Consider the following 72,089-nt stretch of genomic DNA (forward strand, 5'->3'; position numbering starts at 1 on the left):
ATGTATTAGGCGTTTCTCGCACTTTATTCTAAAGCATTGACCAAGGAACATATCGGAGGTTTGCATCCGACTCGTGTGCAGTTTTCGTCAGGGGTGTCAGGTACTTGACTTCGTTACAGTAGTTTCTTTCCGAGGGTATATGTCCTTACAAGTTGCAATTGTCATTTTACTGAGTTATCGTAACCATTGATTTATGGTTACCACTGAGTTATGATAATCACTGAATTATGGTAACCACTGATTTATGGTAACCACAGTTATGATAAGCGCGACGTTATGAATCAGGATTTTTCGAGTCCTTCTTTATCCAGATAAACCCCGGGACATATTCAAAATTATACAAAGTTTGAAACTGGATAAAATTAGATCAATGTACTTATTTGTTTTCTCCTCAAAATACACGTAACAGTAATCAAATATTTGAAGTCATGGTAACTACGATCTAAATTAAAGACCAATCCTGTGATTTGTAGCTCTTTGCTATTCATGCAGGCAGAACTGTAAACACATTCAGAATTGAACAGAATATGACACTGTGGATAAAAATAGACGCACGCACTCAATTGGTGGTCACGTGATTGATTTAGTGTTGTGTGTTTGTTTGTGACATTCCTCCACCCCTGCCTTTCCGGTCAGGCTATACACGTGTTCTGGTTGAACAGGTTTAGTTCTGGTTTTCTTCTTCTTGTGTTCACTGGATAGACGATAAATTATATGGACATCAGAAACACAGAAATACATTCACTTCAGAATGAAAACTCCAGTCTGTGTTGTGTTTCATTCAGAACTTTCAAAACAACTCATTCTACTCATTTTATTTGTAAATCGATTTGCAACGTTTGTACAAGTCTATAAGTGACCGACCCCTACCCCATAAAGGTCATGCCCCTATGTATATACTTTATACCTGCGTACAAATGGTGGTTTGTAGAGCAGGGTTGTTATTATGCCCAATTACTTAGCGCGTAATTCATTTCAGCACCTCTCTGATGGGAGGGAATTTTCGTGTATATGCGTGACACATTATGTTTTCAGTGGAGTGCACGCGTGACTTTATCTATGCGTTTTGTAAGGTGTGCCATTTTTACATAGTGTGAGTGACACTTTAGCTAACTGGATGGTGTATATGTGTGATACCTTAGTAGATGTGCCAGTTTGAAAGGAGTGTAGAGCTTGTCTGGTGCCTTAATGTACATGTGTATGTGTGAGGTCTTCGATACCGTTAGATGTAGTAATTTGAAAAGGGGGGAGGGGGAGGGGGGAGGGTCCCTAGGAAGATTGTGATAGCGCATACATGTATATACTTTATTTGCTGTATATGTTTGATACCTTAGGTGGCTGACTGGAGGTTGTGTATGTGGGATACCTTAGGTAGGTGACTGGAGGTTGTGTATGTGGGATACCTTAGGTAGGTGATTGGAGGTTGTGTATGAGTGATAAATTAGGTAGCTCACTGGAGGATGTATATGTGTAATTTCTTATGTAGCTCATTGGAGGATGCGTATGTGTGATACCATAGGTAGCAGATTGGATTTGTTTGTTTTGTTTTTGTTTTGATTGGTGTTTTACGCCGTACTCAAGAATATTTCACTTATACCACGGCGGCCAGCATTATGGTGGGTGGAAACCGGGCAGAGAGCCCGGGGGAAACCCACGACCATCCGCAGGTTGCTGACAGACCTTCTCACGTACGGCCGGAGAGGAAGCCAGCATGAGCTGGACTTGAACTCACAGCGACCGCATTGGTGAGAGACTCCTGGGTCATTACGCTGCGCTGGCGCTTTAACCGACTGAGCCACGGAGGCCCCCAGGTAGCAGATTGGAGGATGTGTATGTGTGATACCATAGGTAGCAGATTGGAGGATGTGTATGTGTGACACCTAAGGTTTCAGATTGGAGGAAGTGTATGTGTGATACCTTATGTAGCGGATAGGAGGTTGTGTATGTGTCATACCTTATGTAGTTGATTGGTGGCTGTGTATGTGTGATACCATAGGTGGCTGATTGGTGGCTGTGTATGTGTGATACCATAGGTGGCTGATTGGAGGTTGTGTATGTGTGATACCTTAGGCATCTGATCGGTGGTTTTGTATGTGTGATACCTTAAGTAGCAGATTGGAAGCTGTGTATGGGTTATACCTTAAGTAGATGATTTGAGACTGTGTACGTGTGATAGCTGATTAAAGACCGTGAATGTGTGATGCAGGTTACTGCGTATGTCTGATACCTTAGGCAGCTGATAGCTGATTGGAGGTTGTGTGTGTATGGTACTTTAGTTGGCTGATTAAAGACCGTGTATGTGTGATACCTTTGTTGGCTGATCAGAGGATGTGTATGTGTGATGCTTTAGGCATCTGATTGGATGTTGTGTACGTGTGATACTTTAGGCGGCTGATCGGATACTGTGAATGTGTGATATAGTATAGCTATAGTTGACTGAAGTCTGTGTACGTGTGATACCTTAGGCAGCTGATTGGTAGATGTGTATGTGTGATACCTTTTATAGCTGATTGAAGGTTTTGTATGTGTGATACTTAAGGTAGCTGATTGCAGATTTGAATGTGTGATAGAGTATAGGTATGGCTGACTGAAGGCTGTGTATATGTGATACCTTAGGCAGATAATTGCAGGCTGTGGAGGTAGTATATGCGTGATATCTTATACAGCTAATTGGAAACAGTGTATGTGTGATACCTTAGTTGGCTAATTGGATGATGTGGATATGTGATATCTTAGGCATCTGATTGGCGATTGTGTATGTGTGATACCTTAGGTTGCTGATTGGAGACAGTGTATGTGTGATACCTTAGTTGGCTGATTGAAGACCGTGTATGTGTGATACCTTCGTTGGCTGATCGGAGGTTGTGTACGTGTGATACTTTAGTTAGCTGATTGGAGACTGTGAGTGTGTAATACAGTATAGGTATAGCTGACTGAAGGCTGTGTGTGTGTGTGATACCCGCATATTGTGATACCTTGGGTAGTTGATTGGAGGATGTGTACGTGTGATACTTTAGTTGGCTGATTGAAGGTTGTGTACGTGTGATACCTTAGTTGACTGATTGAAGAAGGTGTATGTGTGATACCTTCGTTGGCTGATCGGAGGATGTGTAAGTGTGATGCTTTAGGCATCTGATTGGATGTTGTGTATGTGTGATACTTTAGGTAGCTGATTGGAGACTGTGAATGTTTGATACAGTATAGGTATGGCTGACTGAAGGCTGTGTATGTGTGATACCTTAGATAGCTGATGGGAAGTTGTGTATGTGTGATGCCTTAGGCAGGCTGTGTATACGTTATTCCTTAGGTATATGATTTTGGACTGTGTATGTGTGATACTTAAGGTAGCTGATTTCGGATTTGAATGTGTGATACAGTATAGGTATGGCTGACTGAAGGCTGTGTATATGTGATACCTTAGGCAGATAATTGCAGGCTGTGGAGGTTGTATATGTGTGATACCTTAGGTATCTGATTGGTGGTTGTGTATGTGAGATACCTTAGGTAGCTGATTGGAGGCTGTGTATGTTTGATACCTTAGTTGGCTGATTGGAGGATGGGTATGTGTGATACCTTAGTTAGCTGATTGGAGGCTGTGGATGTGTGATACCATAGGTAGATGATTTGGGGCTGTGTATATGTGATACCTTAGGCAGCTGACTGGAGACTGTGTGTGTGATACATTTAATAGCTGATTGAAGGTTGTGTATGCATGATACCTAATGTAGCAGATTGGAGGCTGTGTATGTGTTATACCTTAGTTAAAGCTGATTGGAGACTGTGAATGTGTGATACAGTATACGTATAGCTGAGTGAAGGCTGTGTATTTGTGATACGTTAGACAGCTGATTGGAAGTTGTGTATGTGGGATACCTTAGGCAGCTGATTAGAGGTTGTGTATGTGTGATAATTCACCTTAGGCAGCTGATTGGAGTTTATGTGTGTTAGACCTTAGGTATAGGCATTAGGATTATTTATTTATTTATTTGATTGGTGTTTTACGCCGCACTCAAGAATATTTCACTTATACGACGACGGCCAGCATTATGGGGAGTGGAAACATGGTAGAGCCCGGGGGAAACTCACGACCATCCGCAGGTTGCTGACACACCTTACCACGTACGTCCCGATTGAAAGTCAGCATGAGCTGGACTTGAACTCACAGCGACCGCATTGGTGAGAGACTGAGGGTCATAACACTGCGCTAGCGCGCTAACCAACTGAGCCACGGAGGCTCCCGGCATTAGGATTAGAGGCTGAATGTGTGATATAGTATAGGTATAGAAGGCTGTAAGGCAGCTGATTGGAGGTTGTGTGTGTGTGTGATACCTTAGGCAGCTGATTGGAGATTGTGTATGTGTGACACCTTAGATAGCCATTTGGAGGTTATGTATGTGTGATACCTTAGTTAGCTGATTGGAGGATGTGTACGTGTGATACTTTAGTTAGCTGATTGGAGAATGTGTATGTGTGATACCTTAGTTAGCTGATTGGAGAATGTGTACGTGTGATACCTTAGTTAGCTGATTGGAGAATGTGTATGTGTGATACCTTAGTTAGCTGATTGGAGAATGTGTACGTGTGATACCTTAGTTAGCTGATTGGAGAATGTGTATGTGTGATACCTTAGTTAGCTGATTGGAGAATGTGTACGTGTGATACCTTAGTTAGCTGATTGGAGAATGTGTATGTGTGATACCTTAGTTAGCTGATTGGAGAATGTGTACGTGTGATACCTTAGTTAGCTGATTGGAGAATGTGTATGTGTACGCTGGTTATTCAGGATAATGAAGCAGCAGCTGACTGAATTATCGGAATTACCTTATAGGCCTACCTTTACAAAAAATAGGGCCATAAATCAGTGCATCTAGCGCACATAACATATAGCTTGACTCTGGTGTAACGCGATGCAGCTGCTGTACCCTAAGCATTAGGTGCCGTGAACTAGTGCCTAATTAAGTCATTAATGGAGCTAATGATTACCAGATTATTGTTTACAAATGGTTAATTACCGTATATAGTTTATTATATGACACGCGTGCTGTGATTATCGCTCAAAAGTGTACTAGAATAATCAGCTCCATGCCGGCCCAAGCCGGAAGTGTTTTTTTTTTTTTTTTTTTTTCCTGACGTGAAACTGGTAATGTTTAAAGGGGGTGAGTACATGGGCACATACATTCAGCTCAGTTTCATAGCCCATGTTTACAGTATACGATGTGCATCACTCCTGCCAACTTTTGTTCTGCTTGACAAACAACTTCCTCCCTTAAAAAAGCCCTAGCAGCCTGCCTTACAGTCTGTTAGTCCGAAAATAGCATATTCTGTACCGGCATAAACCCTGCGCGCGCATCTCTCATGTAACTCCCAGATGTGTTGTAGTCATGGCAACACGTTTCTGTGGCATGACTATCGTATGCTTAAATCTGTTCTACATTTGTTCGCTATTATCAAACTCTTTTTTTGTATTTCTATAAATGTCCTTCTCAACGCCAAACTACAATTCATTTGTCACGATATTTATGTCAGATATTGGTGTATATGGCATACTTCTGAACAGCGTAAATAGTTTGAGACTTGCCTCTTATGAATAATGTTGAATGAGTTCATATAATGTTACCTTGAAGCTATAAATAATATGTACCAGTAATTGCGTGTTCGGAAAATCGATCTCGCAAGATCTGTTAAAGGGGTTAAAAGCAGACGGGAAATCCTGGAAAAGAAAAATATGACCTCACAAGTTATATGCAGTTTAAACGTACAGTTTTTTCGACTATGACGAAGAAACGCATTATACATAGAACATGTATATTTTGTGTACGTCGGACGTCGTGTCGGGCGTTGTATTGGGTGTCTTCAGCATTACGTTTAAGTGAGGCAGCACCGACGACATGTTACACTGTCGTGATAGACCAAAATACTATCGGAAATTACTTTTTCTTCCAGTCATCACAGTTGAGGCAGATTTTGCAGATACTGAGAATCTGGGACAAGTATGGGAGAAAATGACAGAAGACCTCAAGCCAGAAGATTTTTTCCAAGCAATTTTCATCCACAATGCTGGGACAATGAATGACGTCACGAAGCCAGCGTGGGCGTACGATGACCCAAACTATCTTCGGGTATGACGTCATCAGATATGTAATAGTTATAGCATGATCTAATGGTCATTGTAGATTATGTTCATCGATGGGTGAAGTATTGTCACCATTGTCGATTTCTTAATCACAAAAAAACCAAACTTTTTATACCATTTTGTAAATAAAATAAAATCACTCAAATGCCACTTTTATTAAGTGTAAGCGTAAGTTTAGGCCCCTGTTTGGTGCAGTTATGACTCATATAATATAATAATATATTCAGTGAACAAATTTTCCAACTCTTATCTTATAGGCCTCCTCCTATGGGAATGATGTATGGAAATGTTTCGTGTTTCAGAAATACTTCGATATCAACGTATTTTCCATGATTATGCTGACGTCAAAATTTGTGACAATGTTCAAGGACAAAAGTAAAGTCACCATTGTAGCAGTAACGCATGAGGATTTGAGACTGTTTCCTAGCATGTCTATATATGCCTCCGCGAAAGAAGCTAGGGATGCGTACTTGCGGGATCTACTTTCGGAGGATGTGAGTATACAAGTTTAACATTTTCCAACACAATTGTGTACACAAAGTACACAAGATGTGTTGCACTGGAACGTTAATGTGTACCTTGCCTACATCATCTTTATGTGCACTGTTAATGTGTACCAAATTGTGTATTTGCGCTACACTTCTTGTTTACACCGCGAGCTACACAAACAAATGTTTACAAAACCCGACACATTTGCTTTTTCAGGGCATCTGACGTGTTGGTGGGTTTCCTCCCTTTTAAACTCAAGAGTGAAGATTCATTCTCCCCTTATGTATTTCAGGTCTTAACTCTGCCAGTTAATGTTTTTTTCTGTTATATATTCAAAGTCGGAAATACCGTATTGCAAGAGAACAATATATGTTGACTCCAGCATGGTGAATCTTCATTAACATTAGTGTATTTTTAAAACTCCATTTTATAATTCCGCTTAAGCCAAGCATTTGGGTCTACTGAGTTGCTATTATATATAAGCATTTACATGAACAGTCAGAATAAAACCCCACCTGAGATAAATGGTCGAAATTTGCGAGATAAGTCGTGTTCACGCGATGCTGTTGTCAAGCTGACCCGTGTTTATTCAACTTGTCGAATTCGACAAATCGCATAGTGTGAACGCGGCTGTACAAATGGCCATTTGCCAGCTGCCATGTATCGTCGCTGCTTTGATTTTACACCAAGTTTGTATTACAGTTAAAAACAAACGCTTAACATTTGAAAAAAGTCATTGAGATGTTCATTTCAAACTTGACATTATACACTTGACATTATACACTTGACATCAAAATTACCGACCGGCCCGGATAGCACAGTTGGTAGAGCGTCCGCTTCGGGACCGGTAGATCCAGGATCAATCCTTGATCGAGTCACACCTAAGACTTTAAAAGAGGAAGTTGTAACTTCCTCGCTTGGCGTTCAGCATGAAGGGGATAGTGCAACGACTGGTTGACCCGTATCAGTATAATGGCTCGGGCGGGGCGGCTTGCTTGCCTTCGGTAAGTCGTCTCAGTGAGGCAGCACTAAATAAAAGAGCGGTGGAAATCCGTCCTGCAACAAGGAGGCACATTACACGTACATGCATCCTAATGATTCCTTCGTCGTCATATGACTGAAAAATTGTTGAGAACGACGTTAAACCCCAAGCACTCACTCACTCACTCAAAATTACCTTTTCATTTTACGCATATTTTCCATCAATATATTCGGAAGTTGACGTGAATGGTAAACTTTGCAAGAAGCCCTAGGACCCCACCGTTTCCCGGTCACCACTCCTCCCCAATTTGTACATAATCCTGCTCGAGGTCTTCGTGACAGCCTTCACCGTCGACGTCACGACATCAGGCTACTTATTTCCAGACTGTGTTTAATTTTCCAAGGCTATGATATTTTTGTACTTTTATATGTAACGACAGATCTCCAAAGGCTTATTAAGAAATAATGTTTCAAGTATCCTTTAAGCCATAATAATTCATTCTATATACCCTTGTCTTTTTGCAGCCTAAACTTCTGGGATTTTCTTATAACCCTGGCTTGGTGAAAACGGACATGAGTGACTATGTTTTGGAGAATACCTACTTTACTCCACTGCGAAACGAACTGAAGAAAATGAGAGCAGAGAAAAAGGAAACCTTACTGAAATACACGGCACTCAAACTGATGAAAGTGCTTACGTCTGGGGTTTACCAAAACGGCGGTAGAGTCAATGCTGAAGACGTGGCACTGTGAGACGGGGGGACACTGCGAGGAGGTTGTAGATCTAGGACCAAAGTACTAATGCAAATCTGCTTGAAGTAAACAGAATATGACGTCTTGCCATGTTTCGGTAGACTCTGATGTCCACTAAATTTTATCTTAAACATAATCTGGTCTGTATGTTTGACGAAAAGGAATCTGTTGTAAAACCTTGAATGTGTCGGAGGCACTATTAGATGATGACTAGGATCTGTCGTGTAAGAAAGCCTGTGTTGGAGGTACTATTTGAGAACTAGAATCAGTTGAGTAAGCCTGTCCTGCAGGCATTGTATTTCATTAAACCTGCGGATCGTCGTGGGTTTCCCCCGGGCTCTGCCCGGTTTCCTCCCACCTTAATGCTGACCGCCGTCATACAAGTGAAATTTTCTTGAGTACGACGTAAAACACTCATCAAATGATTAAATAAATAATTTCATTAGGGAAAGAATCTGCCAGTTAACAACCCTGTGTTGGAGACGCTATTTGATAAGAACTAGAATATGTGACATAAGCCTACGTTGGAGGCACTGTTTGATGAGAACTACAATCTGTGACATAAGCCTACGTTGGAGGCACTGTTTGATGAGAACTACAATCTGTGACAAGCTACGTTGGAGGCACTGTTTGATGAGAACTAGAATCTGTGACTTAAGCCTATGTTAGAGGCACTGTTTGATCAGAACTAGAACCCTATATAATCCTATGTTAGAGTTATTATTTCGTAAAGAACAAAATTTGTTGTATAAGTCTATGTTACAGGAATTATTTCACAAGGACTAGAATATTTTATGTAAGCAAGCCTCTCTTGCAGGCACTATTTGATGTGGACTAGAATCCTTTATGAAAACAAACCTGCATGTTTTGAAGGCACTATTTGATGAGGACTAGCAAGACTGTCTTGCAAGCACTAATTGATGAGGACGAGAATCTTAAGCAAGCCGGTTTCAGGCATTATTTCATGAGAACCAGAATCTTTTATGTAAGTTAGCCTATGTTTGAGCCACTGTCTCGTGAGGACTGGCATCTGTTATAAACTTCTGTACACTAAAGGGGAACTTGTTTTACATATTTGTCTTCCTAAGTATAGAATATTCATGCAGCAGTGAGCTTATAGATCTATCAGTGAGAATATTTAGCCGTTGTCTTAAGCGTTAAGCTCGTGTCCTTTTGGGTACGAATCCTGTAACATTCCAGTGAAAGTGTCATGCTATGAAAAAAATCGTCTTTCCCATGCATGCGTTATTTCGCGATATGTAGACCTACTTCTGTAGAGGCCCGACTTCTGTGGATGACCAACTCGATCTGACTAGAAATTGTGCGAAATGCTACTGAAATGAGTTTGTGAGAAACCATTAACCATTCATCAATCCAAACAAGTGCCTATATGAAAATTTTCTCACAAGGATTTCTGATCCTAACCTATTCTCAGTTTACTATTACATAGTAGAGAAACGCCGAGCAAATGACGATTACTTTTCAAGAATCGTCATTTGCAAGGCGTTTCTGTTACGTAAACGAGTCCAGTGTTATGCAGCTGTCGATCATTTTTCAAGAATCAACAGTTATTGTTCTTTTGTCCTCTGGAACTATTTACCGGTCAAAAATGCATTCACTTTGTAACCCTGGCAATACCAGGGCTCACCTCCATGTTACAAGGGAAAACTTAGTTCGTGTCGCTTTACATAAAGAACATCTGCAAATATACCGACTTCCATTCGCTTGAAGTGCTGGGATAATGCATGGCTATGCGAAGAAGGTAACGCTGTATATAAGCCGAGCGAGTTTAGACACTTTATTCGAAACATGGCGAGCTCTTAGAATGCGATATTTTTCGAACACAACACCGATTTTCACGTCACCAGAGTGACATGGAGGACTCGACGATCGTAAATAACGTTTTATGTCAAAGGATTGACGTCACAACAAATGTTTAAAGTTGTGTAAAGGGAGAAGGTTGTATCGTCTTCCCGGATAGCACAGTGGGATAATGGAATGTTTTAAAGCCTTGTTTTCGTGAGTTCGAGCCCCATTCTTCTGTATTCTTAGGTTATACAAATCGTCGCCCTTCATCACTCAACCTACTAACTCACAAGTGTCGATTCTTGAAAAATAATCGACCGCGCTATACAACAGCGTGACGCTACAGCGAGCGTTTAAACGCACGATATCTAGGCCCTTTCCTTGTTGTATGCTTGTACATGAATGTCTTTTCGAATCAATTAAGGACCAAAATGTATGGAAAACTTAACTGAATGACTGATCATTATATGCATTTTATAATTATTTATCGAGAAATTAGTTCAATGCAAATCATAGGCTGGATACTGTCAAAATGCTGAGAGGATGTATTCTTAACATTCAACTGTAGATGTGCATTTCAATGACCAAACCCTTAAAATAAAATCTTAATTTAAATGATGCTTATGAAATGCATGCATGCTAATACATATTCACTGAATATTGTTATGGTATATCCGAATGAACATTAAACCATTCCTTGAATGAAACCTTTTGTCGTACAAAATGTGTTTATATATTTAATTATTTGATTGCTGTTTGACGTCATTTTCAAGGGTTTTTTTTTTACTTTTACAATAGCGACCAGGTTTATATGGGCGGGGAAACCATGGTGCCCCGAGAAAAGCCATTGGCCTTTGGCAAGTTACTGACAAACTTTCTATATTGGTGGAAAAAGACTTAAAAAATGGTACTTGTTGCAGCCTCGCTTGGCGCTCAGCACGGAGAGGTTAGAGCCAGGTGTCAGTATAATGTGACTGGGTGAGGTGTCATGTCTGGTGTCTTCGGCATAATACTTCAGTTTCGGCAGCACTTTGGCGGCATGGACCCGCACTGCCACAAGGAGACACAGTATATATGTACACACACCTAATGACTTGTCGTCGTCATATGACTGAAAAATTGATAAGTACGACGTTAAACCCCAATCATTCATTCATTTCATTTTGGTGGAAGACAAGTGGTCTTGAACTACATGTACGCAAATAGCCTGCAAACGAGCGTCAAAGAGTGTTTTTTTGTCACCAGGGCCCCCAAGCGGCAAGATGTGTTTATGTGGTCGGTCCTATCTGGGGATGCTTCAAGGTTACCAGTGTTACCATGTATGCTTATACATTGGCCGATCAGAAGCTAGTTCTCATTTCAATCCCACTTAAGTGTTGTAGTGCCGATGAACTGATTTTTCTTCCTTTAAAATAGGCCTACACTTACGCCATTGTACAATATACTTAAACCGCAAATACGACATGGGGGCCTTCATGGCTCAGTTGATTAGCGCGCTAGTGCAGCGTAATGACCAAGGAGCCTCTCACATATGCTGTCGCTGTGAGTTCAAGTCCAGCTCGTGCTGGCTTCCTCTCCGGCCTTACGTGGGAATAAATAAATAAATAAATATATAAATCAAATAGGACAGGGAATGTTTCATCCATATATATGCCAAGACACGTTACTTTTGACAACCTTGTTTTTTATGAATCCAGTGATTATCTATCTGGACAGCTATTTTATAGCGTCAACATATTTCGGGCGTACATGTATAGAAGTAATAAAACATGAGAAGCTTATATTATATCCTGCCTAGTTCACATACAGGGCTCATTTCAGTCTCCACCAGCTTACGGTGGCTTTTTATTGCTATCATTTTATGTCAATTATAGTGTCTTGTATAACCTCAGCAAGGGAGGGATAGCAAATACATCTACAAGCACTACGAATGTATGAAAGATATATACACGTACCTGGACAGCATTCACATGTGTTTTATGTTCAGAATGGCTAAGCAGTCTGGCACAGGTAAGGATAGCATATGATTGTATGTTTGCATGTATGCTTGGACTTTTACGTTGTACTTGACGATTTTTCAGTCATAAAACGACAAGAAGTCATCACATGTGTGTACATATACTATGTCTTCTTATGGCAGGGCGAGTTCATGCCGCCAATGTGCTGCTGGCACCACACCCAGCCACATTATACTGACACCGGGCCAACCGTACTTTTTGGCTCGAACCTCTCTGTGTTGCGCGTGAAGCCTTTGGTATGACTCGACCTGGGTTTGATCCGAGGTCTATCGACTTCGATGCAGACGCTTTAACTATTACAGGCCGCCGAAGCGGTCGATTCTACTGCGATTGTTATGCTAGCATGCAGGTGATTAAAGGCAACTCATCACACGATAACTAGTATCGTATTCAAGACGGTTGATCTTGGGCACACAACTGTTTCTTTTATTAGGCCTTCCTTAAAACCATGCAGACACTGTAAATTGATCCTTAGTATAGCCTTGTAAAGCCATAGTATAGTACATCGCCACTGGGCTGTCGACCAAGATCCATGGGCCAACTTGCAAGAAATCTTGAAAATAGATTTTCTGCATTTTTAAAAATCAGATTACGTGTACCTTATGGCATTATTCCATAAGGCAATTATCGAAGAATAATGAGTGAGTGAGTGCTTGGGGTTTAACGTAAAAATAATGATACTCACGCAGATCCATCCCAGAAGCTGTGCTGAACAGACATGCTGATGCCGTAAAATACCGGAAAGTTGCGGCATGGCTATATGGCTCAATAACAGCAATATACCCTAATTTCTGAAGGGTCCACAAATCCTCAAAGTTTCCTTCTTCCTATAAATTCCTATCGTGAATTACATCACTGCGCCAACTTAAGCACTTGATTCCGTTCACGCAAAGCTACGACAACAATTGAAGCTTCGCTGCCCGGCTGATGAATTATCCTGGACACGGCGTAACGACCAGGAAATCCAAAATGACCAGTAAGTAGGGCCTTCCCTGTGCTGGATTTACAGGGTGACGAAAATTAATCCCCACCCTCCTCTCACTGACGGTAACCTCAAGTCGTTGAGTAAACATTTAAAAAATTGGGTGAAAGTGAAAAAGATTCACGTACCTTGTTAATATAACCATTTAAGGCCTAAGGAAGGGTACCATTACCTTCTCCAAGGGAGGGGTCAATGAACTAATGCCTTGTGCCTTGCCCATACATTGTCCATTACACGGTTTCAACATTTAAAAAACGTGTTAAAACCAAACAAAATTCAGCTTTTAATCTTTATTAAAGACATAATAAAGAACAAAGTATCAAAAGACCTGTACATGTACACGTATAAACGAAATACGACGTTTTGTCCGAAAAGGGGCATAACTCCCGTCGCACCGCTCAGATTTAGGACAGGAGTTATCCCTTACTTGCTGCCCTCGAGAAGACTGAGAACTTACTTCCCACTGAGCAAATATTAACCTTCGACATGACGTCACAGTCGCAGTACTCCAGCACTAAATGTGCAGCATCCATACAGAAGGTTGTACAACATTTTTGGCACCAATACGGGAGGTACTCCAGATTTTCTCTCGACAGTAAATTTGTACATGGCACCTTTTTTCTAGAAAGTGAAATCTTTGTGTGTCAAAGCACATTAATCATTACCAATGAACTGTCACCTGCTGCTCCAAAATACATGAGATATTGCACATTCCATCCACTGGGTGGGTTACAACTCTAGCCAAGCCCGGACTTGTCATCCACCAACAGGAATGTCAGGAATCTAACACATGACCTGATCACATGACCTGAGGTTCTCTCATCTGATCTTCATCCACCATGATGGAGACAATATGGTGGCCTGGAATCATTGCCAAACCTAAGATCCTAGGCTCTTCCTTTTCTCCACTATCTGCAGTAACAAACAAAGAAACTTGGAACCAAAGCTTATCTCCCCTTACTATGAGGATTTCAGTCTCAGCATTTGGCGTATGATGAAACGCAGGAATGGAATAAGTAATAACACTAATATGAATACAGTAGCGGCTGATTAACACCAGAAATGCTTCTGATATTATTAACCTTCAAATCAAATTTCATTAGATTCAGATCAGGAGTTTTGGGATATAGCACGGACAAGATTATCACTACATCAAACAGACAAATGGATGAACTTGAAGACAAGACCCAAAAGTTCATCGGCTCTTTCATGCCTTTGCTATTAAGAATTAAACTGCTGAAGAAGGTATGAAATACAATTAGACCATGAATAAACATGTACCCTATTCTGACAGTACATTTCATGAAGTTGCCAGACAAATTTTTGTAATGGGACATAAAATGCTCCATTAGTTCTGGAGATATGCAGACAAGGTCATACACTTTATAGTGGGCGACAGATGACAAACAGCCAAAACACAGGATATCTCAATCTATCCAACTAAATAGTTATATATATATATATATAGAACAATATAACAGAACAGTTTGAGTCATTTTTCTGTTTAAAGAAAATTAATATAAAAAAGCAATTCATACAAATCATCTAATGTTAAAAGGACATCTCAGCCAGTCACACAAATTGCACGATTCATTAGAGCTCAACAAAAAACATTTGTGTATAATATATCTGATCTAAATATTAAACTACTTTGGATTTAAACTGGTGCATTTGAATGATGACATGTAGTAACAGTTTGATTTGATTACTAATATATTCGCTGGTGTTCTATGTTTTACTCTCTTGGGAGAGGAAAGTGGACGAACTTTCACGAAATCTTCTTGGACAAGGGACATAACTCTTACAGACGAGGCAGAGGGTATGTAGTTGTCTATTAAAGCAGTCACACTTTAAAGGAGAAGAAAATTTAAATATCAATCAAATACCATTAAAAAGAGTATGCATTTCCTCGCAGGTGCATGCCATAAAAAAATTCTAATATGTACCTCAAGCTGATAAATTATAAATAAAGTCAGCGCCCAAATCCGCTGTGGGCGACTCCATTTTGCCTAAGAACTAGTCCTGAAGTCTTTTGTGTTAGGTAAAGAATTGCCCCCTGAAACCGCCGAAGTGCAGTTCGCACATTTGCGGTTGAACCCTTCTTCCTAGAAAGTAGCAAACAGTGCAGTTCGTTTTCCGATTGACGATCAGGAAACCGGAATGACAGACGTAGTTTCTGAGTTTACATGAATGAGCGGGCAGTTTTAACAACAACACACCCCCAGCATAAATTACAGGGTGTTAAAGATGGGGGACGCGACGGACTCAGGGAGTCAGCTTATGCCAGCTTTGTTCTATTCAGGTTTTATGTGTATGGTGAGGAAAAATCGCAAAATTATGCAACAGGCACCCACAAATAGAAAGTCTATAGTGTCATCTTTTTATGTTTTCTTCTCCTTTAAGACAACTCATTCACCAATGCCAAATGACTGCCTCAAATGGAATTAGACTTACCTAGGGGTTTAAGGTATTCTTCACACGATCCTAGTATGACATTTTTATCTTTATCCGTACACACAAACACACCTACAGAAAGAGAAACAGAAAAATAAAATAAAATAAAATGAGGATATTTTTATAAGCAGATTTGGGAAAAACAGATCATGATGAGACGTGTTCCCGCCATTTTTTGCATAAAGCTACTAAAACTTGCCCCAGTGATATTTGTTCAACAATACATATATGGTCCATTGAAATAGAATAAAATAAAATGAACCATAAAATTTAAATTTTTACATTCTAAATCAAATTTATAAACACTTTCAAAAATATGTGAAAATATTTTCAAGCATAGTCCTCAGCCGTGTGTCTCATGATCATAGATACTATTTTATTTGTATCTTTCTTTGATCTTAATAATGAGTAGCCTTTGAAAAGAAATCTTATGTTCCATACTAGCTGAAGGATTTCACTACATCGGTCACATCTGGATTCGAACTTAGATCTCAGCAGCCAAAGTCCAGGGCTCTATCAACTGAGCTAAAGGGAAATTCCCACTAGCTACCTCTGGCAATCATATAAGCACTGAAAGTGCTGCACTTGTTACAGTTCTGCCCACTTAAACCCTTCCCCTTTCCCAGGAAAAAGCACATAGTCTTGAATGCTGAACATTCACCAACATAACCAGGAATGTTCAAAAGAGCACAATTATGTGACGTGTCTTAAATAGCTAGTCCACCATAACCATTTCAAGCTATGAAATTCTGTACCAGAGATGTATACCTATCAAAGTCCTCCCATCTGTCATTTCAATCTTCATACTTTTATTCAGCCATTTCTCTAGAGCTTTCCTTCCCGATGGCTTCACTTCATCTGGCTTGGCATCCTGACAAACAAAAAAAGATTTCTGAACACAGAGAGCATTTTGTTCCTTTACTTGATCATTGTTTAATGCTATACTCAAGGGCTTTTTCACAAATATGATAACCATGATAGTGGTCACTTTCATGGCTGGTTGAAATATAGTGCGAGGCATGAACTGAACCATCCACACTGGCAATTTAACAATGAACTTTCCCACACAGTAATGTATGGATTTGCACACCATGGCCTGTGTGGAGTTTGCTGTAACTGCTCACTGGGTAACTACCTGTTATGTTTCCGCATTATTATTAAATGTTTGTATTATGTTGTTTACAATAATATGTTTTGTGAATGAATGCTCCACTGTTTTGTAATTCGTTTGTATGGGTTATCTCCCCTGTAAATGAACCACTAGATGTCATTACCTGTGTTACTATACCACGAGATTTGCCCTATATAAGGCCGTGTCAAGCTGTACATCAGCAGTTCTTGCAGAGCTCGCTCGGGGAACTCGTCTCTCTTCCTGAATAAGGATACTGAGGCAAAGTCCTGAATAAGGCCTGGCGGGTATCAAACGAAGCTTACAGCCTGCAGAAGGCTATCGGAGCTTTTCACGCCAGCTTCTGTCCTGGTTACGAGGGCCGGACCGAGTGCTCACGCCGGTGCGTGTGCATTACTTCTCTGTATATATATCTTCAATAAACTGCCGCAAACTTATTCAGTGTGTTCTGGTTCGTCTATCAATCTCGGGAGCCCCTGCTTGAAACAAGTCTGTCCCTGGGATTAAGCTTTATGGACAATCCTTATAATATTGTGTTACCTGGCTCCGTAACATACCTACATGTATTTGTATCAGTTCGCCGTTTGCTAAGTGCCTTCATTTTTATTTTACAGATAGTAAACTACTGACCGTTTCAAGTGGTCTATCGGAGTTTCTTCTACAATTGCACGCAGTGAGACTAGTCACATCTGGATTAGACCTGCCTTTAAAACACATATTTGACAAGCTGCCACTGCAAATGCATGCAGTTTTTAACTGGATGGCACTCTGATACTGGTTTGGGGCCATCCTTGCGAAACCTAACGTCATCTCGGACAACATGGTCAATGGCATCAATAACAAATAAACAATGAGGAACTTTTGACATGCATAAGCAAAGGCGCTCAAAACAAGCCCATATATGTAGGAAGTAAGGGTATGAAACAAATTTCGGCCAGCAGTATCCAATGTTTCCAAAATTCAAGAAATAAAGCCTTTAACTGCCAACTTTTCCACTCATTTCCCTACCTGGAGACATCTGTTTGAATCCACAGTTACTATTCAGTGGCACTTATACAACATATGCCAGGTGAGCCCATAAGATATCAGTGGTGTCCACGTGCCACCTTGCTCAGACTATAAATTTGTTTCTATTGGATTTGACTGCTTTTGTGAGTGAAGACTGTATAATTCATAAATGATCACCCTCACATTTCGTTCAAACAGTACCATTCATCACAGTGAAAGGTCAAATTCTGAACAGAAACACAAATTGCCCATGCTCTAAATATTCCATTTCATTTCAATATTTTTGGTCTTCGACATGTTAAGATTTTTATTAGGCCTATGTAGGCAAATCTTGCAAGTTACCAAATCCCACATTGTGAAATCACAGGTGCTTGCCATTGCAATCTGACATTTTCTGAATTCAATGTACCGTTGCCACTGTGCGGCAAGCGCTGGGTTATTATGCTCGCATGATCTCACACTGGCGCTTGCATTTGCACTGTACTGTTAGGGGCGTACAACAACAACGCATATGTAGGCCTAATGTGCGATATGCTAAGACAACAAGGCAAAAATAGGGTCAGTTCTCGCATGGTATAACTATAATATATAGCCATGCTGACAAAAGGTAGAGATTAAATGTTCAAGGGATTACGAAACACGCATAAACATGTACCACATTGTAGAAAAACACGCACTTACAATGCCACCTTCTCCAGCCATATTTCCGTTCTGCGGCTGTCTGCTAAGTGCGAATAAATTCAGAAAAACATCCGAAATACACTGTTAACACAGGATTAGCAAAGGAACACAAAAAGTGATGCCATTCTTTGCTTTACTAATATATCTGAATGATTTTTATAAGGCTACATAACAAGAAATAAATACTTAGGTAGCTTTGTTTCAATATTTATTTAAAGTCCGTTTCCGAATTAATTTTTAAGATTTGACATTTTAGTGAATATGCGCGTACAGGCCAGCCATTTTGGTTGACATTGGCAACGGGGATGCGAATGGAAGAAATAAGTCTGCAAATTTAGTTGGGGGCTCGCGTTGTTTCTCGCCATGGGTCGATCAAGTACTTCTCCCCAAACGAAGTTGCAACTCACAACACAATTGATGATCTGTGGGTTTCATTTTTAGGGAAGGTTTACAACCTTACGCCTCTATGTGAACGATACAAAGGTTGGTATAGAGCAACTGTTTGTTGTTGTTGTCATGCAGTTGTGATTTTTTTTTCAGTGACAGTTAATGTAATGGCTACAACTCAAGGCTAACAACAATGCTATTCTTTTTATGGTTGGTTAAGAAAAGATATTGTATCATGTTATGACAGTTTGCTTTTTCTCCAGATGTCTGTTTTCTGTATGGTTTCCTAGATCTCCGTGTTTGTTGTTTTCCTGTACTCAACAGTGTGACAGTTTGTTTCTTTAACGCGATATTGGGTGTTTACATGTTGCAGCATTTTCTGCACACTGTTTTCTAACTTCAGTACTCGAAAGTCTGCAGCTGGATCTGTCAGAAGTTTTAACACGATTATAAGTTAGTAACATAACTGCTAATTAACTATTATGTTCTTCATAATAGAAGAAAAATAAGCAAAACCCCAGCCATACCTTAATGTATGCATGTGTTTTGTATGGGAGATGTTGGTTGTGTCATTGTAAATTAACATTACCGCTGATCCTACATGTTTTCTGTTGATGGATCAGATCGATAGGTCATATACATGTATATAATGTATATGATGTAAAATTTTACATACTTGATCATTTATTTTGTCAGCTCTGCTTTTTCTGAAATTGCTGTGACGTTAGGTTTAGCAAGATTTTATTTGCCCAAGGAAGACAGTACAGAGCACATTCCATTCAAAAACCTGATGAAAATTCTTAGAAGGATTTAATTCATGTGATCCAAATCAGTTAGTCAACTTTAATGGGCAGTTGTTGTTTTACATATATGTTCAGATCAGTTTTTTTACCTTTTTTTAACGCAGTTAATCTTATTTGTGATTTCAGGAGATGTGCTCTTAAAACCAATCATACTAGCTGCAGGGACAGACATATCACATTGGTTCAACCCAAAAACGAAAGATGTGAGTTTCATTTTCTTGACCACTGATTTCATTTCTATTATATTTTTGAATTCATGGAAACTGTGGAAAGTTTTGTGACAGTTTGTATTAATATGCGAGTATATGCCAATAAATATAAATGAAGTGTTAATAGAGCAGGCAGTATTGATTCTTTTTAACTTGGGCTAGTGCGTTTTGCATGTAAAATTTTTTTGACATAAAATTGTATTGATCATGGAGGTTAAATTACTCCTCTGCTTTTCAGTATTATTACCAATAGTTGATTTTTTATATAATATTTGATTTTTGGTGGCAGATACGAACCTATGTTGACCCTGAAACTGGCTGTACCATTCCCTATTGTCCAAACGGGAGGTTTGTCCATATTCCTCCTCCCTTCCCCTCCACGGAGTGGGCACCAGATTTCGGCCGTCCATGGTGGCGAGATGACTCCTACCTTGTTGGCACACTCTCCAAGAAAACACGCAGTATTAAAATCATAAACACGTTAACCTCCCAGGAACAGGTCATAGAGGTATGCCATGACACATTTTTCTATTTTTAACTGAAATTGGCCTATGCTCTTCAAAATAATCAGGCCGTAAGTGGGAAGGTCTTCCAGCAACGTGCGAATGGTCGTGGGTCTTGCTGGTCGCCGTCGTCCAACTGAAAATATCTTGAAACATCAATCAAATAAATCAAAATAATCCTGTGTCTAAGGGGAGATAATTACATGATACATGTATACCCTATGACAAATTTGGTGGTTATCAACAGAAAATGAGTGATTTAACAGTTTCATCAAAAATTTTGATGAAAGTTACTCTCATTGCTTGAATGGGTGTGTAATATCCCTTGAAAATGTCATCTTCAAAATGATGTTGCGAATATATTCCTGTGTGTACATGTATTTATTATCATATATATGTATGAAGAATTTTCCAAAATCAAAAAAGTGATGAAGTGAAAAAATGAAGTGATGATTGCAGTATGCTGAATGTGAGTTACAATTGTTTTGCTGTCAGGTATGCTCAGAGGAAAACATGGAAGAGATTTTAGACAGGTATCTCAAATACAATGCTCATGCTGGGAGCTACACATGGAAGTATGACAGAGTGAATCTTAGCATGAATAAGACGTTAGAAGACAATGGAATTCCAGACGAGGATGAAGATTTTTACACGCTCCGTATGAACGATGACACCTTTCTTCAAACAATACATCTGTACTTCAATGATGATTTAACAGAAGCCTGATTATAACAAGGGCTATTAAAACACCAAAAGGCGTTATGTGTACATAGGGACAAAACTGTAAAGGATGATGGTTGCTAAGGATATATTCATTTTGCCATCTTGTCGTTTTGCATATTGCAGGCTGTAAAATTTGTGCTACACCATTAAAATCAACATGAGGATAAATGGAAAGAATTGCTTACATTAGACTTATTGTGCGATGGAACACTTTCCATATCTTAATTACGTAAACTGATGTGTCTCTTCCTCAAACTTTTATGCATTCCAAAACATGTATAGTGTACATTACATTTTATAAGTTTTAAAAGGATTTTTTTTTATCACGACTAAATGGCTCTGCAAGATAAAGCTATCAAAGTGAAGAGTTCTTGACCTTCTTTCATGTGTTTTGTTGTAAAACATTTTATAAACAATGTCTTTCACAATTAAAAGATATCTGGGGAAAATGTCTGATTTGTGGATGAAGTCTGCTCATACATTACAATTGATTGATTTAATATACTGTACAGTCAAAAGGGTTATTACTTTTGGCAATTTCTTGCAGGTATTGGATACAGTTAAAAAGCACCACTGCTGATGTGTGGGAACAGCAAAGTTTGTTCGCTCTTTGTACGGTTGCTTTGCTTTTACCATTTCATTTTACCGTGTATTATATGTTTATGTTTTTAATGCCTTATGAGTAACGAAACGTGTGATAAGTACTCTATGAATGTTCTGTGTCTAAATACATAAACTGACTTATATCAGTTACTCTATATAACCATGGATTTAAGTCTTATTAGTTTTATATGTACATCTGGATCACAGGTACAGATTTATGTATTTGTTTCAAACAGTGCAGGATTTTAAACTAGAGCTGGGCAAGATTTGTTATAGCCTCAAGTAAAGGAGCTCTATAAGTTGAGTGCAAGACGACACACGGTTGTTGCAGCTATTGCGAATTTCCATATTCAAGAATATTTCTCTTTATGTTGGCAGCCAGGTTTAGGATGGAGGAGAAACCACTGACATTAGGTGCCAGGTACCAGGGGTCAATTCCACAGAACCATTTCTGACTTGTCAAAATTTGAAATACAATCTTAAAGCTTATTTTTGAGCTTTACAAATTGAAATTTTGTCCACCCTCATTATTGTTATCGTAAGACAAACATAAAGATTTCAACTTTAAGTACCAAAAAGTAAGCATCATAAAGAGTTTTTAAATTTTGACTCAAGTCAGAAAAGGATTTGTGGTATAGGCTCCCTGGGTAAGCCTTGTGAGAAAACCATGCACTAATGAACCAGCCGCAACTAAATTTGAGTGTACAAAACCATTTAGCCTGTTGTTACCTCAGTCAGAGATATAAACAGTTATATGCACGTAGCTGATCAGTACACTGAATTAGTAGTCACTGTTGCAAAAACTCAAGATTATTTCACCATGTATTCTCCCTTCCATGTCATTTTGTACATGTGGAGAGGGATGAAGCAAATTGGCCAGATCTCTTGCTACATGTGCAAACTTATGTATGACGCTCTCTGTTTCAAGGACTTAATCAGAGGGGCCACATTTCAAGCAGTTATTGCATGGAAACCAGTGAGCATTTAGAATCAACAAAATCATTAAATATTTAAAGACTGTGTACAGATTTAGCTGGTTTTCAAAACAGATGTGAGTCAGATTCAGGATTACAAAAAAGGAATCCTGGTCACAAAATGTGTTCAAAACCTGACATTATTGCAGCAGTTATTGCAGGAAGACCAAAATGTGAAAGATGGACAGAGGGATGCACAGACAGAAAGATGGACTGACCCAAATTAATATCTCACACTAATAAACCAACTAAAACTCAGTGGAGGTGGCCACACAATTTTTTTACACAGCAAACCAACGGCTCATAATCTAATCTTGCATTTCTCATGAGGACACCAACTAAAGCCAAGACAAAATCCATTTTGTTACCATTATGCTGGCTTAGTTCAAACACATTCAAACAGTGGTTATTTTTCAGAATAAACAACAACTTAACCATGATGTACAACATCAACAAATATTATTCTCGTAAAATAATTAGAGAATTTTTTCCAAATCTAACAGTGTCTTCAATCATATGTATTTATGCAGATTGAGTGTGCTTAAATGCACATCAATTTAAATGTTCAACATTGTTATGATTGTAAAAAGTAAAGTCAGAAAATAAGTTATGTATTTAGTACCGTACCACAGTTTACAGTAATAAAAATGCATTTGGTATACATTGTGTGGAAAAAGGTCAGTATACCTGTAGAAGTTAAAGGTAAATTAAACAATGACCAGTCAGTACAAAATTTCTTCATATCCAGCCACCTTGTTGGAGTTTACCAGGGATGTATATATCACTGAGAAATCTTGGTGATACACCTGTTAAACACTGAATTTCAGCCTTTACTCCAGACTGCAGAATTACTTGTATTTCGTGGTACCAAATTTGATTGGAGATGACATACGGTCTGACCAGCAGTTCTCTGGCTTTGTTTTTGTCAGCCACTGTGACTGGAATAAGCATATTTTTTGGGGATTTTGAACCTGGTAATGTCAGAAGGAAACACACCAAGCCAGCGTACTGCAGGTACAGTTAAATGGTGTGACTCATACGCTAAAGCAAGTGAGCCATATCTGTAGACAGCCATAATTTCCATCCCATGAGGATCAGCATCGACTAAAGCAAATATTGGGATAGCAAATTCCTCCCACAATTTCCTTAGTAACAGTCGAGGTGTTTATATCTGGGAAGCCCTTTCCTGTAATCAAAATACATGGATGCAATCTGTGGCAGAAATCATCATCAATAAGCTTTTGAAACGTGGCGTCCTTTTCCACAATGAGAATAAACTTGGCTTGAGAGTCCAAAATTTCTGATACCATTGACGTGAGATGGTATTAAAAGGCCCGCTGTCGCCGCGCAGTCAAAGTAATTCCCGTCAGTAATCTTGGAATCTCAAATCTCCCGCCACACAGCCTTTTGATGTCGCGAGGACGTGCAGTTCCCATCTGGGAATAGCCAGCATACAAGAAATGTTGGCGACAATGTTATCCACAACTGACTGACTGTTAAACAACACAGTGTCTTGGTAATAAATATCCCGCTTAGTACAGAAACTGTTCATCTGGATAAGTCGATACATGATTGACAAGACTTTCTTTCAAAATCAAGCTGAATTTCCTCGTAGAACTTGGCGAGTCGAACCGAACGTGAGTCTTGCGAGCGTCTTGCATCATATGCATTCCACTGGAGTCTTCAAACTGAATATTTTCCCACGATCGAGTATTGTTGTGAGACAACACAGGCGACTTTCCATTACCCACGCTTTCCAAAATGTGTCGGACACATAACTCAATTTTTCCAGTGCATTCTTTTTTTTCACGATGTCTAGATCGTGGGGCCAGTACATGCGACAGAAACCGACCTTGCTGCAATTTCGGTTTGGAACATGTTGCGAACAGTCGATATTTTCATGTCATGGAGTAATACCCGACGGTGATCGTCTACTGCAGTCCAAAATGGATCATTTTCTCTCAACCGTGTATTGTTCGCTCGCAGCATTTTGGCGTTGTTGATTTCGTCTGCTTCATGCGATAGCGCCCCCACTTACAAGGGCGCAAACTCTTGAGGTTTTTTGCTAGATCGTTGTTCTCCATGCGCTACCCAACGCCATTTTACCAGCATCCACTATACAGTGTTGATCCACTAACAAAACAAAGAAAAAGAAAGTTGTGAAAATACACGTACACACGTCGTGTAGGTTGTGCGTATGAATCATATTCCTGCTTCAGTCATTCAGTCATTATACCAGAAGATATGAAATATCTGTATGGTATTTATTCAGCGAACCTAAAAAATGTTCATAACATTTTTCATATACATAGGCCTACCCTAGTATAATGTAAATAGTGGACAATCTGTAGGAAGTATTATACCAGCATCAGTTTACCATTACTCAATAATTCTAAATTATTTTCTGTCTATAAATTTATTTATTTATTTATTTATTTATTTATTTATTTATTTATCTGATTGGTGTTTTACGCCGTACCGGTACTCAAGAATATTTCATTTATAATACGACGGCGGCCAGCATTATGGTGGGAGGAAACCGGGCAGAGCCCGGGGGAAACCCACGACCATCCACAGGTTGTTAATAAATTTAAGTGAGTTGCAGACCAATCAGTGTAAAATATACTTTTGATCAGGTCTGAGCATGAGAGGATTTGAGAGGATTCAGTTTGACCAAAGGTAGAGAGGAACGTATACAAAATGTAAAGATCGCGATATACAATGGGACAGCTCCCAAAATAGGCCGGTAATATATGAACTTAATGTTGTATATGTCATAAAAATTCAATGAATATCCTGATTTAAGACAAAAAATATAGACATACACACGTGGCATAATTTGAGGATGTGTACAAAACCATTTTCTGCATATGTGCTTGCTTTTCTGTAACCTGAAAATAATATAATGGGATTGATATGTTCATAGCGTTCATCCAATGCTACTAAATATTTTATTATACACCAGTTATTCAAACGACAAAGCCCATGGTCGAACAGTTTAGATAACCTTTCGGTTGTCTCCTTGGTGATCGTACCTATTTATCACAAAGTTATTGATTAATATATTCAATGGGAAGAAAAGTCCCGCTGTTTATGCTTATGAATTCAAGTATATGTAATTTATCAAGGCGCTTTTCTGAGCACCCGATGAAGTACATGTAGGCCTACGTAATAAGGTACCAGTTCGGCTCATGGTTCGCTGCTGATGAATTAAGGTAACCTATATGGAATTAGCAAGGTAGTGACGGACTTTAATGGTAAGCACTTGTTATAGGTTTCATAGTAACCGCTCCGTCATCATCATGTTTATCACTGTTGAACGATCTGACTGGAATGCTCTGTCAAATGGGCTGAAAATTTAATTGAATGACGATAGTCATACATTTAATGGTTCCTGAGTGGTTCCCCACACTTCGACACATGACAAGCTCCTTGTGTACAGCTTCGGCTTGTCTTATATTACCTGGTTTTTAAATATATGTGTGTAAAGTGATTTGAGGAATATGACGACGAGGAGGCATTAGGTGTGTGTACATATATTGTGTCCTCTTGTGGTACTGGACGAGTTCATGCCGCGCCAAAGTGCTGCCGCGAAGGAAGTATCACGCGAAGACACCAGACATGACACACCAGTCACATTATAGGCATATACAACCACCAGACCAACCAGTTTTGTTTCCTTTCTTAACCAGATTTTAGTAGCACCCAAACAGGGTCTGATCTTAGGTCTCCCGATTTTGAGGCGGACACACTAACCATAAAGTTCTTCAGACTGATCCTTGGTTTCCCGACTGTGGGACGGATGCTCGAATCATTAGGTATTCAGAAAGGCCCCAGAAACAGCGCGGTGTGTGTGTGTGTGTGTGTGTGTGTGTGTGTGTGTGTGTGTGTGTGTGTGTGTGAGGGGGGGGGGGAGGGGGGGTGTCTATAAGTTCCCTTTGGAAGGCCGGTTTTAATACACACCAAGAGGGCTACACTGCAACTGTTTGTCGGAACATATACAGACACTTTATAAGGATTACACATGCAGGCCTGCCTTTAATGCAAGTAACAAAGCAGGAGCAAGAAAAGAGAGGTATTTTGTCTGATATGGAATAAATGGTCTACTCACGGTGACGTCGCGATGTTGACGCCGTTCAGGGGGAAAAGGGGATGATTAGGTGACGAGTACCGTCAGAAGATACCGTCAGATGTGTGGTGTTCATGTGTGGAAAAAACTGACGTCTAGCTTCACTAAAATGCGAAATATGTCCCTCTTCGGCATCCCACTGTTACAAAATAGTCATGAGGACATTACTTTTTCATCTGAAGGTGTCTAGTATCCAAATATCTGCATGGGCCCAGATTAGCTGTTAGGATTATAGCTCCATGTCATTTTCAGAGGAATTTGCAAGCTTATTTGTATCTTATTAACCATTTCTTGTTTGCAAGGCTGGAGACGTATGGAATGCATATGATGCGTATCTTTCATTTTGTTCGTTAGCTTTCAGATTACATATGTTGAAATTACCGACTGTTATTCAAGTTATGTTGTAGTTTTATTTTAAATATGCTAGTTTTAAGGATAATATGCCTCGTTTAAGTTGCGCGGATACCATATGGTTAAGTTGAAAACAGACGGACAAGATCTAGGTATGTTCCGTAAACGCTTTAAGGTACTGTAAGCTCCGTCTGCAAAATCGTAATATTGAGCATATTGATTGTATTTTTAAATGAGAGAAGTGGACTGTAAACCAATTGCGCTTGTTACGTAAGCCTTTGTTTTCCATCTAATAGGGCCCTCCTGGTATAGAATTTAATTCATGCCTTTGCCAAGGGTAACGTCTGTTGTCGTTGCCGTAATATTGGCAGAATGCCAACATGCATTAACATGGTAAATATATTCATTGTTCACAACAACGTTTCAACGTGTTGTAACATACCGGGTAGATTAAGTACAATCTACAAAGTAATGAAATCAATGACTTGGATAATGGTATCATTGCTTGATATCGTTATCATGATACAGGACATTGTAAAATTTACGCTAAAATTTCCCTGAAAAGCTAAGCCCAAATGCTAGTTCATTTCTTATCCTTACATCTACGTAATCTCAACGGAGATTGGATGCCACGGGCTATGGTCAGTTTGCGTTAACATTTACTTATCATGGCTTGAGTCTCGAAAAGGCTTAAAAATGGTACGTGTTCGAGCATGTACCGTTTCGTGGACTATTATTCTTTGTTTGACCAGATTCCAAAGGGAAATCTCCCTAGAGAACCACATTTGCCTCTGATAAGCCATTTACTGAGCTGACATTGGAATGGCTGAACATTTGCTACAGACAACACCGGACAAGAGAGCAAACAGAATAGAATGGAATCAATGCGTGCGCATGAAAGCGTTTCTATAGAGAGTTGTTTCACTCAGTGAAACAGCTCTGTGATCGATTAGATGGCGAATTGATAAGTAGCAGTAACAGGCTTTACGTTGGCGGCAACCGGAAGTTTAACCTGTATTGTAATAGAAAGATCGATATCGGAACACACCTGAGAATATTAATCAGTGCGGGGTTTGTGAATGTCTAGTACAGAAGTACATACAGGTGTCTATGCAGCCCAATAATCAGGTACGAACCGTCAACAACTTGCTTTACATGACAACGTTTTCATCACGGGTTTGGAATCACTTGACATCTGAATCTTGCATCAAAATGGCGGGTCTCGATGCCAGTTATATCGCTTGTCTGAACGAAGCACATTTGATTTGTACCATTTGTGACGGGCCGCTACGAAAACCCATCATCTCACCTTGCTTCCACGCCTTTTGCTCCACCTGTCTTAACGATAGGTTTGCGCAGCAGAAAGGCAAAGTCAAACAATGTCCTGTTTGTGACACCGAGCTCTCGCCTGACGAAAGGAAATCGCCGCCTCAGGTTCAGTTTCTACAAACCCTTCAAGAGGTCATCAAATCTAAACGATTCGAGCAAAAACATTGCGGTTTTTGCGACAGGGAAAAATACGCTGTGTGGTACTGCAAAAAATGCGACGACAATCTTTGTGGGCAATGCAAGGAAAATCACAGCAAGTTGAAAGGAAAAGAAAAACACCGGGAATTTGATTTTCTGGACGAAACCGTAAAGGAAATTTGTCAACGCCGTAATGATTTTCACTGTGAGGACCATGCCGAGGAAATTTTAGCGTACTATTGTAATACATGTTCTAAGACGGTGTGCGTGGTTTGTGAATCAGCCCGTCATGACGCCCACACAACCACTCGTCTGTCAAAAAAGGCGGACACGCTGAGAAAAGAGCTCTCGTCTGCAGCGGATGACTTCATCACGAATTTACAAGAACTCCAAGAAAAGAGCAATATACGTAACAGGAAAGCAACTGAAAGCAGATCTCAGATCGAAGAGGACGTTAAGAAATGGGCTAAAACGTTAAAGAATGCAATCGACGCTAAAGCTAAAGAGATCTTGGGAAAGTTGTCTAATCAGGACGAAAGTGACCAGAGTGACCGAAGTGTGGATTATTCACTGTGGAATGATGTGTGCTTTTTCCCGAAGCAGTTGAGTGATTACGGAAGTGATGTGGAAGTCATCAACTTGGCGGACACAGTAATGGTGAAACTGCAGAATTTAAAGGCTAAAAGGGGCCCTTCTTACGATGACAACCTCAAGGTCATGAAGTTTATCCCTGAACTGAAATGTTCCTCATCGGACGTGTTAAGTATTGGGTGGATTGACGAGAGATCTGGATCGAACGACAATTCTAAAATTTCCAAGCGTGAAAACGAAAGAACAGAAATGTCTACATTTGCTGTGCAAAATTCACTGCTGACTACAACTAAAATGCTGACGTCATTTCAAGCAGAGTGGGACGTTACAGGGATAAGTGTGACATCACACAATGAGTATCTTATTAACAGTAGACTCCAGAAGGCCTGCCTGGTCTACCAAGCATCGGGGAATCTCGTTCGGGAAGTGAAATCTCGCGGATTAAACCCTTTTGATGTCACTGTGCTGAAAAACGGAAATTACGTCATAACAGACCGAGACGCAAAGAAAGTAAACGTTTACAGTCCCGAGGGAAACTTTCTGGAAACGCTAAAGATAGAGATTGGCGAGCCAGCTGGGATCGCTGTGTTATCAAATGGCGACTTGGTTATTACCGATCTCCAGCAGAAAGACGTCTGTGTGTTTTCGCCACACCGTAAAATGTTTCCTTTAAAGTCACTGAAAACGGAAAACGGAAACCGGACGTTCAAATGGCCTTTATATGTGACTGTAAACAGCATGGATGAGATAATTGTATCTGACAATGAACTTCATTGCGTGAAGATTTTCGACAAGAAAGGCAAACTGCGTACACAGCACGGTCGCTATGGCGAAGACGGGGAAAACCTACGCGGACCACGAGGTGTATGTACCGATTCGTCGGACTATATTTTCGTGACGGATTACACCAATGATCGGATACACCTACTCTCACCCGAAGGGAAATTTGTACGAATTCTTACCGCACGAGAAAACGGGTTATCCGGACCACGAGTTGTAACCATTGATGCAGAGGGTAGACTTGTCGTCTGCCAGGAGAATGCAACTGTTAAAATTATTGATTACAAGAAATAGGCCGTCTAATCGAATAAGAAGATGAAACACATGTTTATATATGTGCTTGGGAACTTCAAAATAAAACTAGGCCAACTCGGGAGCTCAACCCAATCCAACTGGTTATACGCAGTTTGTCCACGTCGCTGAAGGTCACACGACTTATAACAAACTAACATATTACTACAGTTGAGCAGTGTCGTTAGTTTGCACACACGAGCGCTTAGGACCAGGCGAAACAGTTGAGTTCGGTCGGGTTTTACGCTCCTGTGAATGACGAGTCTAATATATACTTTCACCAACTAGCCAGCTCTTTGGAACGATCAGTGATGTTATTTTTGTGAACAAAATTCCAGTAAGCATCACTTAGGACTGTAGTGATGCAGCAAAAGTCAAACGGCAGTATCGAGTGCCCATCTGTACGCATGAGCAAAAAGGGTTTACACAATGGGCAAACAAAAAAAGCGCATGCTCGCGCTCTAGCTTTGTAAACTGGTGACACTCCAGGATTCAGCTCACTTCTGATTTTCTGATTTTCAAAAGATTCACTTGTGACAGAGATTCCCTAGTCTAATGAATTCGATGTTGTATGCCAACGACACAATATCTGATATTTTCCTGACAGCACATAGAACTTCCGTACCGTTTCCTATCTGACATTTTCTCAACCAGAAATCCCTTGCCGGGGGGATCGCACTGTTGTTGGCCCTAAATGAGCTTCTGTTCTTAACATTTGAAAATAATCCGCCGTCGATTACAAACGAAAAATCCATATCGTGGAGAATATTCCACTCGGCATCACAGTAATGCGCCAAAGAATAGAGATCGCAGACATAACTGCCTGTTCGAAGGTTTTGCTTGGTTGTGGACTAAAAATGCTCAATTTGATCGGAGCCGATTATGGTCCACTGAAAGTGCAATCCCCTTGGCTAAGGATTCTTTGTTGAGGAAATATCAGATAGAAAATGCTACGGGGGTACTATGTGCGGGTAGGAAAATCCCCAGCGTTTTGGGAAGGGACCTTTTTTACACCTTGTATCGTTGACATACAGCCTATAATTCATTACAGTGAAATTCACGGGATGTGTGTACTAAATCTGCTAAATTGTGTGAGACTGCCAAATGTTAACGTGCTACAACATATAAGAAGATTTGCCTTATCACGTGCATCGCACACCGCTATCTCATTTAATGGAAAGGCCCTTACAGGCCACAGTTAAGACTTACTAAAAGTAGTTCCAAATATTTTTAGCACTACTTTTTTGGACATTTTTGGTCTTAACTTTTGCGCATTAGTCTCTGCCTGTTTTCAATTTGAAGTTTACTGCCAGGTGTATTTTAATGCCTGTTAACTGCCGAATGCACCCGTTTGGAAACATGGTAAATGTGTACTTCACTGTGGTACATGTAACTGGCATCTCCAGACTTCTCTTATGTTTAGCCGTCCATATCTCTCATAGCCGTCCCTCGATGTTTTATCAGTAACGTGTCATATGTTGGTTAATATAACAGGCTAACAGGGTTGCAGACACAGGAGCTGCCCAGCGACATTTGAAGTCTAGCCTGTAAGCAAATGAAATATTAATTGCAGTATAAGTCCCATTGTGTTCGCGCTCTTCCTGACGGACATCCTATAGACGTCCTCAGTTCTGAGGATCTGCTTTTAATGACAATTTTCAATGATGCCACAAATTCAATTCTCACTTCTGCTGGTTAAGCAACATGTAATAGTTGTCTTAGAAGTACCTCAGGAGGTTTGTTCGTGTCGGTCCCACAAACCCATTTCTGATTCAAGCAAAACTTTTAAATATGATATCAGAAATATTTTTAGATCCTAGAAATCAAAATTTTTCCAATTGATGCATGTTATGTCAAGACAAATTTGTGACAAGGTTTTCAATTTTAAAAGTCAGAAATTGTTTTGTAGGATCGGATCCTGGCGTTGTGTCCGCCAGGTCATCTGACTGCTCAGACTGAAACAGTTTAATCTGTTTATCACACCATATGTAATGATTGTGCGTGTGATATACAAATATTCTAATATTACAATTTCTTTTAAATTAAGTCCATCATAAAGGAAAATCAAATTAGTTTCTGAGAGCTTTATAGCTGTGAAATCTAGCGTTATGTGAAGATTCGCGTTTGATGATCTCTATGACTTCTGTGATGACTTCTGTGATAATGAATTATGTGATAATGTCATGAATATGAGCGTTTAATGATGTCTATGATAATGGCAAAAATCGTGTGATAAAGTTGAGAAAATCCGCATCTGATGGTTTTCGCGATGATAAATAATGTGATAATGTCATAGAGATCAGCGTTTGATGATATGATAATAAATGTTGTTCCACTAATGCTTTTTTCTCTTGTCTCAAGCATGGTTTGTGATTGGCGCGAAAAGGGAATTTGTGTTCGGCTACAGATATATTCCCCACCTGTTGCTGGCTAGTTGGTGCACTTTTAAAACGCAAATGTTAAAATGGCAACATTTGCGCAGCAGAAAGTGCAAAAGTGATGACCGTTTGCAAGTTACCTTCATAATGTTAGATTTATAAGATGCAACACAACTAAAATGTTAATTTGATGTTCAGATTGCGTTAGATTGCAACATTTTGTCCGCAGTTTCTAAAGTGTGTAAATCCAACAAATTAAAATCGAAGGTGTTAAAAAATTAAAATCGATATATATATATATATATATATATATATATATATATATATATATATATATATATATAGTAATCATTTCAGTTTTATGCATGCAATTAAATAGCTATAACAAATACATGCATCTGAAACAATATAAAGCAAAGAATAGAAATAACAAACAAACAAACGACCCAGGAAAATCACAGTGGTGTATTTCAGGTTAGTGGAGAATGTGGCATCCTCAGTCTTCAAAGAGGTCACCAAATCCAGATATTATTAGAAAGGGTCTTTTGAAAAGCATCGTCCATACAGAGTGGCTGTCAACAGTGCATCATGAAATCCGGCAACACTTGTGATTTTGCCGTATTCATATCGCCATTCCGTTAGAGACAGTTTTATTTGATTTCTATTGACTGTCAAAACGTAAGGATATACCATCCCCGCATCAAAAGTTCCTTGTAATTCAAAACGGTTAAACGTAGACTTGGCTCTTTTGCTGCTTTGGCCACAACTTAGTTTGTCGGAGTTGCGACATTTCACCACTGAACAGATTTGATTGTATATTTTTAGCTTGTCCGTATGTAAACCTTGAAAAACTCCCAGAGCGTACACTTCATTGGGGTGCTTCTCTCGAAATTCATACTGTAACGAGCAGCACATTGAATCGCTGCAAACTTGAACGTCATCTTCGGTGTCCTCCAGGATAACAAACGTAAACTCGTCACCTAGCATAGATGTGTTGAAGTAAGGGTTCCGCGATGAGTTTTCATTCTTGTAGTTGCTAGCAGGGTGCCCGACAGATGGAGCAGAAGCCTTGTTCTCAATTCCGGAACCAGGCAATCGAACTTTCGGATAGATCGGTACATCTGCTACTAGAAGTTTTCCGGTGTCTGTCTGAGTATTATAAACATACTTCAAGGTTTCCGATCCGGAGTATATCCCACTGCCGCCAAGGTCAAACGTCAAGTACTGGGTATCTGCCGCCAACAGGTTGACGCCACTCGCAACCGCATAACCCTGTTGAACTGTCACTGGTGTCATGTACGGCAACGTGGTCTCCCAAGCTGTAGTCAAAGCGACGTGACGAATCCCAAATTTTTGGAATAAATCTACCGCAGGCGTCCGATGAAGAATATCAGCGCACACGAAGGTACCCACTCTCCCGAAGGGTGTGTCGAAGTAACTTATCTCTCGAAACGGCGGTACGTCAAAGCCCGGCTCTCCGAAGAGATAATACTTATGATATCTCGCCACAAGATTCCCCAGGGGGTCATAGACGACGTTGGTGTTATACTGGTACCTCCCATCTAATGGGCAGTTGGTATCGAATAAAGACCAGCATTCTTCCATGTGTCCGACATTCGCCACCAGATACAGGCCGTATGTCTTTGCCATGCAACTCAATGCGTGTTGTACTTCGGTTCCGCGCAAGGCTTTAGGATGATCACAAGGGTTCCATGTCCACCAGTTAGGATCCGGTATATGTTCCAAATACGGCCTTATTGACTTTCGTGTATGGTCAAAACCATAAATTCCGTCTTCTGGAAAGACTATGATAACAGCCCCCTGTGAACATGGGAAATTATGCAAAGAACAAAGCAATCTTTCCGCCCGGACAATCAAAACGGTAAAACGTTCATTACAGCCCATAAAGATATTATGAAAAAATTAATTTATATCATCATGATCCTGGCATCATGTTAATAATAAAGTCGAAGCACCACCATATATATAAAAACAATTTCAGTCTTTCGATCCACTTGTCGCTTTCTTTGCCAAGTTACTAACCACTTTATATCAAATAATATACAGTTAAACCCCACGCACTCACTCACCAAATAATATAAATGGTATATAGTGAAAAATTATTATTTTATATGACACGGTTCGTCCCTTGAGAAAGGTACTGACATCTGGATCGAAAGCTTGTGACACTTTTTCCATGTACGTGATGATGCATGGAATGTCTTTATTTTTATTACCGAACCCACGCACGACTGGTAATCTAAAGTTGTATATAATCGTTCTTGTCTGTTTGATATATGATGCCAGCACCCTGTATTATTTATTTCACTAATGTGTAATACCCTCTTCAAAAATTGTTAACTTATACGATACCAGTCACTTTTACCAGTGGAGGAAACCGGAGTGCGCGGGCTAAACCTCCGAGCTTTGCAAAGCCAGTGGGGAATTTGTCGACGTATAATGTACAGATATGCACGCCACATTTATAAAAGACATGGTGGTAAAATCAACCAATGTTACACTGCGCAAACGGCCACACAAGCGGCGTCGACCGCTTCATGGGACCAAAGCCAAATGAGGGCACGAGAATTCATAAATTTTCTGTCCAAGGCTCAGTTCGAACGCGCACCCCGTATATTACAAGTCAATGGCCTTAGCTACCCGGCCACACCAGCGTGCTTTATAGGTCTCGATATTATAAGTATGTATGTATGCTTTGGATTTTATGTTGTACTGAACAGGAGTCATTAGGCGTGTGTTCATATATTGTGTCTTCTTGTGGTAAGGCCAATCCTTGCCGTGGATTGGCCCTAGTGATGGAAGCAAAGTGATGAAAGTTAAGTGCTTCCATCACTGAAGCATCATGTCGACGATACCAGCCATGACACCCCGCCCAGTCGCATTATACTGACACCGGACAAACCAGTCCTGTTTCCCTGATCTAACCTCTCACTGCAGCAGCAAGTACCATTTTTAAAGTCTTTCGGATTGGATCCAGGGGTTTCCCGACCTCAAAGCCGACGCTTTAACCATAAGGTTAGAGCGTCGATAAAATAAAGTATGGTAACGCAAGTGAACGCCATACTCTAAATAAAAATACGCTTGGACTTTTTTTTTATAAAGGTTGAAATTTTTAAAGCCAATGTTAATGAACTGGCTTCCCCCATGCATCGCTAGACTTCTTCAACCGATGAAATCGACGTTAGCTAGTACACTTCATTCTTCCTGGTCACGACATTCAAAACCTCAGTCAGATTCTGCCGGTCTTGGTGATCCCTAGGGGGTTAAATTAAAGCCGTCGATCGCGCCCTGAGCTGTTTAGGTGGCCTTACAACAATTTCTTTTGTGATCACGTGACTTCTACCAATATGCCATACACTTTGTGTTCTCTCTGCGGGTAAATACCTGTGGACACATGTGGGAAAGTTTGTCAGTGACATGCCTAAGGTCGGAAGTCTAATCACGTGACTTCTACCAATATGGCAAACACTTTGTGTTCTCTCTGCTGGTAAATATCTGTGGACATAGGTGGGAAAGTTTGTTAGTGACATGCCTAAGGTCTTAAGTCTAATCCGGAAACTCACCGCCGTCGTAGAGCACGAAGCATTATTGATGCAAGTGTAGCGTTACTCCTCAAGTAAATAACTGACTTAATCATGCAGTCAAATGAATCGTCGACATTTACTCACCACGATAGATGTAACTTACCTGCTCAGAAGCTAGCCGGCTCTGTTTATCGTACACAACCAGGTTTTTTCTCATGATTCCAAGAGCCTGCTCTCTGCTGATCACCTCTTTAGGGTCATGCTGATACACCGGCACGTGTTCGTACACCGCTGCCCGGTACGTTGTTGTTGTTGACGTTTTGGGGTAGGACGCATTGAAGAACAGCGTGGCCGTCAACACATAGTTAAAGTTAAGCAACAGACAGGTCACGGTCCAAACGTTCATCCTTGTGGCGATTCTACAAGAAAAAGATAGTGCCATGCCAGATAGGTCTGACCTATATATACCTTGCATGTTAAGGTCATATTAAAGATGAATCTCAACCTACATATATGGTGGTTGATAGCGACCACTTTGATCGCGACCGTATCTACCCAGCGGAATCCAGAGGGCGCAGCTCCGTGTTTTATCTAAATCAGTGACCCCGCGGAGGACGTGGTGTTGGTAGTTTGCATGAGTTCAGATCTGACCTCTATACTCCTATGTATAGTATAGCTTTGCGTGGAAGGCAAAATACCTTCAGTCCTAATACACTTTTGATCAACTGGACCCTGGATCCGGTTGTTCAACACTCGTTTAAGACGTAATACCAATTTAACTTTAAGCCAAACCTTCAATTTAATACTTGGTCGTCAATCTACAAGGACCAATCACATAACATTAACGCCGAATAACGTCACACGACTGGTTAAAAAAGGCTGGAGCCCAAAAGTAAGATTTCTATGGTGGGCTTTTTGGACCATTTTGTGGCTTTTGTAACGTCACAAACGTATTTTTCATTCCAAATAGGCCTTTAGTAAACTTATTTGTATGAGTCAAAAGCATTTCATCCAAATGACAGAATACAGGTACATATCACTGGTATACAGCATTTTCAATATGGTTCATAAAACTCGACCCAAAAACTAACAGAATGAATTCGCAATAAAATTGTGTAAAATTATATTACGTATGAACCTAAACTGCGGCTGTTATCCTTTGACTTTGGAGAACTGCATTGGTTGCTGAATTTGCCTAAACATTTAAATAGAAAAAAAAATGACTTAATACCAGTATTAGCTAATACATTTTCGAACAACTGGACATAGAAGACCAAGTTATGAAACAACGTTCCGGTAATTCGAGTTCCCATAATCTCAGGCTTAAAAATAACATGGATGGAAGACATGAACATGAAGAAAGAATAAATCCTTTTTTATATAATTAATATTATGAACAAATATCATGTGAAAACTAAAGCGTTTTCTTGAACAAAGTTTTCTGTTAGGATAGCAAAACACGTCGGTCATAAATAAGTTTATAGCAATACCATTTATGCTGCCATCACTCAGAAGGCATACTACTATCAATTCGATGTATTACTTGTTAGAGTATGACAGTGTTAATACAGAATGTTCCTTTTCTCTGGGAAATTGCCTGCTAATATTCATCTCGAAGTCAGCAATACACATGGTTATGCGTTTCCTCAGTTGATAAGCATTGCCTCGTACGCACAATGACAGAGCTATATTTCAATGCCGGGGACTGTAAATGTCAGCTGTATTTTTTCTGGCCTACTTGTTCTATACGCCTTTGTGAAAGTCAGCTTTAACTAGGTCAACTTCGCTCACGTACTGCCTGTTGGTCTACTGCGTGTATGTTAGCCTACAATAATTTATGTAGCTCTGTAGAGCAGTCTAAAGTGTTCAACAGGTTGAACTCCACGGCTGAGATAATACACTGACAGTGTAAATCTCACCTCATTGTAGCTACGCCATTAATATCAAGCCCGCAGTTACGAGATTCCGGTATATTTTTACGGTCTTCGGGCTACTATCACACTCGTATGTATATGATAACTCCTTACTTACACTTTTCAAGGGCTGGACAGTCTTACCTCGGGTGCTTAAAAGGTCAGGCAATGTAACTGGTGGTTTTAGCGATCTGAAAGCGCCCGACCTTGACATACCGTCGTTGTTGTTCATTCGTGTAAGTGATGCATACAAGTCTATATGATACCACACTGGCTATGTAAACAGAATCCAGATATTGTTGTGTTGACAATACATTAGCAAACAGATCTGATGGAAGTCTTCCTGATAAAACTGGTTTTGTGTGTTTTTGACTGTACTTTAGAACATTCTGCTGGCAAGTATACACGTCGTCATTTCGTCATTATGCGTGGTGAAAACATCGACAATGTGATTTTTAATTAAAAACGTGAGACTTACATGTACGTCATAAACGTGAGAGTTGACAGGTATGTGAGCCGTTAAGTTCATCGTTGACGTTTTTGCACAAAATAATCTTTGTTTTTGCACTTCTTTTCATGTATCCTGAAAGCGCTCGGTGAACCCGCTTCAGCTCTAATGTAAACAAGAGCATGTTTGCCAGATACGTGGCAAAGTACAGTTTCTCTGGGTTTCCTCTGGGTTTCCCCTGGGTTTCTTTATCCGTACGCCTGTCCGTAGTCACGCAAGTGAAAAACATGTAGGTCTATTGCTGAGTGCGGAGTTGAACACCCGTCAGATTCATTTGCACACAAATAAATAACGGCTTTGTAGAACCACACAATCAAGACAATTTAACTTTCAGTGTTGCAATAATATCACATTTATTTACTTTGGCATTGTTTAAATAATATTATTTTAACACATTAGTGGTTGTGTTAAATACACACGTATTTGTTCTGTCAAGTCTTTTCCAGTTATATGAATAAAGTTGGGCACCATTTTATCAAAGTGAAAGAGTATCCTTCAAAATAGGTAAGCCTAACGGTAAAGACCATTGAAAAGCTATGTTTACCTATGTTTAGTTTTCAGAGGTTTTTGACTGAATAAAATGAAGTGTGCGGGCGCTTACGACTATGTGAAACCACCGGTGTTGCCAGCTTAGCCTAGCATGTCTTGTGACTTTACTGGCCCTTAGTGTCACGTGATTGGTCGTCAGTCTACAAGGACCAATCACATAATAATAACGCCGAATAACGTCACACGATTGGTTAAATAAGCTGGCGCCCTAGAGTCCAAATGACAGAATAAAGGTACATATCACTGGTATACAGCATTTTCAATATGGTTCATAAAACTCGACCCAAAAATTAACAGCATGAATTCAGCTCAAAAGTTATGTAACAAAAATAAATTAAGGTAGTGTTTGGTAAAGGTTTAACCAATGGTCTTTTCTACCAGAACCTTACTTATTTGGGGGTTTTCTTTCACGTTAGAAAAAGTGTTTAATAAATGTTATAGATATCAATTCGTGCAGTATTCTTTGGATCCCAATTTCCTGTATACTTGTTCAAATTATTTTATACCAACGTAGTTAAAACGTAGTTATGTCAATCTTAGACTTCGCTGAACAGGATTACTTCGAACATTATTATAGGGTAAACAGATCGTAAAACAAATTTTCATATATCACTTAGTAGACGCTAGCATGTATAGTCAAAGATGCATGTATTCCAGAAATTTTGTAAGAAATCATCACTTCCTTTCCTCCACCATCTCTTTTAGTAGAGTATTTTAGAGAACGAAGTACGCAAATGAAATGCTTTCACACACTTTGTCACACTTAAATATGGCACTATAAATACACGTAGGTTTGTCAAGGCACTATAAACTAATGTGGCCCCTGAACTCAGCTGGAGGCACTGCCACGATGATTGAACTCTTTTAACACAAGCTTCCATCTGTCGGCGTAATGAGATCCGTGAAATGAATAATTTCGGCCAAATTTCCTGGTTATGTATTTGAGAAGTCCCACGGTATGTCCACCATAACGGTCGTCTCCGTAACCCACGAGGTATGACGTCTTTTGCACGAGAGTCTCTGCTAGTGTACCCGAGTTCTCTACCTGCACAGAACTCCGCGCCACGTGGTCATTTGATATCTAAACAAATGAAGGGTACTGTCATCAATTCAAACGGAATCCTATTATAATGATATACAAGCATATTCTCGTTTTCAGATATTCGGAAATGTTCAACAGACAGATATTACCGATAGAGATAGACACTAGTTTTTATATATTTTGAAATGTTCATCAGATACCTCTATATTTGATAATGAGCTGTATAATGAAGTATTAAATGGGTAAATCTATATGTATATATTTTTTCCCATTATACATTTCCCACAATTACTTTTGTTCTTGTACTGACAGACGCAATAAGATAACCGATAACTTATCTTAACCCATAAGATTGACAATACAAATCAAAAATCCACTTACGAGAACTATTCTCCCAATTCGCACACCTTCGTGCAGTTTCAACCTCCATTTTGTGGGAAAGTAGTTTGCAAGAATCAGCGTGATTGACTGGTTATTCCATGATGACGCGGCCATGACGTCAGCCGTAGTCTCTGCAGTGTTGTGATGCCCGTATGTACTCAGCACAATAGTCCTTTTCTGAGATGTTGACTGGGCGTCACAAGAGTAAACCGTCTGGGCCCGATCCATCATGTAAGCTACAGAGTCGGACTTGTTCCTCTGTATTCTACATCCATATACTTTGGCTGTAACAGAAAATGGAAATTTTTTTAAATAGGAATACAGATGAATACACATGAAATGCATGCAAATCTCCCGAGATTTCGCGGGAAATTTCGACTTTTTCAAGAAGTTGAAGTTTGAAGAAAAATTCAGATATGGAGAACAATCGGGCGGAGCCCGGGGGAAACTACTATCGTTTAAGTCCTGTGTTCATTTTTTGTCCTATCCAACGCTCTCTCCATAGGATTACTTTTGTATAAGGATGAGTGTTGCATGAAGATTTACAAGTATCATGGCTTATAATACACCATGGACCAAAAGGCCTCAAGAAAACCATGTAATACTAGATTCACTTGAATGGACGGAAAAGTTTTACTGTTACCAACAGTTGTGTCCCTTTAGTTACTCAAAGCTATGTAGAACCTCTCCAATTTGCTGATTGTGGGGGGTGGGGTCTTTCAAACGGTACAAACGGTACCCTGATCAGTATTAATGCTTGCACCGTTCATTTACGATGGGTTCATTTTGACTACTAAAATTCTTTCTCCAGCAAAAATTTTAATATTTCCGCGCGTTTGAGTAAGTGATTGGTATAATTAAACTTACGCAAACATGTAGATTCGTCATAAAATTCTCCACGGCAAACGCAGTGACCCGAAATACACTGTGACCGGAAGCGGAAGGCCGAGTAGCTCCAACATTCACCGATACATGGCTCTCGCTCAGCTCCTGAAATGACACTACTTAGTTAAGACCAAATATAGCGTAATTGTAAAACTTAATACTAACTTAATGAAGTTAAATCTGCGAGGAACAATCAATTTTGACAGGATGCATATCAAATGCAACAAGAAATTCAAAGGTGAGCTCAAACTGCAACCTGAGCGCATGTCTCCATGACCTGCGGATGCTCGTGGATTTCCACTGGTCTGTGGCCGTTTTCTCCCGCCATTATGCTAGCAATCGACGCACAATATTCTTGAATACGGTGTGAAACACCAATCAAATAATAAATAGATAAACACATAAATAAATAAACATGCGTCCATTTTATATCTGAACCATATTTCCACTATAGCACTGTGCTTGTAGTTAGATCCCCTTACTCTCAGTGCTGGTGGAATCTTAATTGGTGACAATAAGAGCTCGTCGAGGATCGTGTGGCACAGCTAAACATTTGCTGAAGGCCGCTTGTACAGTTCGCCAGTAATTTGCCTGTGGTTTATTTTTGGTGGTCCGTCGCGGACTTTCCGTTTTTCACCACTTGTAAATGGCTGGAAATAACCAGTAGAGAGGTAGATTTTGCTACAAGAAGCGTTTGTCGCCTGTGGCCGAGCGTAAATACCTTGAGTTTCTGGAACTGCCAAACTTGCTGCGTCACTTGTCCTTTCCAGTAACCTGGACATGTGTAACGCCGTGACCCGCGGGTTGATGGTCAGTTCCAAAGGTTGATACATCTGGGGAATCAATTAGAAAGACATAATTCATTCATTTTACTTTCCAGCATAATCTAACGCAATACTCTGACTTTGTTTGACGCTTTTAAACTGGTAACTAAGATAAAAACTGATAGACCATGTTTTAGTCTGTTTGTGGCGTCTTCGTCTGGTGTCTTCGGCGTGGTGCTTTAGTGAAGCAGCACTATGCTTAAGTCGGCTTTCAGTGTGGCAGAGCAAGAAATGTATGTCGGTAATTAGACCGGAATTCAGGCTGGAATTGTGGAGCATCGCCACGCCTGTCTGTTATGTGAGAGGCCCACCTAAGAGGCCTACTTAACCTTCTGCTTAATCCATAGGTATGTAGCTATGCTTGAGGTTTACGTCATACGACAACGAGAAGCTGTTTGGTGTGTTTCCTTGTGGAGACGCGATGGTTAGCGTGCTAGCGTGGCGCAAAGGCCCATGGTCAAATAAATACATAACTAAACTTGTGGCAGTGCGAATCCACGCCACCAAAATGCTGCCGCCACTGAAATATGATACAAGCGATACCACACACGACATTTTACACAGTAACACTATACTGACACTATCCTTGCTCTAACCTCTCAGTGTTGAGCGCCAAGTGAGGCAGCAATAAGTGCCATTTTTTGAAGCCTTTGGTAAGACCCAACACGGGCCTGTACTATTTCCTGTGATTATTAGCTGTTTCGTCAGCTGAGCGCCTTAAGGTCGTACTCAACAGTTTTTCAGTCATCCTTTGGGTTTTTATGTAATGTGCCTCCTTGTAGCAGGTCGCTCTTTTATCTAGTGAATGAGACGACTTACTAAAGGCAAGTAAGCTGCCGCGCCCGAGCCATTATATTGATACGGGTCAGCCAGTCGTTGCACTATCCCCCTATATGCTGAAAACCAAGCGAGGAAGTCACAACTTCCTCTTTTAAAGTCTCAGGTGTGACTCGACCCAGGATTGATCCTGGATTTACCTCTCCCGAAGCGGACGCTCTACCAACTGTGCTATCCGGGCCGGTTTCTTCAACTGAAAGAAATACTTTGGCATAAGACGAACAACGACGCGTTAATAAATAAATAATAAAATCTCACCAGACTAGAATCGTCGACGCTGGATTTCGAATGACACATCAGAATAGCTAACGATGCTATCAGCGACACTAGCGTCGTCAGCACTATTGAAAGCACTACAATGAATATCTTCTCCTTCTTGCCGATTGCCTCCAACGGTGCTCCGTAAGGTCCCGTTCGGCGCCCGGTCACACCGACGACAGATTGGCAGCTTGACTTCAGGAACACAGACGGGATGGACACCGCCGGGTTCATGTCGACGGCGAGCTGATAGACCGGCCCTTCGGGGCACAAAGCCTCCACACTCATCTGAAGCAAACCGAAATATAGATTAATATATAAAGCCATACCGAGATGAAGTTTCACCCAAAGGCAGAACCCTGGTTAAACTCTAATGTACATATAGGCTACTCCCGACACAATAGGGATATCTTAGCTGATATTGCCTGCAAATGGGTCCAATGTTTTTCCGTTCTGATAAATGGCCTGCCATACACCCCTTCCACCCCCCTCCCCCCACACATTTTGGTCTTTTTGGTCTATATTTACACAGCGCATCCTTTAACGGACTCATTTTGACTTTACATGCTCAGCTGAGCTTTCACAGAAAAACTTTCTTATTCCAGTAACTATAATATAGATGTAGCCGACTGCAATTTCCGTTTTTGGGCATGGCTGGCTTCTTCAGTAAAAATTGTCACTTAACTTAATTGATTTGGTTAACAAATAGTGTGTGTGTGGTGGGGGGGGGGGGGGTGGAGGAGGGGAAATAGAGGATAAACTGTGGCAGTATAATGATAGGTCTACTTACACTCAAAAAGAAATAATTTGTTAATGTTAACAGTCTGTTGTCTGAGTGATGCTGGAATGTATTCTGTTATTATAAGGGATTGTGTTATATTCAACATAATGTCCTGTTAGTCTAATAGAATTTCTGTGTTGAATTAATAGAACATGTGTGTTATATTTAATCTGTTGCAATAGCAGAGTTTGTTGAAATGTAAACATGTAAGTACAGTGCTGCCTTTGTGTATCAGACGATGCATGCTGTTAAATGTAAGTTATCTAAAACCATATTTCACCGCTTCTTGATTACGAGGGGCTATTCAGTGTCGCCCCCCCTCCCCCACCTCCAGCAACCAGTGTTAACGCAAAGCCAGAAATATTCTCGTTAAACGGCGTTCAAACAAAGCGCAAGACATCAAGCGACACGAATGTCTTGTGTACACAAACACAATCTTAACGTAGGCAGGAACAGCGGAGAACGTAATTAACCCAGTAATACCGCAATAACGCTGCAAAATGTGACAAACCTTGAATTCTCTGATACACTTATTCTATTTTTTTAAAAGATGACGTTGAGTAATATAAAGTATATCTCGTTCCAAGTTTTTGAGGTATATATTAGAGGCACATGTATGTATGCACGACTTCATAACGGCTTATGACATAATATACACACGTTAAGAGTTTTCCCGTATTACTCAAAAAAAGCTGAATTTAGCACTTTTGCCGTATATAGGCCTATGATTTGTTCATGTTAACAATGCTTGTTCACCCCATTGCGATTAGCTAAATAAGAACTTTAAACGCATTTTTTGAAAGTTTTCGTCAACGTGGTCAACGTTAACCAGAAAAATATTTTAATGGAACCTTCAGGTATGTATTTCTGTGTGCTGTCAAAATGTAGTTTTGGTAACGCTTGTCTTCATGTGTAAAATATAAATCTTATAACGTGATCAGTTTTGTTACATTTTGGTAGGTACAAAATCCGTATTTCTGCCGGAATATGTGAGGCATCCCACATGGTAGAGTTAACTAACCAAGTCACTGTGGAGCACATGGAAAAATAGTTCGAATGTCAGTCCTTCCCTTTTTCCAGACTGAATAATTGTTAGGATATGCAAATAAGTAACATATGGCAACTATACCGAGATTGTACTTGCTATGCTAGCTATGTGTAATATGTACGGGAATTATAAGGCTGAAAGTTACATTTTTATATATATTTATTTACTTGATGTTTAATTGCAATTTAATTTTTGTTTAATGGCATTTCAAGAATCTTTTAGAAAAGTACATTTGTGGTGTATTGCTTTTCCTCACCCTAGAGTGTCTTAAACTAAAAAAAACATATTTCAGGGTGACTAGAGAGTAAGGTTCCATTTTTCGATTCTATGACATATTCATCGCTAACACGGATATAGACTCACTTCGGTGACGATTTAGGTTAATAAATCGCCCGCTTGTCATATGACAGGGAAACAGCAGCAATTCAGAACTGAAAACAGAAGTGGCCTTACAAAGGTGTTAACAGATGTGAATCTCAAGTGTAGTCTGTTTCGATTCTTAAGGTACATACTTTCTTGCACTGGAGCCGATCCTCCGCCTTACCATACTAGATACCTTTTAAACTTTAAAAAGGAAAATACCTTTTTGTAGATACCATACCTTTTAAATTTCCTGTTATTCAACATGGACAATTTCATTATCTATATAGAGACCGGTGTGCCTGCAAACGACATCGATATTCTACGGAATGTCGCAACAAAGGCAGATTTGTAGAACATGTTGGACAATATATGTTATGTCAAAATAATAACATGACGGAGTAAATTCTAACGACTCTTATCACACGAGGTCTGCCAGCAGCACCCTGATGGTTTCCTCCCACCGTAATACTGACCACCGTCGTATACGTTAAATACTCTTATTCCTATCAATTAAATCAATCAATAAATAAATGAATAAATAAATATTATGCCAAATGCTTTCACTGGCTAGGAATTAAACAAATATTTCGGGATATATCAGAGATAAATGGTTTTCTAATAGTTCGAATAGTTTAACTCGAAGTATGGAAAACCAATGCAGTATTCTTTGCCTTGGCGTGGGCAGATAAAAAAGTACTTTAAAGTTAATCCTCGTGTGGATTAAAATCTCTTGGGATATATTTATATTTGGCATATATTGGACTATTTTTATTATTATTATTATTATTATTTGTCTTTTTAATATTTCACTGAGTATAGGATGTGGTAAGGTGTCACTGGCGGTTTTTCGTAATGTCACAGCGGTTCTGCCATAGACGTCGGCAAACATAACAAGCCAATGTCATATCGTGACCAGTGCCCTCGGGTCTATATTAACACGTCGGTTATATTACCGGCTTAACCAACTATAGCAGTAGATGTGGCTTGGAATGAAGCGATGGCTCCGAGCAGGCCACCTTCCCAGGTGTGTTTAACCTCTTTGACTTCGCCACTTCCTAAAATCTCTAATATTTGCTAATTTAGACAGGTTTGATGTGGAATCATGAGAGAATGTTGACAACGGCGGAGAGATGTGGCTGACCGCAGACCGGAACGTGCGGAGTCAAGCCACATGGTCTTACTTCCTCAGATCCTTCCGACCATGCCCTCGGGGCCCCAATCTTCCCAGACAAATTAGTTCACGTGCCCGGCGCTACATTCCTCGACTGACATTGACAACCCACGGCGTACGACAGACAATCATATCCTGTGAGCTCTTCTTGAATAATACTCTCCGATAGATCCTCGCAAGTAACCAGTAGTCTCGTTTAAAAGCATATGTTATAAGGGGCGTAACCCTCGCCGGCAAATAAGAAAGGACGATGTCGATTGTCTCTAGTATTAAGATAGAAAATAATGGCGGCACTGTACTCCAGAGCTTACTATCGCAGAAGGCAGGTCTTGTTGGATTACTAGGTGTGAAAGTGTGCAGACGTGGATCCCCAGAAAAATGGTGACTTAATCGATAATTCTTCATATTTCTTTATACATGTCTTAAAAATGTTTCAGCAGAATAATACTAGGGGGAAATCGAGATAACAGGGAAAATACAAGAAATTAAACTGGACCTCTCATGTCACTTACATAAGCAAGAAAATTTCACGCAATATTGGTAATCTAAATAATATCAAAGATGTAGTCGACCAAAAGTCACTGATTATCCTTTATTATTCATTGATATATCCCTACTTATTTTATGAGAATGCACTTTGGGCAAATACTTATCAGTCACACCCCAGGCCACTTCAGATTCCACAAAAACGAGTACTCCGTCTCATATCGCTTTCATAACGATTAGATCCTACAGCCCTAATATTTCGGCAATTAGAAATCCTGCCACTATTGGAATAAATTCTCAATTCTCGTTCTAGCGCATAAATCCTTCCACCACCCAGGGCAAACTGATGTACACTGCTTCAATACCCGAGGAAGATCTCTTGATTTAAATAGGCCATTCTATAGAAATAACTTATAGTACTATTCGTTTCAAGTATGTGCGCCTTGGAAATGGAACGAATTGTCAACACAAACCAGGAATCTTACATCTACATGTCTATTTAAATTAAAACTAAAATCTGAACTCCTGCAAGAGATGCTTTTTGTGTTGTGTTCGCTCGGTATCATATCTGGATCATACACATGAATTTCGTTTTTGTTTCACATTTTTTTAAAGATAAAAATAGTCGTCTGTCATCTGTAACATATTATTCGCCATCACCGTCATCGTTATTAATTATTAACAACGTTATGATAGATCAAGCTCCGTGGAGCTTTATTCCCGCCAATATTGTCCTATATCGGTACAATATCAATCAATCAATCAATCAATCAATCAATCAGAATACGCTACAGACTATGCTTATCTGGATATGTGTGCAATTTCATAAGAAAATGCCATTTTCAAACGCATGCATGACATGTATGTAGATTTTTTCCGAGGGAAATTTAGTATGAACTCAGCAAAACATGTTACGTTGTTAATGAGAAAAAAATGAAAAGTTGACGTACTGTCATGTTTGTTGTGATATATTTATTCAAGTGAAAATTACTAGACATTTAAACAAAAAGAAATAAACCTTTTTGAAGGAATTTGTACAACGCTTAAGTCTTTCAGCGGACATGTCATCAGAAGCTGGGGAAAATTCGTGATAAACATCATACCATATATGGAACGTCACACATTATTCCTTTGACAGATACTACTGTTGTCTTTGATATATTTTTGTCTGTTGTTTTTGATTTATGTTCATATACATGTACTACACACTTTAGTCTCAACGAATGACTAAAATACCTATTTATTTATTTGATTGGTGTTTTACGCCATGCTCAAGAATATTTCACTTATACGACGGTGGCCAGCGTTATGGTGGGAAGAAACCGGGGGGAAACCCACGACCATGCGCAGGTTGCTGCAAAACCTTCCCACGTACGGCCGGAGAGGAAGCCAGCATGAGCTGGACTTGAACTCACACCGACCGCATTGGCGAGAGACTCCTGGGTAATTACGCTGCGCCACGGAGGCCCCGACTAAGATACCTGCTTCATATACATGTACTGCACACTTTAGTCTCAACGGATGACTAAGATACATGCTCATTGTACATGTACTACACACTTTAGTCTCAACGGATGACTAAGGTACCTGCTTATTGTACATGTACTACCCACTTTTGTCTGAACGATTCACGTGTACAGTGAATACAATACAAGATATCAGTTAACGTCACTTTATTGTCAAGCTATCAAATAACTGAAATTGGATCGTACGATACGTTCACGTTTTTGGAGGCATTTCAGAGAGATCTGCTGTACAGCCTGCTATTGTACTGCAAGCTAACTGTCCAGCGTAAACACCTGCCATCCGATATCAAATATAGCCAAATTACAAGGCGCAGAATGCCATTTGACTGTCTTAGTCAGACGTGAATTGTTTTGTGTTTATATGCGTTCTGTTTGGACTAAAAACTTATGCAACAGTGAGCGAAGAATAATCCTCCACCTAATTTACTACATGTCACAGATTTCCCACGTTCTCTCCTCTCTTTCCTAACCTTACACAACGCTTCAAAATCTTATCAGATGTATACAAAAATATATATTGTCAGTCAAATAAGGTTGTACACATACACATGTTTAGAAAAGGAAAACCAAACCAAACCTAATTGTACACATGTACAACTAATCTGGAAATGAAAATGAGATCATTTACGCTAGCCTGTACCAGCCATATAGTAAATGTATTCATTTATTTTTTTTACCGCCGTATATTCAAGATTTTAAGGGTAGAGGAAACTGGGCCCCGTTTCACAAAGCGCACGTAACGCGACGTCGACGTAACTTCGATGGTGACATACTGTATGTACCTTCAGCGTCATGGAAGCTACGTGCACTTACCGCTATGTGCGCTTTGTGAAACGGGGCCCTCATAAAGGAAAAAAACCTCTAAAAATCGAAGTAGATATCATTAAATAGACCACTTAAAACTATGCACAAACATACTTTCATTTATTTTTTTAGATTTTTGTGAAAAGAGTTAAAGGCACTCCAACATTAAGGCGGGCTTTATGGACCATATTATCAAATGTTAGGAAGTCAGACCTCACAGGAAGGTTATCCTACTCTAATCATGACACTGAATGGTCGAATAACTCTTTTTAGACTACCTAGAGTAAAACATTTCTTAAATAATGTTCCCAAAAATTCCTTCCTTCTGGTGAACATAAGGGGAAAAAAGGTGATGTTACGTCCTAGTTCCTAGATACCGTCATTATGGCTCATAAGGCCACCATAGTATTCAAATATTTAAATGCCTTTCAACACTCTTAAAAATCCTTAAAAAATAAATGACAGTATTTTTACGCATAGTTTTCAGTTGAGTATATGTTGAACCTTACTTTATATTTTAACTTTCTATTACTTTAAATGAACATTACACATTATTTTTATATGCTACAATATTAAAAATTATCTCTCGTCCATCCCTAGAGTAATCTGGAATATGTTCATATAAGTTATACGCGAGAAGAGGCTCATTTTACTACATAATACTCACTATCGAATAATGTAAAACGAAACTTCCAACTGAAACAGAACAATCTGTGGCAATGACAGAATAATCTTCTGTTGCAACAGAATACAAATCTAGCCCAACTCAGACAACAAGTGTTTTTGGAGAATATACATACATGTATATGTCATGTAGACTTTATATATACAGATCCACCTACCTGTGCGGTGATTCTCGCTGCTCCTGTATGTAGGGTCTAATCACGAAGAAACCTGGAGCTCCTGTAAACGGACAAATCCCAGGGTAACCTGGACGAACACTGACACTGACTTCTGCCTCATCCACACATTGTTTCCGTCTTGTTTGCTGACAGGGATGGGGAGGAAGGGGGTGGGGGTGTTGCTGGAGAGAGGGTAAGTTTCGCGCTCCTTCCGCAGTATCATGCAACAATGTCCGCTGGTGATGTGTTCAGTTCTCCAGAATTTAAGAGTAAATCTGGGATGGTATTAAATTCCGTCCGGCGTCTCGCCCTGCCCCAACGCAAACCGGGCAGTCACAGTGTTCTTTAGGATGTCCCCAGCCACTCACCTGCCGAATTCTGATCACTGTTCGGCCCTGTGGGGATCACTTCATCTTAGACGGATTTCCTGGCTTCAAACCGTTAAAAAACTTTTCCGGGACGTCGGTTTTAGACTTTGACGCCCATGTACACACCGAACAAAGCTCAAGTGATTTCTCCGTCCTTACCTTCACCTTGCACCAGTGAGAAAGAAACTACGTGTATACTGACGAAAAAAACGCACACCCCCTGTTAAAGGGGATAGACCGCAAGCTTAAGGCATATGGGTGGAGAAGCTTTGCAAAAAATGATTATCAAATAAAGGCAATACATGTTTTAATTTCTGGGGTCCGCAGCTGACAGGTGACAGGCAGCGATTAGTAAACATAAAAACCCGACTCCCATTTTCTTTGTTCACCTGATTTTATTTTGTCTGATTCAAGCCATTCCGTATACGCCTAGATATGGCCTAGATCGAGGTACCTCGATTAAGCCTATAACCGCACAAGTATATAGAACAAGAGCAGTCAGCTTTGTGTAAGCCGATGTCATCAATTCTCCCGCCTCTCGACAACTTGCGGTGCTCGCTCTGCTGACAGCATTCCTCCAGCCGACTCGGATGACAGAGCACGATAAAGGAGAGAGAGGTGAATCGCCTTGGCCGACAGCTGGAAAGCGAGCGAGCGATACTCGTACGTTAATCACCGCACGCGTGGCATCTGTTCCCGCATACCACCTTCAATGCAAGAGTTCATGCCCACCGCCGCACCTAAGTACCTGCGCGAGACATCGCTTTGCATGCTATATCGTATGCTTTGCTTTATATCTCTGTTTCACCTCATTCAACAGGTTCAGCAGTGCAAACAGCAGATGATATTGTCATTCAGATCCATATCAAACTGTACATCATTCACAAAATGAAATTGTCAATCTAAAATGAGAAGTGTCCAAAATCGTTATTCATGGTCAGTGTGTAAAAACTACACTCTCTATTTCAACTCCCTTAGCAGGTTCAGCGGTGCAAACAAAAGATGATATTGTCATTTAGATCCATATCAAACTGTACAACATGAATAAAATGAAATGGTCCGTCTAAAATGAGCTGCATGCAAAATTACTATCGAGCGTCAGTGTGTAAAACCTCACTCTTTAAACGCAAATGTGAGAATTTTCTAATTGTTCAAATAATTTACAAGATTTAAAATGCTCTAAGATATGGGCGCCAACGTCTTAAAATAATACACCGCTTAAACCGATTATTTGCAACTTAGATTTACCAGAATTCCTAAACATATATGATGTCAAACGCATCATGAAAGTGCAAAATACACCATAGAAGTGTGAATTTGACGTTCAGTGTTAGTTTGAAAGATTTCTTTAGCACTAAAAAGTGTTAATCTGACAGTATAAATGACTTCCCTCCGTCACCGATTCCAAAACACTGGATTTAACATTACTAATATAATATACATGTTTACCATGTCAGTTTTAAGAGTGTAGATAATATAAACATTAGATGTCTGTCTAAACATGTAGACTGTCTAGATTGACAGAGGCATTACTTATGGATAACAACTCCTGGATTTATTGTGTTGGTGTCTGTCTACATTATATGCAGTATGCGGTATGGTCAAAATGTATAAATAATGCAGCGGTACGACACATAATATCTTAGAATAAAAGTCAATGTCATATTATCTTAATATCCACGCCAATAATTAATCATTTGTCTATTATTTGACAATATATGGGCGGAATTTGCACTATTATGGTTTGGTTTGCACTAATTTGATTTTCTTCTATCAGAGAAGTTCAGCATTATTTGGATGCATTTATCATAACCTACGTGATGGACACCCTGGAATTATAATCGCGTTAAGAGAGCTAGAAGTAAAACTTGATTTAACTATCTGTTACCAACTTTCGGGGCTAATTATTGATAAGAATTTTGACAGAGTGAGAATATATATTTATTTATCGATTTGATTGCTATGATGCCCGCGTTAAACCACCAACCATTGTTCAGTTAATGACGGACTTTTCCACGCGTGACCCACCTATAGGCACATATCTTGGGGATCTATCATTTCTCCAAATGTGCAAAATGTTGTTGAGTATTGTGTACAACACTACAAGGGATGACATACATGTAAGATGAACAGCTTGTCTCTTCCCAAAAAATCTAATTCGGGTTCATATTGGCAAAATAACATCTTAATTAACAATCCCCCACACTAACATATTTGAATAACACCTCCAGTTAAACGCCCACACATAACATCTGTAATCAAGACCCTACGTAACTGAATATTATCTGTAATTAGGAACCCCACATACGCAAATAACATCCGTAATTATGAGCCTCGTACGCCGGAATATTTATTTGTTTTTTATTTGATTGGTGTTTAACGCCGTACTCAAGAATATTTCACTTATACGACTGCGGCCAGCATTTTAGTGGGAGGAAACCGGGCAGAGCCACGGGAAACTCACGACCATCCGCAGGTTCCTGACAGACCTTCCGACCTACGGCCACAGAGGAAGCCACCATGACCTTGACTTGAACTCACAGCGACCGCATAGGTGAGAGGCTCCTGGGTCCTTACGCTGCGCTACAGTGCTAACCAAATGAGTCACCGATGTTATACGCCTGAATAACATCTGTAATTAAGACCCTCACATACTTGAATGACATCTGTAAATAACATTACCCTATGCCTGAATAACATCTGTAATGATCCTCAAATACCTGACTAACATCAATAATATAGCTCCCTCCCCGCACGCCAGGTAATGCAATTAAGCCTCCCCCCCCCCCCATTCCCCACGCACACACATACAGACACATGTATGCCCGAATAACACCTGTAACTTTGTCCTCCCCACGGCGGGAGTATCACTAATAAGTTAGTCCCACGCACATGCATGAATATCACCTGTAACATAGTCCTGCCCACATGCCTGAATAACACCAGTAACTTTGTCCTACCCACATGACTGAATAACACCTGGAATTAAGGTACGTCGAAGACCACCTTGTCCTCCAGCAATATGGTGTATCTGAACGTCAAATTAAAGTTTGAAACGAATCTTTGTATATTAACGTACATTTGGCGAATTACTTATTATTGATGTTTTATGGTAACTTACAAGTTACACTTGTATTTAAATGACTATTCACTTAATTACTAATAGATGCCTTGATCCTGAGGCTCGGAATGGGCGGTGGAAATGTTTCGTTATCTGAATTTGAGCTTCTAACATACCCGCTAATTCTTCTAGCTTGAAAAGCATAGAACAGACAGGCACTATTTGATGTCGGTTTGTGCATTTTAGCATGCAGCGAAGTTTGACGCGTCAAAACAAAGGGTGGGTAGCGTTGTCTTTGTTGTCTGTTTCAATCAAATTATAAACAACTGACACTCAGTTATGCACACCAGTCCCACATTAATAGGACAAGACACCCGGTTAATAGAAAAGTATAGTTCGGATAAATTTATAAGTCTAAATAAATATTCTCTTTAGTTGCAAGCTTTCGCCGCTGTCGTCTTTACTCTACAATCGTCCGTATCCAAACTCCGGGATAAATGTGGTATACTAAATGTGTTATACTAAATGTGTTTCGGAGGCGAAAGGTCGGTCGTTTTGGAGAGAATGAAACTGTAACAAATCTAAAACACGTTGGTGAAATTCGATTGTGCCAGAATAAAATTAAAGGTTTTATTTTTGCAGTAATGTACCATAGATATATGCCGAAAACGATACATATCCCCTCCCTCAGACAGTGGAATTTATGTACATTTTACATCTTGTTTGCATTTTACGGCAATAATCAAAGCTATATTACTTAAATAATGGCCTCAAATCGAGATATGGCCGCTGTGTCTCTCATATAGAATGGATGGTGTGTTTGTATGTGAGGGTGGGTGAGAGCGTGCGCGCGCGTGTGGGAGGGGCTAGTTCAAAAATGTCTGTATCAACATCCCATTTTATTTCCATAAGCCGCTTTCAGATGATGCGATCAGTTGAAAGCTTCAATCCCACAGTGGTTTTTTTGGTCGAATTCTGGTTAACTCGACTGTCCAATTGTGTGATGTCAGCAAAACAGGAACATTACTTCTGATCTCAATATTTAACTTTGTTTCCAATCTTATGAGAAAGCGACATTCTGACGAGACTCGCACGACAGCGCTAGACCCGGTCGAGACTTAGTGTACAACGCAATAAAAGTTCAGATTCAGTCGAGGCTTTTTTTCCAAAACGCGCCATTTTGCTGAATCTCGCAGACGAGCTTCGAAGGGGCACTCGAGAATCAGTCATCAAGGCGAGATTCAGACCGGTAGTGGTAAGATTCCAACCCTTTCTCCACGTGGGTGTGGTCTATTCATGAATATTAATGAAATATGTCGTCATGGGGAATATTTAGGGTTAAGGCTAGGGTTCGACATGTTTCGTTAATATTCATGAATAGGTCACGCCTGCCTGGAGAAAGGGTCGGAATCTTACCGCAGCCGATTCAGACGCAGGCGAAAAGTTACCCTAGATTCTCGACTGAATATCATTGTTGTCTCTTTGGAATTTTGTCAGAATGTCGCGTTGTCGTCCTTATCTCCATTCATTCTTGACTAAGTCTAGCACTATTGTTTAAATATCGCCGTTTCTGCTCTGGGAAAAATGTGTAGGAGAGAGCATGGCCACATGCGGCTTCCGTAGAGAAGTGTCTAGACGGACATATTCCAGGAACGACAACTGGAAAATGAAGGACTGTTCTGAATCTGGAACCGAGTTATTCCCCTTCCATTGTATGACTAGTCCTGCACATGACCACCCAAAGATGATTTATACACAACTGATCACTTACATTTTCCATTTAAATTCATCACTGTGATCTTAGATATAACAAATTTGCGACATCCTTATCCTTTCAAGTTACGGAAAATAAATATCAGGAGGCTTGACAGAACTTCTTGAATCTTGTTATTTAGCTTACACGTCACATCACCAAATTTTTCTAAGAACGTTTGCCACTCTTTGCAATCTGTATTTTATATCCATTGTGCGAGTTAAAAAAGGCAACAAAGTTTTTTAAATCAATAACAATACTTATATTTATTTGATTGGTGCTGCACACCGTAGTTCACAATATTTACGATGGCGGTAAGCATTATTGCAGAGCCCTGGGGAAACCCATGACCATCTGTAGGCTGCTGGAATACCTTTCCACGTACGGCCTGAGATGCGAATGTAATATAAACGAGTCGTTTAAATATGGACATCTGGTATCTTCTATATTGATTTGTGTGAATTAGCACCAGGAATGTTTTTTTTTTAAGTACTACCTGCATGACTAAAGAATTGGCTTCTAGCAAAAACCCCTCGAGTGGCATAAAACTGGAGACTAGAGCTACTGTATAATATGCAGTGACCTGTTCATTGTGTTCGAGCGCCAGTATGGAGCGAGTGAGTGAGTGCTTAGGGTTTAACGTCGTACTTAAGAATTGTTCAGTCATATGACGACGAAGGAGTCCTTAGAGTGCTTATATATGTGCCTCCTTGTTGCAGGACGGATTTCCACCGCTCTTTGATCTAGTGCTTCGTCACTAAGACGACTTACCGAAGGCAAGTAAGCCACCCCGCCCGAGCTACTATACTGAAACGGGTTAACCAGACGTTGCACTATCCCCTGCATGTCTCGTGTGTACATGTTCAAATCTACAGGCCATGCTTCGTACAGTGATATCACTATTTACAATGTTGACTTTTATATTTTTTCCACGAAACCTTGTGTTAGATGAGTGTGTGAGTGCTTAGGGTTTAACGTCGTACTTAACAATTTTTCAGTCATATTACGACGAAGGAATCCTTAGATTGCATGTAATGTGCCTCCTTGTTGCAGGACGGATTTCCACCGTTCTTTTATCTAGTGCTGCTGAAAATATCACCTATTCTTTTGGAAAAAATAGGCCGTTATATTTTATAGAAGGAAAAACAGCTTTGAATTGGCAAAGCAAAAATCATTTTTGAGGAGAAATACTTTACCCTGGAATCTATAATTTTCTCAATTTGTCATTATGTATTTCTGGTGTCTTCAGCGTACACGAGGATAAATACTCTCTTTAGTGAAGACCATAGACTTTTCGTCACGTCACGCAACAGTTTCAAACTTTCGGACAGCGATCTCTCCAATCCAAGCGGATTTTTTCCTTCTTATCAGAAGGAAATGTTGAAGCACAAATAGGAAAATGTGTTCACACAATTGTTTGACCTTTCGGGATTCATGCATGTGGATTTTAGCCTGACGCTCCATCTTTCCTCTCCTTTCTCAACACGGGTCTTTGTTAACAAAGTTTGATCTTTGTATGTAAGGAATCCAATTACACATGTCTTGCACGCCATTCCATCTGTCCCCCCCTCTCTTTACCCAACAAGGTCTTTTAAAAACTGAGATAGTGTTGCTTGGTCTCTTTGAAGTATATCCCAAGCAAACAGCTAATGTGGCTTAATAAATGCGCTGTACCGGTCTCCATTGCACAATGACGTCTGAATCTTCCAACAGGTAAATGTGGCTTTATGCAATCTTATCTGTATTCCGCTGTCTACGAGATGGTTATGTGGACCTGCTGCCTATTGTCTGATCTGCACTCAAAAAAGTATTCGGTTAATTTTAACACAAAGCCTGTTGTCTGAATGATGCTAAAATGTATTCTGTTCTTATAACATAATAACGCGTCATATTCAACAGAATCTTCATGTTGACTTAATAGAATAGGTGTGCTATATTTAACAGAGCAATCTGCTGCAATAGCAGATAACAGACAACTCAGACAACTATCTAACTTTAAAACCTCTTGACTTTTAAAACAGCTGGTGAAACAGCAACAACTGCATTTGAAGACGTAACTTGGTCAAGGGTCTGGTAGTCGCACCTTACCAAACACTGAGACCTCGTCAAGCACTTGCAGCTGACTAAACATTTGCACCTCACCAAATACTGGACCTTACCAAACAATGGCATCTCGCTAGGTATTGCACCTTACCAATCACTTGCATTTTTTTTCAAACACTTGGCATCCCAGTCAAGCCTCCTCGAACAAGATTCGATCGTTTCGGTGGCCTAAGGGCTAGAGCGTCCGCCTCGAAGTCCGGAGACATGGTATACTTTAAAGATGGTAATTGTTACTGCCTCGCTTAGCGCTCCGCACTGACAGGATAGAACAAAGGAAACAGGAATGCTTGACTCGGTGTCAGTAGAATGTGACTGGATGAGGTGTAATGCATGTTGTCTTCGACATCATACTGTAGCGCTGGCAGCATTTTGGCGGCGTGGACTGTTCGCCCTGCAAACAAGGAGGCCCAGTACGTGTGCATGTACACACACCTAATGACGTCTTGTCGTATGACTGAAAAATTGTTGTGTTGCACACCAAGTGAAACCCCCCAAAAACCTACAAACATACATACATACGTGCACGTCACCATACTCATGTACTCATCAAACATTTGCACCCCGCCATACTCATGTACTTATCAACACTTGTACATTGCCTAGCACTTGCACCTCACAAAGTATTTGGCATCCCAGTTTAGCTTCCAGATTCTATTAAGCAAACACATGGTCACCCATTCATGAACACGACACACAAGGGCGCTGAATGCGAGTGGTTTATACGGTTTTAGAATTTCATTTATTCAGTAATTTTATTATTTCGGTAACATTCTACCCATAAGTGAAACGTGTCACATGACGATAAATTTCATCTGAGAATGCTACACAGAAATCGTTTGCATCCATTTTACTGAGACAAATAAACTGCAGCCTGTTTTTTTTTCATATTTTTGGGCTTGTCAGTAGGATTTTGGCGTCGCACAGACTAATTCCGCTCCATTTTCTCTAATGGACGGTGTAACAAAGAGCTGTTTATACATTGTGTCTAAACATTGGTTTCGGGTCCTGCAATAAACTAAAAGAACTTTTTTACTTTAGCGGTTAGTGTAGAACGCCTAAGGCCAGTGAGCCCTTGTAAAAGGCACTCTACTGTTCATATACACGTTTACAGATAAGAGGAGAGTAATATTATTTGCCTATACATTTATTTATTTATTTGAGTGGTGTTTACCACAATACTGAAGAATCTCTCACCACAGCGGTAAGGTAGGGCCTATGAATAGACGAAAGACGACTTAAAAGTCGCATCAAATTCTGGATTCAGAATATCACAAGTCGAAGATTAAGGTTTTAGTCCGGTAAGCCTGAGAAGTGTATATGTTGAATGGAGAGGTGACCGTGGTCAAGTGGTTTAATAGAGGTAATTGCCTTTCAATAATCTCTAACATATGCAAGGTGCGAATTCAAGACCAGTATGAGAGGGGTATTTTGTACAATTTCTTGGGCATGGCGTTAAACAACAATCAGGTAAAGAAAAAAGTAAATATATATGGGTCCACTAACATCCCCTGCATGATAGACATTGGTGGACGATTACGAATACCCATTTGTCTGCGTATTGTAAGCTGTACATGTTTTTACTAAGCTCGACGTTGTTAAATCGCTATCATACAAGGCTGTGGATTCAAGTCCATGGCTGTTATATTGCACTAGGCTCCATTCACTCAAAGAAATTTCCTGTATATTTTCACTTTATATCATTAGCATGCACCCGTCTCCTTGGAAACCCGCCTGATATGTGTGAGATTTTCACTGGACACAGAGATAGCTCTGACCCAGAGTGTTTTCTGCAGAAACGCTATACGTGTCGGAACTTTGATGGGAGCCTATTTCACAAATAGCATACAACACGGGAGGAACTGGGATCAGAGCTTATTTCTACAAAACTTGATACGGCACGGAAGGAACTGGATTCAGAGAATATTTCTAGAAAACTCCATACGGAAGAAACTGGCATCACGGATTTTTCCACAGTTCCACATGTCAATGAAGGAACTGTAAGTAGAAATGCTTTCCATAAACACCAGATGGCAAGGAAGAAACTGTGAGCAGAGATAAATTCCATGGACTTCACACGTCATGGAAGGTACTATGAACAGTCCTGATTTCAACAAAACTCCACATGGCACGGAAGAAACTATGCATGAGCAGAGATTATGTAATTAAATTTTACACTTCATTGAAGATATTATGATCAGCGATTATTTCCACAGCACGGAACAAACTTGTACACGTTGCTGTAAGGTTCACGCAACTACCATAGAATCTTAGCGGATGATTAAGTACTTGTTGCTAGTGTAGTTACGTATACCTTTTTAACAAATCCACTTTTAAAAAAATACAAAGAGACTGGGTAAGAAACCATTATCACAAAGATTTAAGACACTTGAGTGGCACGAAGGAATAAGCTGTATAAATGAGGGATTCATAACTTGACGGACGGGAGACGAATTGGTATGATTTTTAAAAAATTAGTCCAGTGCGCATCGGTTTTTTTCGCTCATTTTCAAACATGCAGACAAACTGATGAGGAGAGCCTTTAACCATTCGACTCGTCTATTCTCAAAAGGCTGTTGTGGATTCAGCCAATATCATCACCTAGATCTGGTGAACCATTCGTTTGAATCCATCATCCTTCGCATGGCGTCTCTTGTGACATTTCTTGTGAACAATGAATTGATGTCCCTGCAGCAAACCCTTTAATACTGACACATTTCCAACATATACAGACCAGCTAAGCACGCACGAGATTATACACTGGCAAAAGCTGTTAACACGGATTTCGAATTTTTAATATAGGCTTAAATGGGTGGTTGAGCCAGTACGGTGAAATGTCTCATACAAAGCTTCTCCAAAGGTAATAATTAAGTCTGTTTGCGTTTCCCAAAACTGTAATGTTCATAAAACTGATTATTTCTAGAAAATTACACATTCACACCATCATAACGACCCATTCTCCGAATCTCCAGAGACAAGCCAGCGGACTGTAGTTTTTGTCTCTTGCTAAATGCCAAAATGTTGTAATGGAACCAAGACGCAGTTAAAACTGAACCCAGTAAACTGGGTAGCACAGCGGGAACTGGCTGAAAACAAAATGTCAATGACACACGTTTGGAAAGCGGGTGGCGTTGATCATGCAGGCCTGCCTTGGTTACCAAAGCTATCTCTCTCTCACCAGTGAACATCTTGATGGGTTGGAATGGGCCAGTGGTCACATTTAACCATCTCTAAAAACAAAAACGCAGGAATTCTGAAATATGAATTTTCTTCCAAGAACTTGAACTTTGTTATCTCGTGCCATTCGGAACAAGCATACAGCACCCTTAACTCGGTTCTTTGGTTCATTTGAATCTGTTGTCAGCGATCGCTTTACAGATTCTTCCATTTTCTTGCTGTCGTGACGTAAAATGTTGTTTGCGCTGCGTAATTCGTCTGGGTCGGAATTATCATTGTTATTCAGCACCACACTCCAATAATGTTTGCTCATACGAGTTAGCAGTTAGCTTTATCGGTGAAGGAAACTGAAGTGCCCGGAGTAAACAACCGACTCTTGGCAGGTTAGTAACACACTTTCTCACGTTTGACCTACAATAGCACGCTTCCTCGCTGGTCGTAAGTGGGAAGGTCTGTCAGCAACCTGCGGATGGTCGTGGGTTTCCCCGGGCTCTGCCCAGTTTCCTCCCACCAAAATGCTGGCCACCGTTGTATAAGTGAAATATTCTTGAGTACGGCGTAAAACACGAGTCAAATAATTAAACAAATGGATACAACAGCACGCCGCTGCGTGCAGGGCATAAGTGGTCTTCAATAAGTTTTCGACTGCGCAAACTGTCACACGGGTCTCGTAGATTGCTTATTGTCACCGAGAAACCAGGACCTGACGTAGGTCTTTTTCCCAACAATGTCTGTCGGCTGAAGATATCGTTACAGATTTTAGTGAATGTGGTTAATTTCTGTCTGTATTCCTTCAATTTCATTTCTCATTACAACTGAAATGTGTTTCAGCAGTTCTGAGACTGCCTAGGGGTATTTATTACGAACAGATGTGTTCAACGACAGAAAGCCCCGCAATATCACGTTGTAGAGGAGAATCATGATGTTAATAAAGCAAACACTCCTTGTTATCTATTTATTTGGTTGGTGTACTCAAGAATATTTCACTTATACGACGGCAGCCAGAATTATGGTGGGAGGAAATCGGACACAGCCGGGGGGAAACCCACGACAATCCGCAGGTTTCAGCACGTACGACTTGAACTCACAGCGACCGCATTGGTGAGAGGCTCCTGAGTCATTGCGACGTACTGACAGGCTAACTCCCCTCGGTCACGGAGGCCCCGACTCTTAGGTCATACATGTATGTCACCCTCTTATTATGATAAATGCTTGCATGAAGGCAACATGTTGCCTCTTTAGGATGTGTCACTTAGTTCGAACTCCAACTCTTTTAGTGCCCTAACTCGGTCCCAAATTTCCGTGGCCGACAAGCATTTGTGCATACGTTGCCCAGCCTGTGAGAAAGCGGCTATAGAAATCTTGACATAGGTTGAATGTGAAAAAAATGGACATTTCTATTCCAGCAACTGGGAAGGGTGCCTAGCAACGCCATTGGGACGTCACTCGCAGCCTCATCACCACCTATCTTTCCCTGTGTCCTCTCGCCCAGAATTTCAAACTTTCATCATTAAATTTAAACACCTGTCCAAAGATGAAGCATTTTTCATCATTTTGTTATCAAGCATGAACGTGTACGCCCAAAAAAATGGCAGGATTTCAGCGATAAAAGACTTTACGCCCTAAATTACACAAATCTGCATTTGTGAAAAAACGGATGTGTTAATTCTGATTCCGGCAATCGTCTGAACGTCGGAGGATACGCGATAGTACGAGGTTTTCTGAGACTGACCTTTCCATTACTCAGCAGTTTGCTGTGTACATTCTACATGGGATTAGTTTCAGACGTCATTTTCAGTTTGTTTGTTTCTTTATTTATGAGACTGAGGTAGGGAGAGACAAAGAACCGTCGACGATTGGGTAGTGTGAGACAGACACATCTAGGCTAAGATGAATTGTAGGTATAGCATGTTATTCCAGCGCCACCAGATGGCCTTTGTGGTACTCTAGTGGCGACATTTGAGCTCGGCATACATTCAGTACCAACCGAATTAAGAAAAACAAACGTAAATTAAAAACATAAGGAATCAGACACAACTTTAAAATTCATCAGCATATCAGTCAATCAATTAATCATTACAAACATTTGCACACCGTTAGGTTACTTAGCTCATTATATTGTAAATTCGGATAAAAGCCAAGACAATGATACAAACCACGTCACAAATGTATATTTTCAACTCAACAAAGTAGTAGTGTACAAGAATACCCATACATCGAACTTTTTTGTCTTCAAGATGTCCACTATAGTTATTTACATAAATCATATGTATATATACAATTATGTACAGACTGCGGGAATTTTCCCTATCAGATAAAGCTCCGGTTCAAGCTGTGGACATCATTTGCTCATGTCAGGATAATTTCCCCGCATCCTTTTACGTAGTTCACCAACCTATGAACTTTCAACTTGTATCAAGTTCATCACTGGGCTGGAAAGTAACCCAAGTGTTGTAATTTTTTATACACCTTTGTACAACCCCACTATCGATACATATACAAGTATTTAATAAGTGACGGTTATATAAGGGTCGACTGTAACCACCGCTATTCCGCTTCATTCCTGACCCTGGTGTCGGTTTCCAGAAATGTATTGAAAAAAGGTCAAAATTAAAATTGCTGCTGGCTTTTACAGACTCATTTACTGAATAGATTTTAATTCAGAGCGAATGAAATAAAGAAATAAACCTGTTCTTTAAGAATAAAAGCTTTTCTATGAACAACGAAAAAACCCAATTAAGAACTAAAACAGAATTTTGGGCGTCCAACTTATTGTGTCGGAAACCCTCAGAATCACCAAATGCTGATAAAAGTGAATGTTGTGTAATGAGTTTTGCTGTAGGTGTTCGGGGTTAGCCGTCGATATTTTATGACCTCTACATAAAGCAACCAACAAATAATTCGTGCAGAAACTGTTCCGTTATCAAATAACCATATACAAGGTAAACACATTTACGTGTCTGTTCAGGAGTAAAGGAGCAGCCTTAGATCAGTACTTTGACCTAAACATTTTGATGCAAAAGTCTATGATTAGCCGCTGTAAAACTTCGGAGAACAAAATCACAATGTTTTCTGTCATACTTTTCCGTGAAAGCGGGACTCGAGGGTAGATTTTTCAAATAAACATCCACAAATATACAAGACGACAACTCAACAGGTATAAATGCATTATGTGATATATACATATAGCTGCTATAGCGTGTATGACGTCCGGCTTTGTACATTATAAGGTAGAAATACTTAACTGAGTTTTTCCTGACACATACTCCCGTTTGGCCTCAAAGTCGGATAAGTAGCCTGTAATGAGACCAAAGGCACGTTCTGACACAACAAGACGGGTATGTGGGTCTTCCAACGTATGGGCCTGTATTATGCCATTTTCGACGTTTTCGGCAGTTTACCGTTATGATGATCTATTTTCGGCGTTTTCGGCAGTTTACCGTTATGATGATCTATTGTTAGAAACTCCGATGAAACTATCCACTCCGTAGACAACATTTCACACTCTGTTCCACTTATGTAAATGAGCTTCTATGAATCCCGCTGTTTGGGGCAGTTACCAATTTCTGCCAAGTGTTGTCTAAACTTCTGATTCATGAAAGCATACACCAAAGGATTCACAACATTGTGTGTGAAGTACATATAAAACACGATGATATTTTCGTGAACGACTTTCAGGGCCATGAGCCAGGCGGGAAGGTAAGCCGCCACAAACACGACGGTCACGACGAACAAAGTCACGGCGATTTTTAGGTTGGCAAAAAACACTTTGTCCGCCCTGGCATTGGGGCTTCGAACTGAAGGCGAGCGAAGAGATCGCCTTTCATTCAAATTGCTATCATCAAAGCCGTTTTCATTGACCGTCCCTTGACTGCGGTCTATACCTGGCTTGGGTACGCAGAAACACCAATAACTAGAGAAGATATGAGGGTGAGCCTTCCTTCGCTGTAAAACTCTACGGTAGATTAAAGAGTACAATATAGAAACGACAACGAGCACGAAGAGGAATAGGGACGAACTGAACCACTGGAAAGCTTTCTGAAATCCTATATCCAGAATGTAGTCGCTTCTGTCACAGAGCGGTGCCACTAGATCGTCGCCCGTGATATTGGTGGATGGAAACTTCGTGTCATAGCTGACGCTCCTGTTCTCCCCAGAGCCAATGTAAGCCCTTTCCAGTACCACAGCAGCGTTAACCACAGGCCTTAGCGAGGACGACTGTAAAGATGAAGAGTTTTGAAGCTCTACGAATTTTGAGACAGAAATTGGCGAAGAGATGTTGTGTTCAAAGGGGACTTTTGCTGTGCTCGGCTTAAGGCTATAACAAAGAGACGTGATGATTCCCATACCACCAGCAAAACAAGCCAGGGAAATGATGACAACTTTGGCCCTGAACGTTGTCATCGCCTGGGAAAACGGATGACAGATGCATATGTAGCGGTCCACAGCAATGGCTACCATAATGAAGGCTGAATATGGAACCGTGGTTGTGGCTAAGAAGTGATAACATTTGCAGATGAAGTCGTGCTTGACACGATGACCGGTGGATTCCATGTACATCGTGTAAGGGATGATCAAGCCACTGGTGATGAAGTCGGTCCCAGCTAATGTCAAAATGAAAATTGTCGAAGTTAAATGTTGTTTAGAATTCAGCATTTTTGAGAAGACGTAGAGCGTTAGAGCATTTCCGAACGTTCCCACTGCGGCAAAAACGGCCAACATTGCCATCAAAGCATCCATATCTGTCGTTCCAATCGCCATGGTTTCGTTGCTTTCGGGGCCTGTCCCCACTGGCGTATCAGTTGACATCTTCAGATGGCTCGCTCAAGGAAGTCTCTAAAATCGATGCTATAAAAGAAAAACACAGGAGTTAAATGCATGCATGGTGATAGGTAAACATTAGTATTCTCGGTAATACAATTACAACAAAAAGCAAGCAAACTGAAATTCCAACCTAGCGGCAAAGGGGTGATCAAAACCTATTCACGAGGCATCTTTTCCTCATGCAATTACATCGTTTTTGTCCACAAGAAAGTGCAGAAGCGTGGCAAATACGCGTTTCATAGTCCACGTATTACTGAACAAATCAGGAACACTTTCACATCGTGATCATTAGCGATTGCAGCCCAAGCAGGTTGTAAATCTTAAGATAACAAATCCTTTCTCCTTGAAATAAAGTCACTCACTGTTGTCTTTGGTAGTTATCTAGCAGTTGAGACCCCGAGTCTCTATATAAACCCTAATAAAATCCAGACCGCACATCATTTCAGGGATGGGCTAGACTGATCACTGCTCATTAACCTCGACCTTCTCATAACAGTAGTGTAGTTTTATACTCTAAAAATCAGTCTCTACGTACAGTGTGAAGGCATCAGACTTTTTGGAAAAGATCATAGAGCCATGACTCGGAATACTGATAAAGAAAGGCATTAATACCGTAGGCTACTCGCTGACATATGAGTTGACAGAGCGGAACATACACGTCTGCTGATAACGGCATAGTCCGAGCTTCTACCGTCTTACAGGAAGGCACAGAAAGACAGCAGTTTGAACATCACATCCAAAGGGATACCCGTGGATGACGTGGTAGACCTGATGTGTCCATAAAACACGGCGTTAATATACATAAAAGTGTTAGAGCGTGGCGTATAATCTGTAGACAGACTCCTCTATAGTTCGCTTGACATGATATATCCGCATAAGACGTCCATTATATATAGGCATATAGGTAAACGTGCACTATATAGACACAGAGACATCCATAGATCCAAGCTTTAAATCCTACACCATCCCATCTCAGTATAATAAGATTTGAGCTATCGCGAGAGGAATAATGCCAGCACCTACATCAACGTAAAACTTGGTATTCAACAATTTGAAGTGTTTATCACATATTTATGTATTTGTTTTAAGCTGTAGTCAAGAATATTCTGCCTTATTAGACGATCCCAGATCAGATAATTAGTGTAGAAAAACCGGGTAGATTCATGTACCTGATAAATCTCCCGGAGATTTAAAAATCGTAGTTTATGTAACTTACGCCTGGTGTAACTTGTAGGACAACATATAATGAAGACATAGGTTACTATGACGAATGCGCTTGACGCTACGCCGCGACAGCTTTCTAAAACGCGATATTAATGTCAAGGCAAAACAAATCAAGAGGGTGGCTGGTCTTATATGCAATATTGTTGGTCAAAAGTCTGTCATGTCTTTTATCCCTTCGGGATTGACTCGTTGGTCAGTAATTCGAGTTCAGTTCAAATACAAGCAACTTATTTCGACGATGAAGCTGGTGTGACCAATGAGGTCCGTTTTCCGTTTGCAGGAAAGACCTAAGGTCCCATGACGACACGATTCAAAATCAACATACGACGAACAGACGTGTGCTGAGAGATTCCATTGTAAGTGGGTCAAAGTAGCCGTACAATTGAACACAGTCAAGAGATCGCCTGTGGTGACACGAACAAGAATGACTGCCAATGAGGAGTTCTGAGCTAGACAGCTTCTCTACAATAATTAAGAAAACACAACTGGCTTCGTTGTCAGGGAAAAACACGTATTAAAAGAAGGACACTTGTATTTTATGAGAAACGCCGAGTGACAGATTGCTCTACGTGTCAAACAAATGATGGAAGACTTAATCCCACACGCATTTTAATCCAAGCAGCTGTTTATTTAAACAGGTCAAGGTAACGTTTCCCACTGGGTCGATCTATGATCCTTATCTCGCGTTTAACGTCTTACTGAGGTTTTTAAAATATGTAGACCTACGAATATACAGTAGCTCGTTTGTCTCAATTTTGCAATAAAACGGCATGAGAAAATCTCATAAAGTAAATTTTTTCAAAGTAGTAGGACTGATACGTGTACGTGAATCCATCGGGTGACTTGCAAATCTCGCTAGAGATGATACATGAAACGCTTGGTTTTTCCTCAGGCACCACTGTTCAGTCTGGAATTGAAATAGCCTGCCGTGCGGACGTAAACGGCGATAGCTGTCAAAACAGCTTCACTGGAGTTTGAGCCCGAATCGGGGGTCACTAAGCTGGTCCCCTGTTCCACGTATGTTCATTGATAACGTCATCGGACGTCATTTTTCTCGACTATTGGCGGAAAATATGCAGGAAATGGAGGAGTTAATAAGAAATAGGAAGAATACTGCCTGTATGTTTTTTTTTTTTTTTTTTTTCGATTTGTTAACCTATTTCAATTTCTTTAATTTCCCCCAAAACCATTCTCCTCGTTGCGCAGTATCCTTTCAGGCGCCCTTTAATAGCTGGGTCTCATTCATATAGATTGTCCCAAACATTGATGAATAGTTCCATTGTAACATTCTTAGAGTAATGCCAACAGATTTGTCGACTGTTTATCGAAAATCCCGTTGGTGTTACACCACGCTGCGGATAATTGCCGGTTTCAACTTCGAATTCTTTTGCCGTTTAAGGTAAAAACAGTTCTCCTGTATCATGTGACTTGTGAAAATGGTAGGCACATTTCGTTCACAATAATCTACCGATCACCTGTATTACCGTGTTCAAGGGACATAAATGACAAGCTTTTCTCAGGGGCTTTCCACGTTTATGAACTTTCAGCTCTTAAATTTTCAACATCGTTCGTCTACTGTAAATGACCTTCCGTGAAACTTTTTCAGATGCCCCAGGTATGTTAATTCAGAAATCGATGCATAGTAGGACTTTTTACCGTCAGCTATAAAGGTGTTTGAACTCGAGACTTCCTATTGTTGCTAAGTGTTATTGTTATACTCAGAAGTAAACACAGCTCCGTTATTATTCATTTTACAGGTATCGATATGGTGTTTAAATACAGACGCCCACTTAGAGCGTACTTCGCCCTTGTGTATCTTTATTCATAAGATTTAGTCCATTCCTATTTTCACATAACTGGGATGAAGACACACTTAATCATTACGGTCAGGAAAACCAGTTCCAGTTAAAAATACGAAATTCAAAGAATAATCTAGAAGTACAAACTCGATAAAAATAAATAATAAAAAAAACACCACATACTGGCGCGTGAGCAATTCCAAGAACATTTAAAACGAAAATTTCAAAAACTTTGCTGAATCTGTAACATGTGACGTACAACCTGTAGGCGATGGGATGGGCCGCGTTAAAGCAACCGGAACACCATTCTCGGGTTATCTCTCCCGTTATCTCCCGCCTGACTGATTAAAATTGATAATATGCCGGCGCTTTCGATTTTCTCCATTCAGCCGGCAAAAACTTAGGCTTTTTAACCATCATGTAGGACAGTTTATGTCTCATGTTATCTTTTCTTTGAAGTTTCTGTCGAACATCTACTACTAGCCTCTATGAACTGATCTTGTTAACTCTGTGCTTTTCTATCGTAAACATAAAACTATTATATATGGGGAACGAAATAATTTTAAACCATGGCCTTAAGTCAAAGGCCATGTTTTGTTTGATAATGCTTAGGAGTTATTTGCAATTTTATACTTGTCCTCAGTCCGCGGTCAGTTAACTTTTACATCAACACGCCACGCATTTCTCCTAACCAATAACCCAGTAAATAATCGAGCACAGAGCAATTTACAGGGCTGTTAAGCAATTACAAAGCAAAGCACATACTTGGATGTGTGCTGTATCAATTTGTGCAGTACAGACTCGCCGTCAAACGGAATCAGCAAACGTATTACAATTCAATCGGCATCACAGACGGAGTAATAAAGAGGAACGAACGAACCCGATGTAGTTCAAAATTGGACGATAATGAATCCGTGAAATTGTTTGGCTGGACGATTAGTGGCCATGAACGTATTTAGAGCAGCTTCGACCATATGCCTAGTGACACCGCAGTGTTACGGGTTGAAGGCCCTTAAGGCATTCAGCTATGTAATCATGTACGTGCGGAATTATACGGAATGTCGAGTACAATTGAAGTGGATGATCGAAAAACAGAAGTGCTGCTAACAATGAGTCTGCTCAGAAACGCGGATATAAATTCCATAAAGATGACAGTTTGAGCAAGCAAGGTGCATATAAAGATTAAGGCGATCGAGAATTGGTGTTAATGAGACCACAGGCTATAGTATAACCTACACGGGAACGTGAAGTGTAGATAAGAGTGGGTAGTGTATATGAGAACGTGTAGTGAATATCAGAACGAACGGTGTATCTGAGAACGTACTTTGTAAATGAGAAGGTGTAAAGCATATCGCGACGTGTGGTGTATATCAAAATTTTAATGTAGTGCATCTGAGAACATGTAGTGTAGATGACAATGTGCAGTGTATATGAAAACGCGTAATGTACATGAAAACATGTGGTGTATAGATGAGAACATGAGAACATCTTGTAAAAACATTTTTTTTGTCGTTTATCATAGGTTTCCCGTATTCAAAACGTCACAGTACATGGAAAGCTTAAAAGTAATTAGTTATTAAATGCATGAATATTAACGACATGAGAAATTTGAAAAACAGAAGAAATGTCTCTTTTATGCAATGTAATATAGGATATCAAAGGTCTTCTTGTGCTGTGCAGTCTATGCAGTGTGTACAAGGTCTGTTGTAGAAAGTCTGCATAAGGAGAATGCTATTTGCGCGATTACCGATGTCATACCAAATCAAAAAACGACATAGTGAACCTCTCTTTTTACGCGCACTACCAAACCACTAACGCTAAAATCCTTGCCCGTGCACGGCGAAACCATCATGTGAAACAAGAATGCATAAACGATTATGGTTTTTAATGCAACGTCGACAATACTGCAAAAACAAGCACTTGTCACAACCCGATCCAGTTAAGAAACAACAAGACCCACCTGTATGTTAACACCGGACAAAATGGAGACATTGACTTACTGTTACAACTCCCAGTCATTGCGCACTCAGCCAAAATTTGTGACCGGCACCCGCAGAACCTTCAGGAATCGGGCAACACACCACGACAAACAGCTGACTCGTGCTGAACTGATTAACGCTGGAGGACTGAAGCCGCTAGCCACATGTTGTACGAGGTAGTGACAGTCCAGTGCTGCAGGCACAGCTTCCGGCGTTCAGACAGACAAGCGCATGCTTTACCTGCCACGGTGAAAATGAAGACGGCATGAGGCGGGCGATATTGAGGGGTCTTTCGTAATTATTGTTTCATGACCTTTGCCAAACGGGGTTATGCGTTATGTACGCTTGCCCTCGGTGAACAATACATCGCGTGAACTATAGAGACAAGTGGAGTCATTTGTTTTCAACGGCGCCAATTTACACGTCCTATCGGAGTCTAATGTCTTAATTCCACCCCATTGTTGGGCCGGATTGCTTGGCTTGTTGTGTTCAGTAGTCTTCTGATTTGTTCAGACCTTTTCGTGACACCACGCTTAAGCTGTCCATATGATTTGTTGACTTAAATCATCACATTACAGAAGTTAACATATGAAATATCATTCCCTTATCGTTGTTACAAAAGTAATGTTTGATGACACCATTGTGTCACGACGTACACATTAATAATAAATATTATCGTTGTTAATAAACGCTAATTGCTTGATACATGCAGTGGCTTAGAGTATCAACAAGAATAGCTGCTAGTTTTGTTGTCAATACCTTTTTTATTCGCTTTGCGGGTTAATGTGGGTAAAATATCCAACACAGTTCAATGTAAACATTTCACAGGAGCTCTGTAATTAGCTTTCTTAGGTACTAATTATAGCTTTTTTATGACTATACACCAGGACGCAAACTTAATTCTGAACTGTAACAGAAATGTGTTTAAAAACGGAACACTTAATGTGTAATATACAAAAAAGATTTTTCAGTTTTCCAGTTGATATTCTCGAAGTTGGGAGTGTATGTAGATGTACAAAAATGAGAAATACAACTAAGCTGTGCATGCATTTTTAATGAGATGCACCCAAATCTGGTTGGGATACATTTGGAAATTTGCGTTCAAACAGTTTCCAGTCAATTTCTATACATTTGACTGATCAGATCACTACTGATTTTTTTAACAAGCTAGAAAGCAAATTTCATAGCGCATTCTAACAAATGCGTCAAGTTGCACTTTGACGATTTGCATTAGCAAGTCGTGAAAATTGTATATTATAAAATATTGCATGCAGAATGTTATGGACGTGTATATGGAGAGGAGCGACACTATTGGTAAAAGTTTCTTTTATTAATTAATTAATTTATTTGACACCGCGCTGATGAACTTTTAAATATATGATGGGGGTAAGGCTTACGGTGTAGGGCATTAGGTAATT

The 72,089-nt window shown here is 40.1% G+C and overlaps 7 protein-coding genes across 9 annotated transcripts in view; 3 read left to right on the forward strand and 4 right to left on the reverse strand.

Annotated features, from left to right (window-relative positions):
• Positions 1-10,541, forward strand: part of LOC135465689 (sepiapterin reductase-like) — a 14,308-nt gene extending 3,767 nt beyond the window's left edge. The window contains exons 2-5 of one of the 2 annotated variants that reach the window (XR_010444053.1): positions 5,944-6,119; positions 6,436-6,627; positions 8,129-8,934; positions 8,980-10,541. Coding sequence is in view for 1 of the 2 variants with exons in the window: in XM_064742999.1 (XP_064599069.1) it covers positions 5,944-6,119; positions 6,436-6,627; positions 8,129-8,356 (596 nt within the window). In the remaining variant the exon portion in view is untranslated. Of the gene's footprint in view, positions 1-5,943; positions 6,120-6,435; positions 6,628-8,128 lie in introns of both variants that reach the window. The other variant, XM_064742999.1, reaches the window with a different exon arrangement.
• Positions 10,542-13,421: 2,880 nt separating this feature from the next.
• LOC135465912 (N-alpha-acetyltransferase 38-A, NatC auxiliary subunit-like) lies at positions 13,422-18,459 on the reverse strand. The gene is made up of 4 exons (XM_064743294.1): positions 18,435-18,459; positions 16,385-16,487; positions 15,617-15,688; positions 13,422-14,074 (listed from the first exon to the last, which is right to left on the reverse strand). Exons 1-4 carry the CDS (start codon positions 18,453-18,455, stop codon positions 13,962-13,964), a joined length of 309 nt encoding a protein of 102 aa, XP_064599364.1. The 5' UTR covers positions 18,456-18,459; the 3' UTR covers positions 13,422-13,961.
• A 236-nt stretch (positions 18,460-18,695) lies between these two features.
• Positions 18,696-21,796, forward strand: LOC135465968 (cytochrome b5 domain-containing protein 1-like). The gene is made up of 5 exons (XM_064743352.1): positions 18,696-18,701; positions 18,773-18,917; positions 19,751-19,827; positions 20,123-20,341; positions 20,832-21,796. The coding sequence occupies exons 1-5, from the start codon at positions 18,696-18,698 to the stop codon at positions 21,060-21,062; spliced, it is 678 nt and encodes a 225-aa protein (XP_064599422.1). The 3' UTR covers positions 21,063-21,796.
• A 1,144-nt stretch (positions 21,797-22,940) lies between these two features.
• Positions 22,941-24,632, reverse strand: LOC135465895 (meiotic recombination protein SPO11-like). The gene is given in 6 exon segments (XM_064743266.1): positions 22,941-23,596; positions 23,598-23,795; positions 23,797-23,931; positions 23,933-24,007; positions 24,009-24,221; positions 24,223-24,632. Coding segments are annotated over 6 exon segments (927 nt in total). The 5' UTR covers positions 24,307-24,632; the 3' UTR covers positions 22,941-23,374.
• Positions 24,633-28,328: 3,696 nt separating this feature from the next.
• On the forward strand, positions 28,329-30,248 carry LOC135465969 (E3 ubiquitin-protein ligase TRIM71-like). The gene has a single exon (XM_064743353.1). It carries the CDS (start codon positions 28,329-28,331, stop codon positions 30,246-30,248), a length of 1,920 nt encoding a protein of 639 aa, XP_064599423.1.
• A 2,823-nt stretch (positions 30,249-33,071) lies between these two features.
• Positions 33,072-38,269, reverse strand: LOC135465904 (pantetheinase-like). Of its 2 annotated transcripts, none has more exons than XM_064743280.1 (3): positions 38,200-38,269; positions 36,332-36,587; positions 33,072-34,444 (listed from the first exon to the last, which is right to left on the reverse strand). In XM_064743280.1, the coding sequence occupies exons 2-3, from the start codon at positions 36,572-36,574 to the stop codon at positions 33,155-33,157; spliced, it is 1,533 nt and encodes a 510-aa protein (XP_064599350.1). In that variant the 5' UTR covers positions 36,575-36,587; positions 38,200-38,269; the 3' UTR covers positions 33,072-33,154. The 2 variants fall into 2 exon arrangements, with proteins under 2 accessions (XP_064599350.1, XP_064599352.1); XM_064743282.1 differs by having other exon boundaries at positions 38,226-38,235.
• Positions 38,270-63,674: 25,405 nt separating this feature from the next.
• LOC135465970 (uncharacterized) lies at positions 63,675-65,585 on the reverse strand. Its single transcript, XM_064743354.1, has one exon. The coding sequence runs from the start codon at positions 65,583-65,585 to the stop codon at positions 64,377-64,379; it is 1,209 nt and encodes a 402-aa protein (XP_064599424.1). The 3' UTR covers positions 63,675-64,376.
• Positions 65,586-72,089: the final 6,504 nt, after the last annotated feature.

The sequence above is a fragment of the Liolophura sinensis genome, chromosome 5, assembly GCF_032854445.1.
Source record: "Liolophura sinensis isolate JHLJ2023 chromosome 5, CUHK_Ljap_v2, whole genome shotgun sequence".
Taxonomy (NCBI): domain Eukaryota; kingdom Metazoa; phylum Mollusca; class Polyplacophora; order Chitonida; family Chitonidae; genus Liolophura; species Liolophura sinensis.

Bases quoted from the DNA above. Each gene is read 5' to 3' on its own strand.
- LOC135465912 (XM_064743294.1), bottom strand. From the start codon at position 18,455: ATGGCTGGAGAAGGTGGCATT. The intron at 15,689-16,384 runs GTATACATCTCT...CTCTTTCTGTAG, and splicing joins AGATGGGAGGACTTTGATAG to GTGTGTTTGTGTGTACGGAT. The intron at 14,075-15,616 runs GTAAGTCTAATT...TTGTTACTGCAG, and splicing joins AGAATACCTTAAACCCCTAG to ATAGTGGAGAAAAGGAAGAG.
- LOC135465968 (XM_064743352.1), top strand. The intron at 18,918-19,750 runs GTTGGTATAGAG...TTGTGATTTCAG, and splicing joins TCTATGTGAACGATACAAAG to GAGATGTGCTCTTAAAACCA. The intron at 19,828-20,122 runs GTGAGTTTCATT...TTTTGGTGGCAG, and splicing joins TCAACCCAAAAACGAAAGAT to ATACGAACCTATGTTGACCC.
- LOC135465969 (XM_064743353.1), top strand. From the start codon at position 28,329: ATGGCGGGTCTCGATGCCAGTTATATCGCTTGTCTGAACGAAGCACAT.
- LOC135465904 (XM_064743280.1), bottom strand. From the start codon at position 36,574: ATGAACGTTTGGACCGTGACCTGTCTGTTGCTTAACTTTAACTATGTG. The intron at 34,445-36,331 runs GTAAGTTACATC...CCATGTTCACAG, and splicing joins GCCGGCTAGCTTCTGAGCAG to GGGGCTGTTATCATAGTCTT.
- LOC135465970 (XM_064743354.1), bottom strand. From the start codon at position 65,585: ATGGATGCTTTGATGGCAATGTTGGCCGTTTTTGCCGCAGTGGGAACG.